Here is a 72,089-nt window from a genome sequence, read left to right as displayed (position 1 = left end):
AACATTTTTCTAGCATTTGAGCATTATTTAGTTTCCCCTTCCCAGAGCACTTTTTTTCTTCATATAATACAATAAAGTAATATTATCAAAACTATTAGTATTGATTAAAAACCAGAAAAATAAATCAGTGAAATAGACTAGGTAAAGAAGAATTATAAGCAAATAAACCCAGTAGCTCAATATTTGATAAACTCAAGAACCCCAATCATTTGGTTAAAAATTCCCTATTTGATGCAGTGGGATAGTGGAGAGGGAGCTGGCTTTTTCTCTAATCTCCACTTCAGATAACTCAAGAAGATGTAATCACAGTTGACAACTTCAGGACATGTTAATAAAATGGGAACAACCTGGTGATACCTTTCCAAAGGGTGAATATCAGTCTTTGAGTTGGAAGAAGCAATCTTTTTTTGGACCAATATATTTAGGGCCATTTAAAGGTTAAGGGACTAAATGCAGTCATTTGGAGAGACTCTAACCCTTAGGAGATATGACTAGAGACAGAAAGAGATTTCTCCCTCCTTCCTCCTTTGGACATGGTACTTAATAGGAGCTCTACTTGCTCAGAAGTAGAAACCAATATAAGAGTTGTAGAGTTACTTAAAAAGAATTTGAGGCCCAATGGAGGGAGCAAATAAAAACAACCTCCAGATGTAAGCAGATCCAGGGAGACATTCACTCATGTGGAAATACCTCTAAGACGAAGTAAAAGAACTATCTATAGATTAAGAAAGAACTTAGCATGGGCAATCAAGAATTATTCAGCAGGGAAGAGTTCAGTTTGGAATCCAAATTCAGCAATATATCCAGCAGAGATTCAGTCCGTAGGGTGGAAAACTTATGAGGACTTCAAATAAGAGAAAGGACATTTAAAGCTTAATAATACTGCTATAATGATGAGCCTTAACCAAATATTTTCCTGATTTTCTGCCATTTAACTCTAAATTTCTGCTGATTTTCCATTTAAATGTCATGTTCATTTATGAGAAAATATAACACGAGTATATGGAAATAATTTTTTTTATCTAAGACAGTTGCATTAGATTAAAATTATTACTTGACAGATAAGTATTCAAAAATATGAATTGTTGATCAAAAAATGTTGTTAAATATAAATAGCCAGATGAAAGAATTATAAATCACTTATAATAAAAGAAATATAATTCCAAGAAATTCTGATGAATTGCTCACCCATAAAAATTGGCAAATATCACTAAAGGGAAAAATAGTCAATGTGAGAGAGTTTGCAGAAGGACAGATAAACTAGCATATATGGGTTGCTCTAATCTTTGTAGAAAAACAATTTGGAATTACAGAAATAAAATGACCAAAATGTTGATATTCTATATCATCCAAAAGCCCATTGCTAGTCATTTGCCTCAAGTAGGTTAATGTGAAAAGTAAAGATCCAAAAGGTACACAAATGTTTATAGTAAGATTATAGTAGCCAAGATTGTAGGAGCAAAGAAATGGTGGAGAAACATGAAATGAAGAATGGCTAAATTGTTGTGGTAGATGGATATAATGAGAGTATTGAGCTATAAGAAATAATGAATATAAGAAGTAGACAAAAACATGTAGAACCATGAAAAAAACTACAATGACTGCAAAATGTAAATAAAATATGGTAATGATTCATAAAAAGGAATGCTGTGACATTGTAATGGCCAGGCCTGGTTTCAAAGAAGAGATATGAGAATGTATCCTCCCTTCTTGTTTTGCCTAAGAGGGGGGAATCATAAATAAGCATTTCATTATCTAATTTAAGATGTGATTCAAAAGTTGTTAATTTTAAAAGAAGAAACAGCATATAAAAACTAAAGCTATCAATAAAAATTGTTAACCGTTTCTCTTTTTTATGTTATGACTCTCACCCATTCCTAGCAAAGTTTCCCCAATATTTCATCATTGTCCTGCTAAATCGCTTCTCTTCTTCTGTGAAATCATCTGAAAATAAGAATATAGGTATTAGAATGTGAATATGAATTATAAATGATCAAAATTGTAAAGTTCTCTTCAGTGCCCATTCTATAGTCTTTGCTTTTATACCTCACTGCCTCCTGGAAACTCTCTTCTCCTCTCAAACTTCTGGATATCTCTTTTATATGTTATTTCTATTCTAGGTGCTCTTTTTGAGCAGCAACCTAATCTTTTTTTTTTCAGTCTAGATTTTTTATTATACCTTTTTATTAATAAATCATATGCATGGACAATTTTTTACATTGACCCTTATTTTCTTCTCCTTCCCCCTTCCCCTTCTCCTAGAATGGCAGGTAGTCCCAAAAATGTTAAATATGTTAAAGTATATGTTAAATACGATATATGTATATATATTTATACAGTTATCTTGCTGCACAAGAAAAATCAGATTTAGAAAGAAGGTAAAAATAACCTGAGAAGAAAAACAAAAATGCAAGCAAACAATAACACAAAGAGTGGAAATGTTATATTGTGGTCCACACTCATTTCCCATAGTTCTCTCTCTGGGTGTAGCTGGTTCTGTACATTACTAATCAATTGGTTCTGATTTGGATCCTCTCATTGTTGAAGAGAGCCATGTCTATTAGAACTGATCCTCATACAGTATTGTTGTTGAAGTGTATAAAGGTCTCCTGGTTGTGCTCATTTCACTAGTTCATGTAAGTCTCTCCAAGCCTCTCCGAAATCATCCTGTTGCTCATTTCTTACAGAACAATAATATTCTATAACATTCATATACCACAATTTATTCAGCCATTCTCCAATTGATGGGCATCCACCCAGTTTCCAGTTTTTGGCCACTACGAAGAAGGCTACCACAAACATTTTTGCAATGTGGCTCCCTTTCCCTTCTTTAATAACTCTTTGGGATATAATCCCAGTATTGAGACAACAGCAACTTAATCTTAACCATGATTTACAAATATTGATTATAGAACATATCAGCTTTAACAGCTTGGAGAACTCAGCTAGTTGAGCCCATTCCCTTTACGAGCTGGGGACCTGAGAACCAAAGAGGAGGTGGTATGGCCTGCCAATATCATGTAAGTAAGAGAGCTGAGATTTGAGCCCAGATTCTTAGACTTCAGATCCATTGTTCTCCCTATTATACAAGTTTCAGTCAAACATTCTACCTGAAGGCTATTCATGGTACTGACAATGGAAAAGTAAATTCATAAGAAAAATGGATTCAGATACTTTTTCCTTACTGGGTAATATTTAGGAATCCCTAAGGAGCCTCATGAAGTGGCAGAATGTGCCAGAGATACAATTGGAGAAAAGTGTGGAGGTCAAAGCTTTAAAATGAACAAAGGGAGGGCAGGTAGGTGGTGCAGTGCATAGAGCACTAGCCTTGAAGTCAGGAGGACCTGAGCTCAAATCTGACCTCAGACACTTAATACTACCTGACTGTGTGACCATGGGCAAGTCACTTAACCCTAATTGCCTGGGTGGGGGAAGGGGAAAGAAAAAAAGAAAGAAAAAAAAATTAACAAAGCTGAAGCCATCTGGCCATAGACTGAACCTCAAGTGCACTTCCTTTGAAGGAGACTGTTCTCCCAACGTCATCATGAATATTTTCTAAGGTGTGGCAATCATTAAAGGAAATCAGACTCCTGGAAAAGAGTTGAGACACTGCTCAAAATCAGAGAATGTCGGATCCAGAAGGGACTTCAGATCTCTTCTAATTCAACCTTCCCAGAACACTAATGCTGTCTCCATTCCTAACAAGTAGTGGTATAGTCTCTGCTTAAAGACTTTTGGTGAAGAATCAAAGATGTTTGTCAAGTTCTAGTTCTAACAAGCCAGTTCACTCTCTGACCTTCAGTTTTCTCATCTATAATTTGAAGATAATAATAAATCACCCTTTCTACTTCACAGGTGTTTTAAATACCAAATGAGACAAGAGATAAGAAAGTAGTTTGGTTATCTAAAGGGATTAAATACACATAAGGACTAATAGTTATTTTTTTTTTAGAAAAGGAGATTAGGTAACATTTTTATAAAGTTTATGTAGAGAATAAAGGTCTATTACCTCTTAAAAATGGAGAACCGAACATAAAAAAAATTATCATCCCCATGATCTGCCTTGACTGTTGCTGGTTTTATATTTCCCCAAATACTGGCCTTGTGCTGAAATTCATACAGGTAAATCTGTACACCTGAATCTAAAAGAAAAGAGAGTAATCTTTTAACAGAGTTGGGATATCTGAAACACTCTTTGAGAACCTTAAAAATAATAAAAGGCTTGTTCTCTAGCATATTTAATCATTTTAAGTGATTGAAAAGCCTAAATCTAGGGCATATAATACAACTGAAGGTGTCAACAGAAGGATGAATTATAATGGCCCACAATGAATAAAGGATGTTATGTCAAAAGTTGTTATTTAGCCCAGAGATGTTCATTAAGAACCAGAGTCCTGCCTTACTCATATAGAAGTTCAGATTTCACTATGAGCATAGAGCTCATCTTGTTCAGACTTTTATATCCTATTGAAATCCCATTGGTATCATACAAACACAGTCATCACAGCCACTGTTTGATAAGGGAAACTTGTAGCGAGCTGTCGTCTCCAGAAGCTGCTGGATCGCTCTCTGGGAAGAGATCTGCTGTGTCTTCTACTCAAATCTCTCCGACAGATTCTTCTTCCTGTAATGAACCGTTGTCTCCAGGCAGTTGCTGTTAACTCTTGTCCTTAGAAGTGACTTCCCTTCCTGCAGAGAGCCCCGTCAGGCCTGATGTAATGCAGAGAGTCTTTCTTCTTGAATCCTGGCTCTGACTCTCCTCCAGCTCTTATCCTTCTCCAGGCCGATCTGCTCTCTGCGCCCAGTGCTCTCTCTTTTATTCTCCCAGAGAATGGGCGTGGGATAATGCAAGGGCTTCTGGGAAGAACCACCCCAGCCAATGAGCTTGCCCCCTCTATCAAGTCAACCTGAGTTCTCACCTTGTAACCGTCCAGAAAACCTGAGTTCTCACCCAGTAATCCTAACAGAAACTGATCTAGTTTTTTACAGGTAGGTATAATATTGAAAGGTTATGTACCTCTCAACTTCTTAAAATTAAAAAAAAAGGACTCAACTAGATGAGTCCCACTAGCAATAAAATCTAATATCACTATCCCTTCCATATCATGGGAGTTAAGATCATGATGCCGCTACAATTTTGAAAATCCACATAAAATTTGTTACTCTCCTTTTATAATAGAAAAGTCTAAATGTCTTCTTTTTCTTTTTGGGGGGTTCATAGTGCCATATTATAAAATTTAGGTTGATATTTTACAATAAGAAGCTTGTATTTTCTACATTTATGAGTTTCTAAACTTCTGTCCTACTGGCAATTGTGTGTCATCTGTGGCTTCTACAAACTCCCCTCAAATTTTCCATCTATTTTCTTTTGCCAATCCCTGTCATATTCAAACTAGGATGAGAACATTTCAATATGGAAGGAATAACTATATATCATATGTCAATATTTAGCAATCACAATTAAGTTTGGGATACTCTCCAAAGTGTTGCTCCTTCCCAGATGACAAATGCTCCTAATCTAAATTCAACAATGCTCCTATCTCATAATCTCCATAAGAAACTTCAAGTCCTTTCTATCAAGGAAATATTCAATTGAGGATTTGAATTCAGGTCTTCAAATTTCAGAAATCTTTTCATTATATAGGCAAGCGTCTCCAAAGCATCTGGGTAGGGTCTGTCCCAGGAAGTTATGGAGTAAACTAATATCTTTGACTAAAAGTTGTAAGGCATATACTATGCTGTATCACCATCTCCCCATCTCATAGTCCTCAGAAATTTACCCCTGATATTCCGAGCCAAAATCACAGTTGGGATTCCAATTGTCAAGTCTCCTAGCATGTCCAGAAAAAGACTTCTTTTCGACAGGATCATCTGTCACTCCAAGATACTCCTGAGTTATCACAGGTACAAGATTTTGAGGGATCTCCTAAAATAGTCAATGAAGCAAGGAGTGAAAAAATAGTCACATTCATTCATTTCCACCCATCTTTCATTTCATCTTTCAAAAGATGTGATGTCTTACTTAAAGTTACTCCAACTTATATCTTTCACAACCCTGTGAATACATTATAAAAAGTCTCATCATAATATGAAATCCTACTATAAATTATTCAAGCCAATAACCTGTTTATAACATTTTCTATTGTATTAACTTAAAATGTAGTCTCTTGTAAAATCTTGTTTTTGTGGAATACATTACTGACATTAGAAGTAAGATGCCTATTTTAAGGACTACTATTTTGTGTTTGGTTCCTGTGCTAGATAATTAGCAGAAAAGAGAGATGACAAAGACAGATTTCTTACTGCATGATATGGCAGATATGGAATTGGACTTGGGGTCAATTTTGTTTCTGGAAACATACTATGTGATTCTGGATAAGTTTCTTAGTTTTTTTTATGCTAACAACTCTTCTCTAAAACAATAAGTTGCTGAGAAGTTGCCAATCAGAATTAGCAAAACATTTTTTCTAATCAGAAATTTCCAATAAAATTACAGGTCAAGTTCTACCTCAATCTTGCCCAACTAAAAGAGGGAGCTAAAACAATAACAAAAAAGTATAATATAAAGTATATTTGGATAAGTGGCTAAAGCAAGTTTAAACAATATGTTATCCCACTGCTTCTAAAGTGGGCAAACTTACTTCCAAAATGAGTGGAGTATCAGTTAGAGAAGATATAATGAATTTAATATATATATTCCCTCATTGATTTTACTTTACAAGTCATACCACTTTTTTCTGTACCCTGAACAATCTGTATGGATAATCAATTTAGTTTTTAAATATTATTTCTTAAAACATTTTTGTGACACTTATGATGCTAGGATATTCAGTTGTCAAATTTTGCTTTAAAAATACAGAACAAAACTCAAAAGTTTCTATTTTCTAGAAACTTTGTTCTTTGAGTACTTGGTGTCTTCCCTGAGATGGAAAGCATAATAACTCTGAGGAAATTGCAGTAGATTGGGTATCAGATTGCCCATCAGTAGATTGGGTTTCAGGCCCAGATATGTCACAAGATAGATGTGACTTTGAGAAACTGCATCCCTTCTCTGTGCCACAAGCCTTCCCCATCTCTCTCAAATGAGGGCTTTGAGCAAGATGAACATTGGGGTCTCTTGAGTTTTAACATTCAGTATTCTAAGCTTTTTTATCTGATTTTGCCTATCTATGCTTTAAGATGCCTCTCAGATCTTATATTCTAAGTCTCTAAATTCCTTACAACAAGTGGATATGAATCCCATAACAGTGTTGATGCTGTTTCTTGGTCCAATCCATTCTCTGACAGAGGATATCCGAATGCCTGAAAAAAAGAACCAAGTTTCACAAAAAGCATTGATGTAAACTAAAAGAAATTATATAACGCAAATGAGGAAGATGATTTTATCTTCAAATTGGAAGGAAAGTTTTCTGATTACTAGGGTAGTAAGGTTTGTTTAATAAATTACTGTAGTTCACTAAATGTTCCAGAAAACCACACAAGCAAAAAGATGAGTAAAGCAGTGTTTTTTCAATCCTTAAAAACAACATTTGCCTCGTTTCTTTTGAAAAGACAGAATGGGGAATCTCAAAGTGCCCAGAAGGTTGATCAATGAGTAGCTTCTATCTACTACTGACATAGTAATGAAGCCTGAAGCAGGCTTTACTGATATTAGAAGCATATTTCCATAGCTTATTATGATGTTAACTTTTAGAATATAGATGCCCCTGTTAGAGGTAACTTTGAACCATTTACACAAGAATAATTACTATTTGTATTCAAGTGAGTTAATTCATCATGGAATTTAGAGTTAAATAGCTCTTGATCAAGTCCAAGCAATTCATTTCACCTGTGTTAAGATTCTTTGAGTGGAAGTGATAGACACAAACTTCACCCAGATAACAACTTAACAATTGTTTAAAGTAAATCCTTAGAAATGGAGTTTTGTGTTAGACAACAGAAGTATAGGTTGTTAACTCAGAATCAGCAATAGAGGAGCATCCAGCATACTGAATGAAGCCTTTGCTCAGATTAACCAAAGGGGAATTTCTGTTCCTAGAGAGAAAAAGAGATGAACACAAAATTCCAGTTGAGAAACGGTGCTCTTACAGTTGGTAAAATCCAGCCAAATTCATCATTGGTGATTCCCATTATGACCTGAATGTCAGCAAATTGCTTTTCAGCCAAGAGTTCTTCAGGACTTTTGGGCCAAAATATTCCATCCTTAACTGTAGGTATGAACATATAATCCTGAAAGAAAGAAAAGAGTACGATAGCTGTATTTCCCCCTCAAAACAAAATAAATTCATTTGTATGTCCTTTCTCTATACTTGATAGGGGAGGGAAATAATCTCCTTATCCTCTGTTAAAGTCAGGAGGGGAAAGGACCTAAAATTTTACTGTGAGTGACTGAATTGCAAAGACACTTGTAGACATTGTTTTAATCTCACCAATGAATTGGTTACTTATGAATCAATTACATTTGGCTTTATTGAAAATGATTTCACTTTAGTATATTAGAACATCTAAAAATTGTTGCATAGTCGCAAATGTAAGAAGGTATTACTGATGGTGGCTGAACAAAATTCTCAGGTCTTTGGTAGTGAAAAATGGCATTGGGTCTGAATCACTGCAAAAAATTACTGGAAACAAACTGGAAACCTACTCCAATATCTGACTATACGCTATTTAGGCTTTTTAACACTGATTTTGATGAGAACATATATTATATGAATATCAAATTTGCACATATTCCAAAGTTAGAAGGGCAAGCAAATAAACTGAATGAGAGTTAGGATTAAAAAAATCTTTTTTTTTTAAATTTTTTAAATTACATATATATATATATATATATATATATATATATATATATATATATATATATATATTTTATAATATTATCCCTTGTATTCATTTTTCCAAATTACCCCCCCTACCTCTATTCCCTCCCCCCGATGACAGGCAATCCCATACATTTTACATGTGTTACAATATAGTCTAGGTACAATACATGTGTGTGAATATCATTTTCTTGTTGCACAATAAACATTAGAATCCGAAGGTACATGCAACCTGGGCAGACAGATATTAGTGCTAACAATTTACATTCACTTCCCAGTGTTTCTTCTCTGGGTGTAGCTACCTCTGTCCATCATTGATCAACTGGAAGTGAGTTGGATCTTCTTTATGTTGAAGATTTCCACTTCCATCAGAATACATCCTCATACAGTATTGTTGTTGAAGTGTACAGTGATCTTCTGGTTCTGCTCATTTCACTCAGCATCAGTTGATTTAAGTCTCTCCAGGCCTCTCTGTATTCCTCCTGCTGGTCATTTCTTACAGAGCAATAATATTCCATAATCTTCATATACCACAATTTACCTAACCATTCTCCAACCGATGGACATCCATTCATCTTCCAGTTTCTAGCTACAACAAAAAGAGCTGCCACAAACATTTTGGCACATACAGGTCTCTTTCTGCTCTTTAGTATTTCTTTGGGATATAATCCCAGTAGTAGCACTGCTGGGTCAAAGGGTATGCACAGTTTGATAACTTTTTGGGCATAGTTCCAGATTGCTCTCCAGAATGGCTGGATTCTTTCACAACTCCACCAACAATGTATCAGTGTCCCAGTTTTCCCACATTCTCTCCAACATTCATCATTATTTGTTCCTGTCATCTTAGCCAATCTGACAGGTGTGTAGTGGTATCTCAGAGTGGTCTTAATTTGCATTTCTCTGATCAGTAGTGATTTGGAACACTCTTTCATGTGAGTGGATATAGTTTCAATTTCTTCCTCTGAGAATTGTCTGTTCATATCCTTTGACCATTTATCAATTGGAGAATGGTTCGGTTTCTTATAAATTATGGTCAGTTCTCTATATATTTTGGAAATGAGACCTTTGTCAGAACCTTTGTTTTTAAAAATATTTTCCCAGTTTGTTACTTCCCTTCTAATCTTGTTTGCATTAGTATTATTTGTACAGAAACTTTTTAGTTTGATGTAATCAAAATCTTCTATTTTGTGATCAATAATGATCTCTAGTTCTCCTCTGGTCATAAATTTCTTCCTCCTCCACAGGTCTGAGAGGTAGATTATCCTCTGTTCCTCTAATCTATTTATTACCTCCCTCTTTATGCCTAAATCATGGATCCATTTTGATCTTATCTTGGTATATGGTGTTAAGTGTGGATCCATATCTAATTTCTGCCATACTAATTTCCAGTTTTCCCAAACAGTTTTTTCCGAATAATGAATTTTTATCCCTAATGTTGGAATCTTTGGGTTTGTCAAAGATTAGATTGCTATAGATGTACCCTTTTTTGTCCTTTGTATCTAATCTGTTCCACTGATCTACCGGTCTATTTCTTAGCCAATACCAAATGGTTTTGGTGACTGCTGCTATATAATATAGCTTTAGATCAGGTACACTTAGACCACCTTCCTCTGAGTTTTTTTTCATTAGTTCCCTTGCAATTCTCGACCTTTTATTCTTCCATATGAATTTTGTTGTTATTTTTTCTAGGTCATTGAAATAGTTTCTTGGAAGTCTGATTGGTATAGCCCTAAATAAATAGATTAGTTTGGGGAGTATTGTCATCTTTATTATATTCGCTCGGCCTATCCAAGAGCATTGAATGTCTTTCCAATTATTTAAATCTGATTTTATTTTTGTGGCAAGTGTTTTGTAATTTTTCTCATATAATTCCTGACTTTTCTTTGGAAGATGGATTCCCAAATATTTTATACTCTCAACATTTGTTTGGAATGGAATTTCTCTTTGTATCTCTTGCTGTTGCATTTTGTTAGTGATATATAAAAAAGCTGAGGATTTATGTGGATTTATTTTGTATCCTGCCACTTTGCTGAAATTTTGAATTATTTCTAGTAGCTTTTTAGCAGAGTGTTTGGGGTTCTCTAAGTATACCATCATGTCATCTGCAAAAAGTGATAGTTTAATTTCCTCATTTCCTACTCTAATTCCTTGAATCTCTTTCTCGGCTCTTATTGCCGAGGCTAGCGTTTCTAGTACTATATTGAATAGTAATGGTGATAGTGGGCAACCTTGTTTCACTCCTGATCTTACTGGGAAAGGTTGCAGTTTATTTCTATTGCATATTATGCTTACTGAAGGTCTTAAATATATGCTCCTGATTATTCTAAGGAATAGTCCATTTATTCCTATACTCTCAAGAGTTTTTAGTAGGAATGGATGTTGGATTTTGTCAAATGCTTTTTCTGCATCTATTGAGATGATCATATGGTTCTTATTAATTTGATTATTAATATGGTCAATTATGTTAATAGTTTTCCTAATATTAAACCAGCCCTGCATTCCTGGAATAAATCCTGCTTGATCATAGTGTATTATCTTGGAGATGATTTTCTGAAGTCTTTTTGCTAATATCTTATTTAAGATTTTAGCATCAATATTCATTAAGGAGATTGGTCTATAATTTTCTTTCTCAGTTTTTGATCTACCTGGTTTAGGTATCAGTACCATGTCTGTGTCATAAAAGGAGTTTGGTAGGACTCCTTCATCCCCTATTTTTTCAAATAATTTATATAACATTGGGGCTAATTGTTCTTTAAATGTTTGGTAGAATTCACATGTGAATCCATCTGGCCCTGGGGATTTTTTCCTGGGGAGTTGATTAATAGCTTGTTCTATTTCTTTTTCTGAAATGGGACTATTTAAGCAATTTATCTCCTCCTCTGTTAATCTAGGGAGCCTATATTTTTGGAGGAAGTCATCCATTTCACTTAAGTTATCAAATTTATTGGCATAAAGTTGGGCAAAGTAACTCCTTATTATTTCTCTAATTTCCTCTTCATTGGTGGAAAGATCCCCCTTTTCATTTGTAAGACTATCAATTTGATTTTCCTCTTTCTTTTTTTTGATCAAATTTACCAAAGGTTTATCTATTTTATTGGCTTTTTCATAAAACCAACTCTTGGTTTTATTTATTAATTCAATAGTTTTTTTACTTTCAATTTTATTGATTTCTCCTTTTAATTTTTGTATTTCAAGTTTTATTTTTGGTTGGGGGTTTATAATTTGGTCTTTTTCTAGCCTTTTAAGTTGTAAGCCTAATTCGTTAATCTTCTCTTTCTCAATTTTCTTCAAATAAGCCTCTAAAGATATAAAATTTCCCCTTATTACTGCTTTAGCTGCATCCCAAAGATTTTGATATGATGTCTCATCATTGTCATTATCTTGGGTGAAATTGTTAATTGTTTCTATAATTTGCTCTTTCACCCAGTCATTCTTTAAGATGAGATTATTCAGTTTCCAATTACTTTTTGGTCTATTTATCCCTAACTTTTTACTGAATGTAGCTTTTATTGCATTGTGATCTGAGAAGAAGGCATTTATTATTTCTGCCTTCCTACATTTAATTTTGAGATCTTTATGTCCTAATATATGGTCAATTTTTGTATAGGATCCATGAACTGCTGAGAAGAAAGTATATTCCTTTCTATTGCCATTCAGTTTTCTCCAAAGGTCTATCATACCTAGTTTTTCTAATGTTCTATTTACTTTTTTAATTTCTTTCTTGTTTGTTTTGTGGTTTGATTTGTCTAAATCTGAGAGTGCAAGGTTGAGATCTCCCACTATTATAGTTTTACTGTCTATTTCTTCTTGCAGTTCCCTTAACTTTTCCTTTAGAAAGTTAGATGCTATACCACTTGGTGCATATATGTTTAGTATTGATATGGCTTCATTATTTATGCTACCTTTCAGCAGGATATAGTTTCCTTCCTTATCTTTTTTAACGAGATCTACTTCTGCTTTTGCTTGATCTGAGATAAGGATAGCTACCCCTGCTTTTTTGGCTTTACCTGAAGCATAATAGGCTCTGTTCCAACCTTTTACCTTTATTCTGTATGTATCTCCCTGCTTTAGGTGTGTTTCCTGTAGACAACATATTATATAGGGTTCTGCTTTTTGATCCAATCTGCTATCCGTCTCCGTTTGATGGGATCGTTCATCCCATTTACATTTACAGTTAAAATTATTAATTCTGTATTTCCTGCCATCGTATTATCCCCAGATTATGCTTTTTTCCCTTGACCCCCCTGATCCCCCTCCCCGATATTTAATTTACAGACCCCCCTTGTGACCCGCAACCCTCCCTCTTTTTTTTTTTTTTTTTTTTTTTTAGGATCCCTCCCCCCTCCCTCCAAGTCCCTTCACTTATTCTCCTTTTCCTTTTCCCTTTTCTTCTCCCCCCTTTTACTGAGGTGAGAGAAAATTCTTTGAAAAACAAATATGTTAATTATTTACTCTTTGAGCCTCTCCTGATGAGAGTAAAATTCACACAATGATTCTCCCCCTCACTAAGTTCCCTCAGATATGGTGTATTTTCTATGCCTCTTCCTGGGATGTAGTTTCCCTCTTTTTATCACTCCTTCCCCTTTTTCTGAACCGACCTCCTTCCCTTTACTACACCCCCCTTTTTTTCTTTTATATCAGTAAAATCAAATTATCCTTGAGTATTTTTTATATACCCACAACAGAGTTACAGTTCTCAAGGGTTCTGTGTACCTTTTTCTGTTTCTCTTCAGTCTTGTGGATGTAGATCAAATTTTTTGTTTAAGTCTGGTTTTTTTCTTAGAAACATATAGAATTCCTCTGTTTCATTGAATGACCATCTTCTTCCATGGAAAAAGATGCTAAACTTAGCTGGGTAGTTCATTCTTGGTTGCAGTCCTTGATCTTTTGCCTTTCGGAATATCAGGTTCCAGGCCCTTCTATCTTTTAATGTGGAGGCAGCCAGATCTTGGGTGACCCTTATTGTGGCACCTTGGTATTTAAATTGTTTTTTTCTAGCTGCTTGCAGCATTTTCTCCTTTGTGTGGTAATTCTGCAGCTTAGCCACAATATTCCGTGGTGTTCTTTTTTTACGGTCTATTTCAGAAGGAGTTCGATGAATTCTTTCCACATCTACTTTCCCTTCTGTTTCTATTATCTCTGGACAGTTCTCTTTGATAATTTCCTGTAAAATAGAATCTAGGCTCTTTTTTTGGTCATAGTTTTCTGGAAGTCCAATAATCCGCAGATTATCTCTCCTAGATCTATTTTCCAGGTCTATAGATTTTCCCAGTAAGTATTTGACGTTGTTCTCCAGCTTCTCATTTTTTTTGTTTTGTTTGACTGATTCTTGGGTTCTCTGTGAATCATTCATTTCTATTTGTTCTGTCCTGATTTTTAAGGAGTTATTTTCATCCTTCACATTTTTTAGTTCTTTTTGTAAATGCCCAATTTCGTTTTTAAATGAATTATTTTGCTCTATTGAATTTTTTTCCATTTCCCTAATTTTTTTTTGAGAATTATTTTCTTTTTCCAATTCAGAAATTCTATTTTCTTGAGACTTTTTTATCTTTTCCAATTCAGAAATCCTACTTTCCTGTGTTTTTTTAACCTTTTCTAATTCACTAATTTTGTTTCCCTGCATCTCCTGTGAATTCTTTATTTTTTCCAACTCCAATTTCAGGACGTTGTTATTCTCTATCATAGCTTCCCTTTCCTCTCCCCATTTTTCTTCAATCTCCCTCAATTTTTTAAGAGCTTCTTCTAGGAGAGAGTTATGTGATGGGGGGCAGGAATCGTTCCCCTTTAGGTTGTTATCTGCTGATTCTCTGCTGTTAACTTCCTCGGGGTTGGATACCTGCTCTTTCTCTGTATAGAAGGAATCTATATTTTTTCTAGCTTTTTTGCTCATACTTAAAAAAATGTTTTGGGGTCTGTCCCTGGGGTAGGAAATTATTTACTTCTTTACCAGCTTCCTCCCAGACTGGATGGATGCAGCGGCCCCTGCGCCTGAGCTAAGAGAGAGCTCTGGGAGAGAGTTCCCCACCCCCTCCCTGGAAGTGCCTCAGAGGTGATTAGCACTACTGTGCTTCAAAGGCGTAGAATAGTAAAGACAGCACAAAGCCCAGCCTATATGTCCGGGTGGGGAGTGGATGTCTGCAGCAGGTGACGTGAGAAGCCCCTGTGCTCAAACTGGAAGTGTCTGCCAGAAACCGCGGTCCCTAGTTCAAAGGTTCCGCTTCTCTGGGACTTCCTGGAGCTGAGTTCCACTCCCTCCAGCTAAACTAGGCAGTGTGTGTTGCCTTGGGCCGTATCCACCCACTTGTCAATCTCTTAACTATTCTCAGGTGGTAGCTGAGGCCACACCCCCTGGTGCCAAGAGTTCTGCTGAGTCACCCCCAGGATTGGGGAAAATCTAATTTGAGTTTTAAAATATTTTGGCTTTCTCTTCTGAACTGCTAAATAATTAGCAGAGAAGAGCTAACAGCCTGTGCCAGATTCCTTTACCTCAGTGGCTTCTCTGATCCCAGAGCCCTTCCCAGCGCAATGGGCGCAGTGTGCCCCTACCCCACCGTCTGTGCTGGTCTCTCTTATTCCTCCCCTGAGAACTGACCTTTCCTGTTGAAACTCCAGATTCTCTTCAGCTGGTAAGTCGTGCTTCCAGTCCTTGTGGTATCTATCAGTCCTGAGCTAATTCTGAGACTTAATTTATCTAATTGGTTGTGAGGGAGTGAGGACGTTCACTGAGTCGTGTGTTTCTTCTCCGCCATCTTGGCTCCGCCCCCTCTATGGATCTTTTTAATGAGTTATTTTCTTTTCCCAATTCAAAAATCCTACTTTTGTGGGAGTTCTTTATTTTTTCCAGTTCACAAATTCTGTTTTGCTGGGAGTTCCTTACCTTTTTCTTTTCACATTTCAGGAAGTTGTTTTCTTTTTTCATTTTATGAAATCTTTCTTTTAATGAGTTATATGCCTTTTCCATACTCTCTTGAAGAGTTTCTCTTTCCTTTCCCCATTTTTTCTTCTAGCTCACTTTTAAGATATATTATAATTTCTTTTAGGTAAGCAGTGTGTGAAGGGAAGCAAGCTATATTCCCTTTTGTTTTTTTTTTTTTTTTTTTTTTTTTTCTGGAGACTGTCTGCTATTAGGCTCCTTAGGGTTGAAAATCTGCTCTCTTTCTATATAGAAGATATGTATATTTAGAGCTCACCTGGGATTTTTATGCATTAAAGAAAAATAAAAGTTTTTAGGATCTGTCTTCAGGGCAAGGAGGTTCTCATCTTCCTCTAGAGAACAGGGACAGATAAACAGTACATGTCCTATGAATAGCTGGGAAGAGTGTCCATGCTGACTGCTGCTGCTCAGTTGCAATGTGGTTGTGCTGAATCACTCCTAGTGCTGGTGGGTATGCCCAGGTCCTATTGAACCTGGCATTTTGGGGTACAATCTGCATTTAGTGTTTGTGTAACTTCTCTACTAATCTACTGCTTTGCAACCAAAGCAGAGCAGACAACCTGTGGTGAAGTCCTCCCTGCAAATTCTCCACCCAGGGAGACTGCCTCCGCCCTCCAGCCACTCAGCGTGGGCTAGCCTCCGTGTTCTGCCTCCCTGCGATGCTGGCCTGCTCTCCGCTGATCAAGATAAATGTTTTCTTGTGATCTTCCAAGTTATCTTCAGCTGGCAATTTATTGTATTCACAATATTCATGGATTCTACCAGTCAAGCACTATTTCTGAGGCTGAATTAGGTAATTAGTAAGTGAGGACAGAAGGGGGCTCAGAATGAAGCATGCATCCTCTCTGACATCTTGGCTCTACCCCCTGCTAAATGTATTTTTAAGGAGTTACATTCTTTTTTCTATTTTACAAAACCTATTTTTAAGGACTTTTCTTCAAATAATTTCCATGTTTCCTTTTCCAAACTCTTCTGCAATGCTCCCATTTCCTTTCCCCATTTTCTTTTAACTCTCTTTTAAGATTTTATTTTTGATCTTCCAACAGAACCTTCTGAATTGCAAATGAACTCTTTCACACTTTGAGGTGTCATCTGGAGATGTTTTGCCTTTAGTGTTTGTTTGATTTGATTTGATGTCTGTTCTTCCCTGTCTCTATTATAACTATCTATTGGCAGGTATTTGTTTTTTCTCATTTTTAAAGGTTGAGTTCTACTCTTAGGGCAATGGGTAGATTTCCCCAAGTATCCCTTACAGGTAACAGTGGCTTCATGCTATCCCTGGGACAGTGCTGCTGATGTCCTTTCTATGCTGGGTGGGCACATTTGACTGAGGTTCAAGAGTTCACTGTTTGTGAGGTCTTATAGCTACTCTGCTGATGCACTGGCTTCTGAATCTGGATAGAGTATCCAACACTGCTATATTTTGGCTAGGAGCCTCCAACTAGATGTCTCTAGAATGAGGAGCCCTCTTCACCTGAAATCCCTCCAATGTGCCTGCATTGGGCCTCCTCCCACAACTACCCAATTGAGACAGACCTTTCCTGAAGTTCTTTCAAAATATCTTCTGTGGGAAATTTATTACACTCAAAATATTTGTGGATTCTGACATGCAAATACCAGACCTTGATCTGGTGTTGATCTGAGGGATGTCAGGAAGAGCTCAGACAATGACCTGTCAAGTCTTCACCTTCAAGGTCTTCACTTTTTTTTTTTTTTTTTTTTTTTTTTTTTCTGAGGCAATTGGGATTAAGTGACTTGCTGACCAGGGTCACACAGCTAGGAAGTGTTAAGTTTCTGAGACCAGATTTGAACTCAGGTCCTCCTGACTTCAGGGCTGGTACTCTATCCTCTGCACCACCTAGATGCCCCAGCATATCTTTAAAAAATCTAAAGAAAAGTGCAATGTGCTATGCTTAGGTATTTCCCTCATCTAAAAAAGGGAGAGTTGAGTTGTACTCTTATAACTTGTTTTTATCACATATCACAACACACATTCTAGAGGGTAATAGTGTTTTTTGATGGAACTATATTGCAGCATCATAGAAAGCCTGGTAGGAATTAAGTAGTGAAAATAATAAGAGAAAAAAACACATTTATTAGAAAAAGTTGCAGGCATGTTTAACACTTATTGAATTACTAACTGTCCAAGGAAAGGAATGAGGGGAAGAGAAGGAGAAAAAACACTGGTTTTGCAGAGGTGAATGTTGAATGTGAACGTGAAAATAATGTTGCATGTGGAATGTGAAAACAAAATGCTTATAAATATGAAAATAAAAAACTTATAAGAAGAAAGAAAAAAGTTGTACACATAGATCCTTTTCCTGTTTTTATGATCTCTTGGGATACAAGCCCAATAGAGACATTGCTGGATCAAAGTGTTTATACATTTTGATAGCTCTTTGGGCATAGGTCCATCCTGCTCTCCAGAATGGTTGGATCAGTTCACAATTCCACCAACAATATATTTGTGTCCCTGTTTTCCCACATCCCCTCCAACAATGATCACTATCTTTTCCTTTTAGACATATTTTTATAAAAAGTCACATTGCAATATTTATTATTTTCATTATTAAGTAGTATCCCAGCAAAAGAGAAACAAGTTAGCAGGATGATGATGAAATATTGGGTCAAATTTGTGCAGAATGGATGAGATTGGAAGCAAAGAAGGGTAAAAATTTCTAAATAAAGCTGCATTTGTATCTTCATGTTTAATGAGGGGCAGTGCATTTATAAATTATTCTCATCAGTGACTAAATATTTATTTCTTTTTTAAGAACCACATTTATATTTCTAGAAGATCCAGTGGAGAAGGGCTAACAGAATGGTCAATCCCTGACTAGAATGAAGAGAACTTCGAAAGTAACATTATCTTGAATGAGAGATCTTACAATTTAGTTTTCCTTATTTTAAAAATGAGAAAATCGAGACTTAAGAGAGGTGAAGATGACAACTTCTCTGTTCTCAAATTGATAGGAAGTAGCAGAAGTCAGGATTCAAATCTAGGACTTCTGATTCAGATTATATGTCTATTTCTACTCTTTAGCATTTGAATTGGGGGAGCAGCAAATGACTTCCAATTACTTAAGCAATTGGACACTCAAGGGCATACTTGGGATGTTTAGTGATCATGAAAATCCTGTGCCTCTTTCCTGAGTTCATCAAGTATCCTTCCTTTTTAGTGTTCCCATATTCCCTTCCTTCCCATACTACATGATCATGGTACCAGAAAAAAAATATACATTTGTTTTTTGAAGCAAAGTCCCCTCCAGTGTTGATTTTTTTCTCCCCTTTTGGAGCCATGCAACCTTATGTCTTGTCTTCAATCAACAAGATTCCAAATTTCCTTCTTTTTCATCTCACTGAGGATATATCTATATTTACATGTGTCTGTCTGAGAACAGATTCTAGATGCACGCAATTTCCTGTAGAGCATATCTGGTCATACAGGGCAATCAACAGGCATTCACTAAGAGATAACCCAGCATTTCTGTGTCCTTGTCCATCTCTCAATGGAGATGGAAAATACTGGGGACATTCTTCCAGGCAACTGAAGGATTGAAGTATGTGTGGCATTCTGCATTTATCTGCCAGATATTGGAAAGCAATCGTTTTGGCTGATCACATGGTTGGAAAAATATCTATCTTTAATGTTGCCTAGGTCAGCAGTTCAGGCGGCATTTTCCTGAATTCCTCTTTCACCTGAGTGTTATTTCTTTCTCCTCCTCCTTTAGTTTGAATGGCTCAAAGAAATTAGCATAAGCTTCCATTTTTGTCTGTTTGTTTATTTGTTCTCCCCCTTCCCTTCTTCTATCCATCCTTTGCACAAGGAGTAGAATCTCCGAGCCAGGAGATAGTCATGGGATTCTGAGAATATAGGTCTTGTGTTATAGTCATTCAAAACAGAATTCCCCAAAATGAGGGTCCTGAAATTCTAGTCCAATGAAACCTTTTACTTTAATATAGTGGGACTAATGGTAGGAAAAACTCAGTTAAAGAATAGATCCTATTTCTTTCTCAGAAACTCAGAAGTAGATGGAATAGGAAGTATTATCTTTGCAAGGTTTTGAGAGGAATATTTGCACATAATTGCTATATTTTTGAAGTAAACATTCCTTTATAAAAAGGAGTACAGTGTTGAATAATTAAATGAAACGAAGATGTTAGTAATTTGGCTCCTAAAATGGGGAGAGAGAGGGAAGGGAGCAGAAACTTTCAATGTTATTTGATGTAATGTCAGGGAAAAGAGAGAATATCTGATTTTCCTCAGATTATCAGAGAACTGCCAAGGACGAAAAATAAATTTGGAGGATTAGTAAAATGTAAAAGATTTATCCCTCAGAAAATATGGCCAGAATTAACCATGTTATATCATAATAAAAATTAATTTTGAAGAACAAAATATAAAGAAATGTGAATTATTTTTCATGTTATAATTTTAATGATTTGTTTTATGGATAAGAATGTCTTTTCCCCATAAACTTTACTGCCTGAAGATCGGCTGCATGTTTTTTTTTTTTTTTTTCTGTTTCACCATACTTTATTCAGTGTATAATCAGTGTTCAGCTTTTCTGAACAAATTACAGTTTCTCCAAAAGACACTAATTCTGTAACATGTAAGAAATGTCTTTTAAAAGGAAAGGAAACTGAGAAATTAAAAATCACTCAAATAGGGAATTTGGATGGCCTTCCCAAATCTACATTATGCCTACCAGACCCTAAACTATGTGACATTCAAATTCAATTCAGGATTAAACAGGGCCTTTTATAACTTTGGATTATCTATTGATATGGGTATTGAGTTTTTAATATGAACATTTTAGAATTAGAGCTATAAAAATTATGAGGGTGAATTATAATGAGGTATAGCTTTAAGATACTATAATTGATACCATTCCAAGATTATCACTGGGAGGAGGAAAATTCCTTTCTTGATTTTATGAGATTTAATTTTATGCTCTTTAATCAGTCATTCAGGCAGCTAACCCTTGTGCATTATAAAAGCACCAGCAGCTTTGAAGGACAGTTCAGATTCCTGAACCTGCTTCCAATAAGATGTGGCAACTTTCACTGGTCTTGTGCTTCATCAGCTCCATCACTGCTTTTACAGGTAAGGATGAGGAGTTTTATTCCTCTTCCAAAAAATAGCCACTAAGAAGTCATGTGCTAGTTATTATTTGAGATAATCTAGACAGATGGTAGATTTCTTTTTTGTTATGAACTAAATTTTCAATAAGCAAAAGTATTTCAAGAATAAACATAAAAAGATTTTACATAAAATTGGGAATTTCTGTTGCATGAGGATTAACTAGTTTTTTGTGAAAGAATGAGGAAACAATCTGAAATTATTCAAATTTTGTTTTAATCTAGTGAATAGGTTCTTAACCAGTAGTCTGTGAGCTAATTGCTTTTTAAACATATTTCAATAATTATACTTCACTAAGTTTTATTTCCTTTGTAGTCCTGTGCATTTTTTTTATATATTTAAAAACATTATTCTGAGAAGAATTTCAGTATCACCAGATTGCCAAAGTGGCACATGACACAAAACACTCTAAAATCCCATTAACTAGAAAATACTCTGGGAAATGTCACTTAAAATAACAAAGTAGCTCTTAATCAATGTGATCCTGATGGCAAAGAAGAATGGAACAACTATCTAGTTAATACAAAATAAAAGGCAGAAGAGGAGGAGGAGAAGGAAGAAAAGGAGGAGGAGAAACAGGAGATTGGTAGGAGGAGGAGGAAAGAAGAGAAAGAGAAGAAAGAGGAAGACAGTGGGAAAGGAGAGATCAAGAAAGTGACAAAGATGGAAAGAAAAGCATTGCCTCCTTAATATTAATAAGTTCACATCTCCTGTATCCTCTTATCAAACCTTACTACTTCACTATTTTTTTCTTTTTCAATCCACTTGATGGAAACACAGAAAAGCAATTTTAGGTTTTTTTTATCAAGGGCTTTCTAAAAGTGGACTAGTTCTGGATGGCATAGATTCTGTTCCAACAGAGTTCTTCAAGCAGTGATTGGTTAAACACTTGTCAGTAAGGGAGGTGGGGATTCCTTTTAGGGGTATAAATTGGACTGCACATTTGCTAGAAGGTCTTCAAATATTAATCTAATATGATTCTAGTATTGCTTGGTATCAGTCATGAATACAGAGAGAAGAGGAAGAAGAACAAGGAAAGCACATATGTAAGGAAGATAGTGGCAAAAGTATAATCTTGAAGCATATGTAAATGGAAGGTGATAGTTTGACTTTAGTCTTTCAAAAGATGACCACCCCACACTCCTTATCCATTTATGCATCTATTACTTGATTCAATCAATCAACAATCATTTTTAAGGGCTTACTGTGAGTCAAGCTCTTTGCTAATTACTGAAGACAAAGAGAAAAGTAAATTAGTCCTTGTCCTCAAGAATTCTTCATGTTAGCCTGGGTAGATAAATATATGTATGTAAATGTCACACACATGTGTGCATATGTAAATATGCATACCACTGTGACCAAAACACTAAATCTAGAGTCAGGAAGACTCATTTTCCTGAGTTCAAATCTGGCTTCAACTACTACTTTCTAGCTGTGTTTCCCTGGGCAAGACACAACCCTGTTTGCCTCAGATTCTTTGTCTATAAGATGAACTGGAGAAGTCAATGGCAAATCACTCTAGCATTTTTGTCAAAAAAAAAAAAAAATCCAGATGTGTTCAGAAAGAGTCATATATAGCTGAAACAATTGAACAACAGTAACAGCTGGATAGTGGTGGTGGTGGGAAGAGGAAAAGCCTTCATGTAGAAGGTTGTACCTGAATAAATTAAGGTTTGGTAGAGGCTGAGATTAGGAAGGATCTCATTCTAATTATGAGAGAAACTGCCAGTGCAAATGAAGATTGACTATCAACAGAAGAAGACCTATTTGATTTGACAATAAAATGTGTATATTTTAATGCCTGAAAGTTATGCTTTACATATCAAATAGAGAAATTCATGTTTAACTGTATTTGTAATGGTGATTGAATCATTCTTTCAATTCTCAAGTAAATATTAAATGCCAAATATGTACAAGGCACAATTCTAGCTTTTAGAAGTAATGGTCAAATAAAGAAGACACTGACCCATTGTTGAGAACTTAGAATCTAGCAGACGAAAAATAATTCTGTCAAAAGCCAGAATATAAGAAACACATGGGAGGGAACTTAATGTTTATCTAATCCAACTCATAACTGAAAATGAACCCCTGCTACAAAATACTCAACAATTGGTTAAGAAATAGAAGAAAAGAGGAATCTTACTAGTTTTTGCCAAATCCAAAATTCATAATTTCATCCATAAAAACTGAAATATTTGATAATTTTGTATAATATACATTCTAATATTCCTTGCCCCACCTTTATTTCCAGTCTTTCAAAGTTTTCCCCAAAGTTTTCAAAATTGGAGTCAAGCCCTATTCCATGGTAATTATTCTTTACCTTACTTGACCATACTACTTAGGGAATCAGGAGACTTCTGAAAGTTAGGGCTCTCTCTTCCTTCAGTACTTATTAAATTTGTTTCACTTTTAGGGTGCTTTCATTTTCCTACCCAGGAGATCTAATATTGCTTTTCCATTGTGTTCTGGAAGAGAATCTCAAATAAGCATTAAGATAGCAATAATTTAAAAAAAAAATAGCAATACTTTAAAAAATTAAATAAGAACAATTTATAAACATTAATAAAGCTACAAATAGAGTGTAATGGTTTTGTAAGCTAAACTTTACCTAGTTAATAATCATCACATGATTTGTAGTAATAAGTTATATTCACAGTTTATACCTATTTCCACGTTGTGTCATGAACTTTCCAGAAGGTATCTTAAAGAGGGGAGGTTATTATTGCTCACAAATCAATGATATTTCTAAAGAAAAATGACTCATGAAGCGACTTTATGAAAAGTAACATTTGAGAATTATTATTCTTTATGTTGAAAGCCTTGGCTCTGATTCTTTGCTGAGTAAAGAAGGGAAATAATTTCCAGGATTTTTGTTTTACTCTAAATACCCTTCCATGTGTTATTTGAAAATAGACAATCAAACCAAAACAAAACAAAAGAAAACAAATGTGCATAGTGGAGAGAGCTGAAATCAGTTCCTCCCTATAGTTTCATTTAGGACCTTTTCAACTTGAAAAATTGAAATAACTGGAACTAACCTGGAAATAATTGCTGTAACTGGGGTAATATGATAAAAGAAAATGTAAGCAATAAATTGGTTTCTGATCATAAATCAAAGAGAAATGAACTGTGGGAATCAGAGAAGACAGTAAAACATGATCTTAGCATAGGTAGCTTTGTTTCTTTTGCTCACAGTCTAGGGAAGTGCCCGATTAAAATTACTAGCAACTCTCCCTCCTCATCCCCGAACTGAAAAGGCTTACTAACTGTAATACCCACAGTGCATGGTCAAGAAGGTTTGGAGATTCAGTTGACACCAATGTGTGAACCACTGCCTAATGATATGAGGAGAATTTATACCAATATTATTGGAAGTTGAATAACTTTTAAAGACTAGAACTCTACTTAACATACTGACCAACCACAATTCTAGAGCATTTTTGGTGAAACTTGTGGCTCATCTTTTCATAGAGAGAGAGATGAACTCAAAATATATATTGAGGTTTTCTGGTTTTCTTTTGTTTTGTTTTGTTTTTACTGAAGCCCAGTAGGGTAATTCACCTGCTCCCTCCCCATACACACTTGCAACAGATTTTGTTTTTCTTTCTGTCTCAATCAGGTAGCAGGAAGAGATGGAGGAAAGAGAAGGCACATTTATGTATATTTTTAAATTAACATTTAATTTGAAAAACATCTAATGATTAGGAATATTTTATTTTAAAAAAAATTGGTTGACAGAGTTGTGGCCTTCTGGTGTAGTAGTGAGACTCAACCACAGCAAATAAATAACTAAGTATCAAGTGACTAAAGATATCTAGATGAATAAAAACTGGTAGCAGAATACAATCTACCCTTCATTGGGAAGCAGGCTCAACAGTGCAGCTTGGGGACAACACCAAAATCAATAGTAACTTTGTAAATTGCCCCATCTTTGTACTTTTCCCACATGTATTTCCTATGCACATTTCCCACACTTTTCTTGGAGAACAAGTGCTTTTGTTTGAAAATGACTTCTAGTTTTATGGAAAATATTCTCTTGTTACTTTTATTGTTCTACTATTTCATGAATGCTTTTACTTTGCATTAAGCATGTTTTCTGGCTGACTAATTAAAGTAGTCTCACACATAAATACCTAAAGAAGCTTTCTAGGGATTCATGTGTGAGAGGGGCCATCAATCTCATATATAATACATACATTTAACAGCCTTTTTTCCCTTTTAAACAGGAACTTATTTAGCATTTCTAAACACTGCACAAGGGCAATAAGGCTATTTTCCCTCTATATTGCATTTATTTTATCTCAGTCACAAATATGTTTTCTAGCCACTCAGTACACATTGGATATCTGTATAACATAACTCAGACTTCTGAATAGCCTTCAGTTAAGGTCCCTGAAAACGAAGATGACTTAGATCATTAGCATGTAATTCCCCCCTATTGATTTTGTTCAGTTTATTTATTAGTACTGAGCTGGTAGGTAGGTTATCACTTTTTTACTCCTGAGTTCTGACATAAATGAAAATTACGGTGTAGGAATTCAATCACCAGTCCTCTGGCATCCTGGGGAGATCTCCTTGGTTCAGCCAGTAACAAAGTGCATTGCTATATCCCAATTTAAATGATATTAGAAAATAGTGGTATCCACGTATCATATCCTTTTATTTCCCTAAAATAAGGAAGTGGTATTGCTTTTTTGATAGACTAACAAACTCCATTCTTCTTTTATCTTTGATTTGTAGTTCTGGTAGGGACACACTCATGCCTGCATATCACAGAGAGGTACATACTATCCTGAATACCAGGACTTAGATCTTCTGTCATGTTTCTGTCCATCATTTCTTCCATTCTCTTCATGATTACTTGTAATCTGTTTTCCAGGCTCACTTTTAAATTAAAACTCCTCTCTCTGCAGTTGCAAATCAGCCATTAATTAGTAATTCAATAGCCTTTTGTCAGTCTTTGGATTGCTTGGGCTCTCTGCACCTTTGAAATATCAAAACTTTTCTTGTGAATATCTCTTCCCTAGCCTTTTATCACACTGATTTTTCTTGGTTCTCATCATTTTTCCTATATTATAACTAGGGATCCCCAAAAAAGCCTTGACTATATATATATATATCATATAAATGACTGAAATTACTGAAGAAGTTTTACATAAAAATCTATCACACATTATCACATATTCATAAAAAATTAAGAATAATATTTTAATAATGCCACTATATTAAATGTTCATAGTTTCAGAACTATTAAATTTAAAACTTTAAAAATACAGAAAAGAAATTTACATATATATACAAATATATATATATATACATAAAATATATATATGTGTATTTCTATATCTCTATGCACAAATAAAAAAACAAACACACAAAAAAGAAGAGAGACTAGAATAAGGTTTCTACCTTTATAATCCGTATCATTCTGTTTGCTACAGGGAGGTATCCCAAAGATGTTTTCAGTGGCCCCAAAGAGGATGACCTTATACCTCAATCCTTTTATTCAAATATAAATAAATATTTAATATGATCTATCTTTGGGATACTTCTTATAAACTGAGATATAGGTTATAGGTTATAGATGAATAATAGCAGAATATCAGCATACCTTGTTTGAATCTGAATTTTATTGGAAAAGATGAGAATGATATAATAATTATTCCCAGTATTTTGTTACAATTGTTACATTTGTATTATCTTTTAAAATTTGTGAACTGCTTTACATTATCTCAATTCTTCTGCCTATTCAGATATTACTTCTTAGTTTTCTTTGCTACTTCATTACCCTGCATGCTAAGGGGAAAAATTCCTCAAAATTCTGTCCTAGGCCTTCTATTTTTTTTCTTGCCTTTGTTAGTTCCTATGTACTAAATTGTCATCTCTATTGACAAAATTCCCATGTTTGTCTTGCTAATCCTAATTTCAGTCTTGAACATTAATCTTATAATACCAACTATTGTTGGACATCTCTAATTGGATAACTTGTGGGAGTTATGACTCAACATGCCCTAAATGGCATTTATTATCCCTCTACAAATATCCCCTATTTCAAAATTTCCTTATTTTTGTTGAGGACCTCAACATCTTTTTAGTGGTATAATCTTCAAACCCAAACTTGGAACAGTCATTCCATGTCTCCACCTAGAACTGAATGGGCAAAATTTAACAGACCCAAGCTCAAGCTTATTTCTTTCTGTCACAATGCTTAAAATGAAGGAAGGAAAGATAGTTTTTTTTTTTCCTTAATAGCTCCATAAATGTAGATGAACTTGAATGCAGCTGAAAAAGAGACTTGGAGTGTCCCAGAGTGATTGTTGTATAGTTCTGGAAGCAGAACTAAGATGGTAAAGAGAGGGACTCACCCAAGCTCTTCCTTAAACTCCTCTAAAATTTTAGAGCAGTAGAACTCACAAAAAGTTCATGGGAAACAATTTTTCCAGTTCATGACAATTTAGAAAGTAGGCAAGAAAAGTCTGTTGCATCAGGATGAGAATGGAAAACAGTCCAGCAGCCAGAAAAGAACAATCTAAGTATCAGAAGTCACACTCAGGATGATACAAGATTAGCAACTTCTACATTAAAGGATCAGAGGGTTTGGAATATAATATTCTTGAGGGCAAAGGAGCTAAGATTTCAAACAAAAATCACCTATCCACCCAGATATAATCCTTTTGGGGCAAAAAGGACATTTAATGAAAACAAAAAAACTTTCAAGCATTCTTGACGAAAAGACCAGAGACAAATAGATAATTTGACTTTCAAATACAAGACTCTAGAGAAGAATAAAAAATTTAATCAGTAAAGGGAAATCATAAAATAATTAATAAGATTAAATTGCTACATTCCTATGTCAAAATATGAAGCTTGTCATTATTAGGGGAGTTAAGATTATATTCAGAGGGCATAGGTGCTAGTTTAAAGTGAGGAAATAACATTTGAAAAATACTATTAACAGGTGAGTCAGGAATGTACCTGGAGAAAGGGAAAAGAAGAGATAGAATGTCATAGATTATCAAATAAAAAAAGAGGAAAAAAACTTTTATAGTGGAAGGGAAAATGGTGTTTAAGGAGGAGTGAATGAATCTTACTCTTATCAAAACTGACTCAAAGGAGGAATGACATACACATACAATTGTGTATAGAAATCGATCTTATCCTATAGGACAATAGGAAGGGAATAATAGCCATTCCCCAATGGATAAATGTTTAAAAGACAGGAACTGTTTCCAGATGAAATAATCATGATTATCTGTATCCATATGAAAAAATGCTCTAAGATCAGAGAAAAGCAAATTAAAATAATTCTGAAGTACTACCACATATCTATTTGATTGGCTAATAGGACAGAAGAAGAAAATGATAAATGTTGTAGAGGACATGGGGAAAATGAAACATTAATGCACTGTTGGTGGAGTTTGTGAATTGACTCAACATTCTATAGTACAATCTGGGAATATGATGAAAGGGCTATAAAACCATGCATATTGTTGACTTACCAACTACTAAATCTGTGTCAAAAAAAAAAAAAACAACAAAACATGTATATCTATATTCAGCCATTTTCTAGATGCAAAGAATTGGAAATTGAGAGGATGCCCATAAATTGGGGAAAAGGCTGAGTAAACTGTGGCATGTGATTATGATGAAACACTGTTGTGTTCTCAGAAGAACCTGGAAAGATTTCCATGAACTGATGCGAAGTGAAATGTACTGTGTACAAAGTAACAATGCAATGATTTATTTAAGACAAATCTGAAAGACTTATGATGTTTCAGGCAACCTATTTAGGAAAGCTGATCCAAAGAAGTCACAATGATGTCTGGTAGAATTTAAACTATTTGGCCATGGCATTTTTTCTAGTATGTAACCAATCCCACTTTAGTTTGACCCAATCTATTACCCAGGAGTAGTTTAGTGAAGATTTGCCATCAATTAAGATATCAAATGACCGCATGTCTGGGGCTCATGCCTCTTGGCTCTATATCACAGCATAATTTAAACTTCCTTATTTTGAGTTCATAATTCAGCATTCTGAAGCTAGAGAGAAATCCATCTCTGAGTCTCATTCATCTGGCACCCATCAGTGCCAAGCATAGTATACTACTGATAATAGATCTTTGGCAAATGACCGCTGACTAAATGGAGAAATCTCTAGGTTTTGCCCAGAAGAAATAGAGACTATGTGTTTTACTATTCCACTATTTTCTTACAGCACTTGTGGGATGTTGTAAAATGTACAAAACTTATTTATATAAGGTATATACCAGTTATTGTTTTCTCTTTCTTTCTCAAAGAGTACCATGACATCAGACAGGTGATGCCATAACATTCAAGTAAAATGCTATTAAGTGAGGAAAGACTGTGCAAAGTCACCACCCTCAGTTTCTCCTCTGAAGCCAGTGGCAAGATATAGATCAGGATGACGGACCTATACAGTGAAAGATCTTGGCCCTTTTAAAACTATGGTCCTTAATAGGTCTCAGTTTGGCTGAAACAATACCCAATCAGTGATTATGGCTAGGTAAGAAATGAGACAGAGGATGGCTTCTTTTACCTAGTCGTGTGTATGTGTGTGTGTGTGTGTGTGTGTGTGTATGTGTATGTGTGTGTACACACATACACATATATATGTAAATGTGGGAGGGGAAGGTGCTCAAAGTTGCTGGCCAAACAACTGATATTTATATTCACTCTGAGTATAATAGGCCCCAAAGTAAAGCTTGACCAGGATCCTGTTGATCAATCAATAAAGACACTGAAGAAATAACTTGTCAGATTTATGGATAGGGGAGGAACTCTGTAACCAACTAAAAGATAGAAAGGTTCACAATAGATAAAATGGATATTTTCTATTACATAAAATTAAAAGATTTTTGTGCAACCAATTTAGCTAAAATTAAAAGAAAAGCAAGAAACCTGGGGGAATATTTTAAGAAAAACTTTCTTTGATCAGGGTCTCATTTCTAATACAAAGGAAACTTACTCAAATTTATAAGAATATCATCCATTTCCCAATTGATAAATAGTTAAATGAGCTGGGTAGCTATAGTAGATAGAGTTCCTGGAGTTAGGAAAATTAACTTTCTGAGTTCAAGTCTGACCTCAGATATTCACTAGTTGTGTGAACTGGACAAGTCACTTAACTCTGTTTGGATCTGTTTCCTCATCTGTACAATGAACAAACCCAAATGGGGTCAAATGGGGACATGAAGAGTCAAACATAACTGAAAATAATTGAACAACAGTCAGTTTATAGATGGAATAACTCTATTATCATTAAGCATATAAGAAAATATTCTAAATCATAAAATTAGAGAAATTCAAATTGAAAACAATTCTGAAATAGTGCCTTACAACCTATCTTTTTGGCAAAGATCACTCCCCAAAATGACAAATATTAGAGAAATTATGGGAAAACAGGTTCCCTAATATATTGTTGCTAGAGTTGTGAATCAGTCTAACTAATTTGTAAAGAAATTTGAAACTAAGCGATGTTCATATCCTTTGACCCAGGAACACTGCTACTTTACTCCTATAACTCTGCATTTATCCATCTATAAAATTCAAACAATATCTACTGCTTACTTTAATAAGGGCTATGAACACAGGGTTTTGAAAACATAAAAACATTATAGAAATAGGGTTTGTTTTTATTGTTCTGAGCATTTTCATGCCCATGTTCTCCACTGAAATATGAAACAATCCAGTAGATTGCTCTTATTAACCTTCACTTACAGGTGAGAAACCTGAAGCCTAGAGAACTGTAGTCATTTTCTCAAGATTGTCCTGCTAGTTGTTGACAGACCTGCCACGTATTCCTGACTCCTTATGGTTCTGCTGCTTCTCCAGGGAAATTAACTTCTTCTCTCTCATTGTGACACAGAGCTGCAGCCTTCAACGTGGGTAGTGGACACCGAATATGGGAAAGTCCAAGGCATTGAAGAAACACTGCAAGGATTTGACACACCTGTCCATGTTTTCCTGGGTGTTCCCTTTGCCAAACCTCCTCTTGGACCCCTGAGATTTAGTCCACCACAACCTCCTGAGCCCTGGGAAGATGTGAAGAACACCACTACATATCCACCTATGTAAGCAATAATCTTCTGCATCTTTTTGGGACTTGAGATATTACCATGGGGAAAACCATGGAGAATCGTGTTGTCATTGTTGGATTAGTTTCTAGGCAAACCTTTTGAAAATCCTTCATTTTGCCTCCCCTTTTGAAATACTGTTTCTTCTCATTTTAACTCCCTTCCTTAATCCTTATCAGAGGCTGGAGGGCTTGTTGGAGAAGAAACTTTAAGGTTTTCACACTGGACTGATCCTAAGATATAATGTGATTCACCTAACCAGGGAACTTGAGCCAAAATGAATAAATAATGGGCCTACTCCAGTTTCAAACACAAATAGGTGCTATGTGCATTGATTTTTCTACTCGTTTATAGTCACATAAAGCCCTGGGCACATATTACCTGGCAGAATGGCAAGCACCCTTTGCTTCCATTAGTTAGTCATGCCAGGTGGCACTGGTCACCTCTGGTTATACAGCAGTTTGTTCATTGACCACAGTGGGTTCAGTGAATATAAAGCAAGTAATTTGGAACAAAATTACTTAGAATAAAGATGAGGGTTCTAGCACTGGCTCTACCACTTTGTAGCTGTGACCCAAGACCAGTGACTCAACCTCTCTGTGTTTTTCATTTCTACTTTAAAAATGAGAGGACTACTCCACTTACCCTATATACTCATTGTATAAATGAAATAAGGCAATGAGTACAGGAAGTGAATATAGTTAGGTACAACTCTAGAGTCCCGATTGGGCTGACTGTTCTTGGAGGAGTTACCCTAATGTTTTAAAGAGCAGAATAATTTTTACAGTACCTCCACTTTAATATGAATGTCTTCCTCCTTTTCCAATCTTGTCCTTAACACCAGTTAATATTTTATCCATAGATAAAGGTGAAAGAGACATTAGATAGCATCTATTTCTACTTTCCTATATTGCTAAAGAGAGAACTGAAGCTCAAGGGAGTTAAGTTATATGTTCAAAATCCACTAAAAATTTAGTGGGACTTTATATAAATCATAAGAAAACTAAAGAATTCAGTAATTTGTCAAATCTTCAGTACTTTTGAGGGAAAGCCAGGGTAGAGTGATGATCTGAGTCATCTTCTTGTTTCCATTATTTATTTCCAATATGACCTTGGACAACACACTTTTCTTCTCTGAGTCTCAGTTTCCTCATTTGTAAAGTAAGGATTTGATTAGTGGCCTCCAAACTTCGCAACCTCAGGCAAATTATTCTATCACTCCAAATACTGAGATGTTGCTGAAAAGAAATGATTTTCTTATGCTTCATTGAATAGGTGTGTCCAGAACCCCAATGCATCCGAATTCTTTAGGAACCTTTACTCCATTCGGAATAAAAGCATCTCATTGACATATTCCGAAGATTGTCTGTACCTAAATATTTACACGCCAGCTAACCTGACAAAGGAATCCAAGTTACCGGTAAGAAGCCTAAGGAAGGAGTGGGCTATCATTCGGAAACAGTAGATGAGTTATAGTTATCTCAGCACAGCAGGAAACAGCCCTTGGTCTGGAGGGAGTAGCAACAGATTGAGATCTCCCATGCTTAAAGGTCAGGCCTTAGTAAGGTCATTTTATTTGCCTTGCTTCACCTCAGTTTCACTCAATCATAGCTTAGGACAGAAGTGGGAACTACACACATGTATCTGGGAGGAAACAAAAGATAGCAAAATAAAAGCAAAATCCAAAAGTCTTTCAATTTGTTTTTCTACTTCAGGTCTCTCCCTTCTCCAGTCCTTCCACCACATACAGACAAGGGCAACATTGTCACTTCCTTTTTTTTTTTATTAGCGCTAGTAATAATAATAATAACACCTACCTCACAGAGCTTTGAGCATCAATAAGATAATACTAGTAAATCCATCTTTCCAGGCTTATTTTAAGTTATTTTCATTCAGGTACTTTTCAGATCAGATAAAATAACGTTTGATTTTTCCTTACACATGTCCTTCCATCTCACTCACATCTTGGGTACTTTTGCACAGGTTCTCCTGAATGCCTAGAATACTTTACTTTCCCCACCTCTGCCTCTTAGAATCCCTTCAAAGCTCCACTCAAATACCACTTCTTCCCATATGAGGTCTTTCCCGAGTTCCCCAGGGTCTACTTCCCTTCCCCCCCCAAAAAAAATTGTCTTCGATTTATTTTATACATCTTTGTATAAATTTATAATTAACATATATACATTAAGAATGTGAGCTTGATTGGAGGAAAAACAGGTTTTGACCTTATTTCCCTAGTATAAGGTATAGTGTTTGATATATAGTCTAGGTTTAATAACTTTGATGCGGAACAGAAGTGAGTACAAGCAATAATGTTGTAAAAAATTACTCAGGTATATTTTCTGTCAATAAAAAGTAATAATAAAAATAACTATTTGATGATTGTCTTATATTTGTAAAGTATCTTCATCAAAAGCCTTTCATTTATTAAATGAATGAATGAAGGTATGTAAGAGAAAACATTTCAGTGGCGTCACATGGGATCAAAATGGCAGGAGGAAAGTTTGAGGATCACAGTCATTGTATTGAGGGAAAAATTAGGATTTCGAAAAGAGAAATAATTTGCCTTGGGTCACAGGGAAAGATTGTGATACAGTCAGATTTAGAATACAGGATACCTATTGCAGGAACCTTTCCTCTATATTTACATACTTCTTTCCTGAAGAAAAGTATCATAGAGATCATAGAGTCTGGGCAGTTTAGAGATTCACTTTCTCAAGTTCCTTTCAATTCTGCCCACATTGATCCAAACTTTTTCCTCTTGATTTCCCAGGTGATGGTGTGGATCTATGGAGGGGGGCTGCTAATGGGTGAGGCTTCAACCTATGATGGACTGGCCCTCTCAGCCCTTGAGAATGTGGTGGTGGTGACCATTCAGTACCGCCTGGGAATCCTTGGGTTCTTTAGGTAAGATCTGGAGGGATGGAATTCAAATGACATCTCATAAGAAATGGGAGTCTGCCACTGGGGCTACAGTTCTGCCCTTGGTACTCTCCTTCTCTGAAATCCTGATTCTTACAGAAACTGATTTTTCAAAAGCACAAATATAGGGCACTCACCCTGAAAGGCAATATTTCTATTTCTTGCATTTACCTTCTTAGAACCTACTATATATGTAGCCATATTGTATTGCTTCAATGATGTAATTTCCATGAGGTCATAAGGCCTATGGTAAGTCTTGTGCCTTTTGCACTGTGAACATATAATTATTGCCAATGTCACTGCAATCCTGCTATCTATAGTAAGGGTTATTATTTAATATCTATCCAGTCAAAGATGGATTGAAGACCCTTTAGGTATTTTCTCCTTCCATCTGTACACATTGACCCCTTCTCATGCAAACCATACAATTTAGTTTGACAAACATTTATAAAAATTCCTGGAATGTTCGTGATTCAGAATAGGGTGGGGGCAAAAACAAGGCATGGCAATAATCTTGCTTTCAAGTAGCTTACAGTCTAAATTAGGGAGAAAGGCTAAGTAACTATGATAAATAAGGGAAAGTGAGGAAAACATAGAGGGAAGGTATGAACAATTGGAGCAAGGAAAGTCCCTTTTCATCTAATATGGGAAAATGCCCAGGGAAGGCATGGAGGGAGGCAGCACCTGTTCTGAGCTTTAAAAGAGAGAGAGAGAAAGAGAGAGAGAGAGAGAGAGAGAGAGAGAGAGAGAGAGAGAGAGAGAGAGAGAGAGAGAGAGAGAGAGACTTGGAGAAAGGTTTAAGGGGAGGGAAGAGACAAATTACTGGCGTGGGGCATGTGTGAAACAGGAGAAACCAGGATGAGAAAGTGGGGTATAGTAAAATCAAATTGGACTGAATCACAGAGTATGTGAAGGGGAATAATTGATAAAAGCCTAGCCAGGTAGGCTGAAATCAACTGATTTAGAATCTTCAGTGCTGGGGACAGGAGTTAATTTGTTAGGAAAAAAATGAGTCATTAAATTAATTTTTTTATAGAAGAAAGGAAGATATTAGGAGGCTCATTAGAATGATTTAGCTTGTAGTGATATGGGAGGTGGATGAGAGAGAAGATAAACTAGAATTAAGAACATTTTTGCACTTCACAAAATGGCCTATGTTAAAAATGATGGAATTTTTTTTTAACTGAATGCTAGTGGAGCACAAGGTCTGACATTTTTGACTAAGAAAGAAAGGCTTTAATTATATGCCCAAATATGTTTTCTTTCCTACATGATCCAGCCCGGCTAAATGTACATAGGCTAATCAACAGATTGTTGGCCAGCTGGAGAACTATAGTTCAGAGGGTTTAAAATCCATGTTTATGAAAAAAATACCCACACCTTTGGAAATCATGTCTCTTTTGAAATGTGGCTCCACAGAGTATCACATATCTAGTATTTGAGCTGCTCTAACGAAATCTACTCCAAATTCATTATAGGAAAAGCAATTGCCAAAGAAAGTGAAATTCAATTGTATTTCAAACTATTTTTGCATTCAGATATGAACATTCATTTACTTCTATGTTTCTTCAGGTGTAAAGTGAGGAGGTTAAAGTAATGAGCTTTGAGGCTGTTTCTAATTTAAATCCTTGAAGTTAGTGTCAAGAAATGAGAGGTAGTGCAGTAAAAAGGAAGATCTGACCACTGCTCTCATAACACATACAATATAAAAAGAAGGACATTTATGGATAAACGACATAAAAATAACAATATTGAAAACTGAACTGGATTTATTAGAGATAAGAAACCTCCTTATCGTTACTCCCAGTTTCCCCATGTAACTAGCTATTTTGGATAGTAATGCCAATATTTTTAATGTTTTATTTTTTATCGAAATTTATTTTACCTACTTTTAGGTAAGTGCTATTAAAGTAAGTTAAGTATCAAATGCCATTTTTGAAATAAAGTTTTTCCTGTAAGTCAATTTTCTTTCTACTGCACTACCTCTCATTTCTGGACACTAGCTTTTGTTAGAAGATTAACCTTTTGATAACCATTCCCCTTTTTTACATCCATCCATCCATCCATCCATCCATTCATCCATCCATTCATCCATCCATCTATTCATCAAACACTTATCTCTCCATTCTTCTATCTCCTCTCCTCTCCTTTGCAGCACTGGAGATGAATATGCTTTGGGAAACTGGGGTTCCTTGGACCAAGTGGCAGCACTTCAATGGGTCCAAAAGAATATTGCCAATTTTGGAGGAGACCCGAGCTTGGTGACCATCTTCGGTGAAGCATCGGGAGGTTTTAGTGCTTCGGCACTGGTGAGATTTCAGAATCTTGAGTTAAAGAGTTGTGCCAGTGTTTCTGAGCTCAGGGTGGGAGCACTAGAAACTCAGAGATTTCTGGTAAAAAAAGAGACTTATTCTTCCATCAGTATACAATGACCACAATGGTTCAAACAGTCTGTTTCATTATGTTCTGGGTAGTAGAATGTTAATGATTCAAATACAGAATTGGCCATGCCCTAGGCCCAATTTTAGATAGCTACTCATAAAGAATGTTTAATTTTTCACATGATGTTCTTTTATAATAACAATAACAACAACATATTTATATAGCATTTTAAAACCATTTTCCTCATAGACTATATGTAAAGTAGGCAATGTATGATTATTGCTCTTATTTTAAAAATGCAAAAACCAATGTCTCAGATAGATGTAGTAGCTCTAGTCTCAGTGATCTGAGACTCAAACCCATATGTCTAGATTTTAAATCCAGTGTCCTTTAATATGTCCACTAAGAAATTCAGAGTATCATGAAGATCTATATCATTTCCCTTTAAGATCATTCAGTTAATTTTATGAAGCTGCCATATTCTTAACCACATTTTACTTGACACCACCAAGGTATTGAACTAACCTAAAAGGAGTCACATAATACTTCCTGTCAATAAGTGACTAATTTCATAGAATTTCTAGTGTTCTAGCAGTAGAATTTCATTGCCTTTCATTGCTTTTGTCCTTTTCTTTCTTCCCTACTAAAGTTTATTCCACATTCCCTTTGCAAAGGTAGGTAGCATATTAAATTGAAAACTTCCATATGATTATATTTATCACATGTTTTTCTAAGAAGAGATTTTGATAAGGAGATAAAAGTACCGAGAAACCTAAATTGTGGAAGAAGGGAAGTCAATGAATGAGGAGAAAAGGCATAAACAGAATGCCTAAAACTCCAAGGGAAAAAATTGACTAGAAAATTTTGCCCAGGATTTTTTTATAAACCAGTCTGCTACATATTTCTTACTCACGTAACTCATTCTTTCTTATGTTAATAGTTTCATTTTTTAGAGTTTTTCATTGAGAAGTAAATTCCTCATTTATACATCAACATTAGAAACATCACCTCCCAAGCCCTAAAAAGAAAAAATCAATCTTAAATTAATATTTTCTATTCCTGGTCCAATAAGGTGGTCACCCCATGGTATTTCCTGGTGTATACTTTGACCCATATAACCAGGGTTCTTAAAAAATTCACTAAAGAGCCATTTTGGCATCTGGGACAAATAACATGAAACAAAAAAATAAAACATTAAGCAATATTTTAAGACAAACTAAAGAAAAGAGAAATCCCTGAGAACAAAAAACTGTGAAAAGAAAGCTTTGAGTACACTTATGTCTTCATGTTACATACATTTATTAAATTTAGCCTATGTACAAGACCGTGTGCTAAGCTCTGGGATGTAAAGATGAAAAGAAAGTCCCTGCCTTCAAGAGGTTTCTATTGTACTGGAGAGAAACAAAATGAATACAGATTATTCAGAGGCACTGCTGGGAATGCTTCCATTCCATCAAGTAGAGAACATGGAGAAGCTAAAGTAGAGCATGGCAGCCAAAGGAGGAAGTGTGCCCACTGCTGGCTTCTTCTTTTAACTAATTTTAGGTAGATTGTAGGCAGAGTCCAGTCATAAGAATTCTTGATGAGAAAAAAAAAAATAATCAGTAATTTTTCTGTAACTTCAAGTCTTTGAGAACTCTCTCAGGGTAGAGATACCCTGAGATAAGGATACCCTGATAAATTTCTTGTCTAAGGTCTCATAGCTGGTGAGTGTCGAGGGAAGAATTTGAATGCAGGTTTCTGAACTGCAGGGCTGGCCTTACATGTACCAGGGCTGCTTAAAACTTTTTCTACTGATGACCCCTTTTTGCCTGACAAATTTTTGTGTGTGCCTGGGCACATTGGCTTTTAAAGTAGGTATATCAAATATTTAAATGATAATAAATCATAATTTCGTGACTGCACATTCAATTGCACTGTATTATATGAGGTTGCAACCCACAATTTAAGGAACTTTTCCATATACTACGCCAGACTCTATTTTTCTATTTTATTTAATTGTTTAGGCAATTTGAGTTAAGTGATTTGCCTAAAGTCACACAGGCAAGTGTGTCTGAGGTCAAATTTGAACTCAGGTTCTTTGGATACTAGGCTCTAAGCTTTGTCCATTGTGCTATCTTAGTTGCCCCTCTCTGTCTCTATTTTATTTTATTTTTTACTTTTTAGTAGATTTTTTATTTTTCAAAGCAAATGCAAAAACATTTTCCAACATTCACCATTACAAAACACTCTGTTTCAAAATTTTCTCCCTCCTTCCCTACCTCCTCCTTGTTTTAGATAGCAAGTAATCTAATATAGGTTAAACATGCAATTCTTCTAAACATATTTCAACATTGATCATGCTGTGGAAGAAAAATCAGATCAAAAATGAAAAAATGAAAAAGACAAAAAAATTAAAATTAAAATAAAAAAAAAACAAGGAAGCGAACACAACAAAAACAAAAAAGGTGAAAATTCTATATAGTAATCTGCTTTCATTCTCCATATCCTTTCTTTGGATATGGATAGCTCTCTCCCCCACAAGACTATTGGAACTGGCTTGAATCAACTCATTGTTAAAAAGACCCAAGTCTTATTGTTCATCCCATAATCTTCTTTTTGCTGTGTACAATGTTCTTTTGGTTATGATTACTTCACTTAGCATGAATTCATATATGAAATCAGCTTGCTGATTTTTTCTTATAAAGCAATAATATTCAATTACATTTATATACCACAACTTATTCAGCCATTCCCCAACATTACCCAATTTATTCCCTATTTCCCAAGGTATCCACTTAGTTTCTTCTTCCTCGCCATTAAAAGGCTAATGCAAACATTTTTGCACATGTGGATCCTTTTCCCTTTTTTGTGACCTCTTTGGGATATAGACCCAGTAAGAGTCTGTCTCTATTTTACCTAATTATTTTAGGAACTAAGTGCTATATTCAGGATTTTTTTTTAATTCAGGTAAAGGAAGACAGTTTTGTCAGCATTGTATACCCCAGAGTAAAGAAAACCATGATTACCCTACCATAGTAACAGTTTTCCTTTTGAATAATAATTTCATTCTCTACTGTTGCTCTCTTAGGTTCTGTCTCCTTTGGCCAAGGGTCTCTTCCAACGAGTCATTTTGCAGAGTGGAGTTGTCCTTCAAAAAGCTCTCTTCAGTCATAACATCAAACCACTTACTGAGGTAGGATCCTTATATTATATCCCATTTCAAAAAACTTGACTGGATTCATATATTTTAAATGGCCAAAGGAGAAAGTGACATAAGAAGTCATCTAGTTTAATTACTACATTTTACTTAAGAATGGTGGCCCTGAGTGAATTGGAAGCAAAGATTTGAACACTATTTTTCTAACTTCAAATTCAGCAATTTTTCTCTATACCATGTTGTCACAAATTCAGGCACAAGGTGGTTTGGGTATAATTATTTTACCTGATGGACAATAGGAAAAATGTCTCTTGTTCCATTTTGTTATAGAAAATTGCAGCTGTGGCTGGATGTGAAACAACCACATCTGACACTCTAGTTCAATGTATGAGACAGAAGACAGCGGATGAGATCCTGCACATAACAGAAGAGTTGGTAGGTGATCTTATTGTCCTTCATTTTTGCCACTTTAACAACTAGAGAGGCACTTCAGCTTCTCTAGTTTCTCCATGCAGCCTGGCAGGATACTCATGGCCAATTTGTTAATATGATAAATATGATAAATAGTCATATTTTTTCAAACAAAAGCCTTTTTTGCATTGCTGGGAGCAGATGGCATGGTTGGTAAGAAGATCATGAAAGAATTCCCCTTTTGTATTGCATCTATCATCCCTTCTGGAAGCTTTCTATTTTTGGATTGAGTTTTTATTAAGGATTCAAAGAACTATGGGTAGTTTCAATTTTCACAAATGTCCCTCCAACCAGCCCTAGTTGACTTGTTAATTGCCTAAATCATTATATGGGAAATGGATTTTGGGGTTTAATTTCTGATGTCCACATGTGTGAGTATAACTTTAAGTTCCTTCCTGCTCAAATCAAGTACCTTGGAGAATTTATTCCTTTAAAAAGGTCCAAGACCTGGGGACTGGGGCCTGTGTATTCTGGAGCTATGGAGAAACAGATAGGCTTCGACTTTCCTTAACAGAAGGATATTTAGCATATGATCTCTTTGACTTCTCAGTGTAGTCCACCTGACCCTGGACTAATATTGCATCCATACATGAGGGGCAAATATGGCCTTGAAATGGTCATTTAGATCCACTCAAGCCCCTCCAAAATTGGAAGGATAAATCAGACAAATGAAGGCAAAGTAATTTGTTGGAACTAAATTGACTTGTATATTCACTACAATTCTCTGCTTTGGTACCAATTTATCAGCAATGGCTAAGGAATCTTGGGAGAAACTCAAAATTGTAATTTATAGAGAACAAGGGCCAGGCCCTTTTGGCATGTTTAAAACACAATAATGGAACTCTTCCTGCATGTATTTCAGGAACATTGGTATAGTTTGCACCAATGCAATCCTTATTTTAGACTTAAAATGTAAGCCAAGTAGCATAGGGTGGTGATGGGCTATGAAACATTGGACTTATCAACAAATTGAGAAAAAAAGTGCCACTACTCATTTCCAGAGAGTTTATCTCAACTGTATTTTCTTTCAAAGGCTTTTGATAAATTAGGAGCAATTAGGAGGGGGAAGCACTTGAGGTGGGGGCTTCAAGTGTAATTTTGTAGACATCTGGTTACTTCTTTGTGACCCTTATAACTTGCCTTTGCTGAGAAGTATCGGAGACAAGATGCCCTGTGTTCTTCTCTGAGGCTTTCTGAAACCAATATGAGAATGAACTTGACTGTCAAATCAAGCTGAGCTCGATGAGCTCTTTTTGGGAAATTTCTTTGTCCATTCTTTTTTTTTTTTTTTTTTCTTTTTTTTTTCCTTCACAGAAATTATTCCACTTGGAGTTCACAGGAGATAACAAAAAGGTACATTATCTATGTTATTTTGATTTTACCTCTTGGCTCCTTTAAGTTACTCAATGAAATAATTAATGAATATTCATGAAGCACCTACTATGCATGTGGCAGTGTCAAGTGGTAGAATTCTTGCCACAATGTTCTAGTTAACTATAGAAAAGGTAGCCATCTCTGAATGAAATAATTCAACATCATAACCTTTAAAAATATGTCATTATACACTTGGGACACAATGAACCATACAAGAAAATTACTTTTCAGGAGTGTTACTAACCTTTTCAGTTTCAGAGTAGCTTCTAGACCAAGGATTGTGTGTGTGTGTGTGAGTGTGTGTGTGTGTGTGTGTGTGTGTGTGTGTGTATCCTTTTGTTTTATTGGAAGGGATTTTGATACTTTAAAATTATAAAATAAAATATATACAATTACAGAAGAAATCAATCATGTTGAAAAATAATTATAAAATATTTTTTTAAAAATACAACTTAAGTTCACAAATATCAGATTAAGAAATGCTAATAAGGCTTTATATAGCTTTCCCCTACCATCCTACCTCTTTGAAAAGAGTTCTGTCGATAAGGATATGGGAAGTAAACCTTTTTTATTCCTGTCAGAAAATTTGAAGTAAAAATACCCCAGCATTATAGAATAATACACCATTTTAAGTGAGTCAATGATTCTTTAGAGTAGTCTCAGAGATAAAACCAAAGCTTCAGGCAATTCAAGATTTTCTTACCAATCTCTGCACTCCTAGTAAAACCCTATGAAAACAGCTTTAATTGCAGTGGGAGATTTTTGTTCTGGACTAATTATTAAGTGGAAAATATATGAAGTAGATTGATTATTTGACACTTTATGTCTTGTTCCCTCATTTCAGTAGTGATCTATCGACCTTTCTCATCACCTTTTCTATAAAGTTAGCTGTTCTCCTAGGTAGGTTAGTATAGGTAGAAGTTATTGTAACCTCAAGCTTTTTGAAAGATGTTCTCCTAAAATTCCATCTATTACAAGAAATGCTCTTGAACTAAGCAGAAAAGATATCATGACAAATTCCCTTCCATCCCAATATCTTCATGTATGACCTTGTGTATCTTTCCAGTCCCTTGTCCCATGACTGTATTTAAGCTCTGGTTTATGTAGGATGTAAATATTTTCTTTCTTTTTTCAGCCATGTTATTCCATTGATAGTCTATCTCTGCAGTTTGGTTTGTATTCATGGTAGTATGCTATAGAGGAAAGCATCTTGTATTAGAAATTAGACTATGATTCTAGACGTTGCTCTTCTCTCCTCAGTCTCAATTTCATTTGAAAAAGAATGAGATGCAGAATGTTTTGTTTTGTTTTGTTTTGTTTATCTTTTGTTCTAGAAGAGAACCATAAAATCAGGAAGATGATGCCATGATAACCAAGTGATTTGGGTTTAAGAGACAATAGGTGGTGCGAAGTCATGAGTCTCCCTTTCTCCTCTGGAGCCATTTGGGTCCAGTGGCAAGATACAGATTTTAAAGATTTAAACATAAAAAGGCCAAGCTCTTTCTCTCCATCCAGACCTTCTTACTTTATAGATAACCAAAAAAACTCCTCAGGAAGAGGAACTGTTTCGATCGAATCTGCAATCCATCTATCACTGTCATATAATTATAGAAATGTCCATAGAATAGAATGTTTGTTGAATAAGAAGGTTCAATTAAGTGATTCCCAGGCCCATTTAGTTCTGTGCTGCGATCCAATATCTCCCTTGAAACTCAGTTTTCTTATTTGTATAATAATCTAGTACCACAGTCATGTCACTTCTTGCCTAAGAAGAATATCAGAACCAAATGAGAAAATAGATGTCTATTTGAATTATAAATGAGAACCTGCTGTTTTTCTACCTTGAACAATTTTATTCAGATTTAGGGAATCAGAGAATTTAAACATGGGAAGGACCCTAGTATTTGTCTATGTGCACCCATTCCTGAAAGGAATCTTAACCACAGTATACCTGACAATTGATCATCTAACCTCTTCTTGAGGATCTTTACTAAGAGGGAAATCACTACCACCCAAGGAAATCCAGTCCAATTTTTGTTGTTGTTGCTGTTCAGTTGTTTCTGTAGTACTCAACTCTTTGTGACCAATTTTGGGGATTTTCTTGGCAAAAATATTGAAGTGGTATGTGATTTCTTTCTCTAGCTCACTTTATAGATGAGGAAATTAAGGCAAAAAGGGTTAATTGGCATGTCCAGGATCACACAGTCAGTGTATGAATACAAATTTGTTCTCAGGTTTTCCTGTTTCCCAGTCCAGTGCTCTATCTACTGTGGCATCTCTCTGCACGTATTCTAGTTTTAGACAGATTGTAATTAAGAAGTTTTTCCTGACATAAAGTCTAAATGAGTTTTTGCAACTTCTATTCATTGCTCCTGCTTATACCTTCTTGCACAACTTCCAAACTTCTTCTATCTGATAATCATTGAAATTCTTGAACATGGATGACATTTTATCCTTCCCCCTCCCATGTTATGTTTTGTAGTATTTTCAAAAAACATTTCTTTCATGGATTTAAATGCCTTCACCATTTTTGTCTATACTCTTCACAGTGTCCTTTAACTCACCAATGTTCTTTGTAATTTAAGCTATGCCTAGATGAGCAAAACAGTTAGTATGGTAAATAGTGAAGGCAAAGTAAAATGGGACTATTATTGTCTTATTCCTGCAGTTGTCTCTTAATGCCAATGAAGATTACATTAGCTCATTTTGCTCTCTACATTCTACTACTAACTCATATTGACTTTGTAAAAAGTCTCCAGATTTTTCTTTCAGACAAATTGCTATCTAACTACATCTTCTCGATATTGTATTTATTTTTGAATTCAAGTATAAGATACAACATTTATTCCCACTAGATTTGAATTCCTCAGATTTATCCCAATGCTCTTTTAAGATATTTTTTAATCCTAACTCTCATTCAGTTTATTTGTTTGCCCTTCTAACTTTGGGATATGTGCAAATTTGATATTCATATAATATATTTTCTCATCAAAATCAGTGATAAAAAGCCTAAATAGCGTATAGTCAGATATTGGACTAGGTTTCCAGTTTATTTCCAGTAATTTTTTGCAGTGATTCAGACTCAATGCCATTTTTCACTACCAAAGACCTGAGAATTTTGTTCAGCCACCATCAGTAATACCTTCTTACATTTGCGACTATGCAACAATTTTTAAATGTTCTAATATACTAAAGTGAAATCATTTTCAATAAAGCCAAATGTAATTGATTCATAAGTAACCAATTCATTGGTGAGATTAAAACAATGTCTATAAGTGTCTTTGCAATTCAGTCACTCACAGTAAAATTTCAGGTCCTTTCCCCTCCTGACTTTAACAGAGGATAAGGAGATTATTTCCCTCCCCTATCAAGTATAGAGAAAGGACATACAAATGAATTTATTTTGTTTTGAGGGGGAAATACAGCTATAGTACTATTTTCTTTCTTTCAGGATTATGTGTTCATACCTACAGTTAAGGATGGAGTATTTTGGCCCAAAAGTCCTGAAGAACTCTTGGCTGAAAAGCAATTTTCTGACATTCAGGTCATAATGGGAATCACCAATGATGAATTTGGCTGGATTTTACCAACTGTAAGAGCACCGTTTTTCTCCTGGAATTTTGTGTTCATCTCTTTTTCTCTCTAGGACAAGAAATTCCCCTTTGGTTCATCTGAGCAAAGGCTTCATTCAGTATGCTGGATGCTCCTCTACTGCTGATTCTGAGTTAACAACCTATACTTCTGTTGCCTAACACAAGGCATCATTTCTAAGGATTTACTATAAGCAATTGTTAAGTTGTCATCTGGGTGAAGTTTGTGTCTATCACTTCCACTCAAAGAATCTTAACAAAGGTGAAATGAATTGATTGGACTTGATCAAGAGCTATTTAACTCTAAATCCCATGATGAATTAACTCACTTGAATACAAATAGTAATTATTCTTGTGTAAATGGTTCAAAGTTACCTCTAACAGGGGCATCTATATTCTAAAAGTTAACATCATAATAAGCTATGGAAATATGCTTCTAGTATCAGTAAAGCCTGCTTCAGGCTTCATTACTATGTCAGTAGTAGCTAGAAGCTACTCATTGATCAACCTTCTGGGCACTTTGAGATTCCCCATTCTGTCTTTTCAAAAGAAACGAGGCAAATGTTGTTTTTAAGGATTGAAAAAACACTGCTTTACTCATCTTTTTGCTTGTGTGGTTTTCTGGAACATTTAGTGAACTATAGTAATTTATTAAACAAACCTTACTACCCTAGTCATCAGAAAACTTTCCTTCCAATTTGAAGATAAAATCATCTTCCTCATTTGCGTTATATAATTTCTTTTAGTTTACATCAATGCTTTTTGTGAAACTTGGTTCTTTTTTTCAGGCATTCGGATATCCTGTCAGAGAATGGATTGGACCAAGAAACAGCATCAACACTGTTATGGGATTCATATCCACTTGTTGTAAGGAATTTAGAGACTTAGAATATAAGATCTGGGAGGCATCTTAAAGCATAGATAGCCAAAATCAGATAAAAAAGCTTAGAATACTGAATGTTAAAACTCAAGAGACCCCAATGTTCATCTTGCTCAAAGCCCTCATTTGAGAGAGATGGGGAAGGCTTGTGGCACAGAGAAGGTTTGCAGTTTCTCAAAGTCACATCTATCTTGTGACATATCTGGGCCTTAAACCCAATCTACTGATGGGCAATCTGATACCCAATCTACTGCAATTTCCTCAGAGTTATTATGCTCTCCATCTCAGGGAAGACACCAAGTACTCAAAGAACAAAGTTTCTAGAAAATAGAAATTTTTGAGTTTTGTTCTGTATTTTTAAAGCAAAATTTGACAACTGAATATCCTAGCATCATAAGTGTCACAAAAATGTTTTAAGAAATAATATTTAAAAACTAAATTGATTACCCATACAGATTGTTCAGGGTACAGAAAAAAGTGGTATGACTTGTAAAGTAAAATCAATGAGAGAATATATGTATTAAATTCATTATATCTTCTCTAACTGATACTCCACTCATTTTGGAATTAAGTTTGCCCACTTTAGAAGCAGTGGGATAACATATTGTTTAAACTTGCTTTAGCCACTTATCCAAATATACTTTATATTATACTTTTTTGTTATTGTTTTAGCTCCCTCTTTTAGTTGGGCAAGATTGAGGTAGAACTTGACCTGTAATTTTATTGGAAATTTCTGATTAGAAAAAATGTTTTGCTAATTCTGATTGGCAACTTCTCAGAAACTTATTGTTTTAGAGAAGAGTTGTTAGCATAAAAAAAACTAAGAAACTTATCCAGAATCACATAGTATGTTTCCAGAAACAAAATTGACCCCAAGTCCAACTCCCTATCTGCCATATCATGCAGTAAGAAATCTGTCTTTGTCATCTCTCTTTTCTGCTAATTATCTAGCACAGGAACCAAACACAAAATAGTAGTCCTTAAAATAGGCATCTTACTTCTAATGTCAGTAATGTATTCCACAAAAACAAGATTTTAGAAGAGACTACATTTTAAATTAATACAATAGAAAATGTTATAAACAGGTTATTGGCTTGAATAATTTATAGTAGGATTTCATATTATGATGAGACTTTTTATAATGTATTCCCAGGGTTGTGAAAGATATAAGTTGGAGTAACTTTAAGTAAGACATCACATCTATTGAAAGATGAATTGAAAGATGGGTGGAAATGAATGAATGTGACTATTTTTTCACTCCTTGCTTCATTGACTATTTTAGGAGATCCCTCAAAACCTTGTACCTGTCATAACTCAGGAGTATCTTGGAGTGACAGATGATCCTGTCGAAAAGAAAAGTCTTTTTCTGGACATGCTAGGAGACTTGACAATTGGAATCCCAACTGTGATTTTGGCTCGGAATTTCAGGGGTAAATTTCGGAGGACTATGAGATGGGGAGATGGTGATACAGCATGGCATATGGCTTACAACTTTTAGTCAAAGATATTAGTTTACTCCATAACTTCTTAGGACTGACCCTACCCAGATGCTTTGGAGACACTTGCCTATATAATGAAAAGATTTCTGAAATTTGAAGACCTGAATTCAAATCCTCAATTGAATATTTCCTTGATAGAAAGGACTTGAAGTTTCTTATGGAGATTATGAGATAGGAGCATTGCTGAATTTAGATTAGGGGCATATGTCATCTGGGAAGGAGCAACACTTTGGAGAGTATCCCAAACTTAATTGTGATTGCTAAATATTGACATATGATATATAGTTATTCCTTCCATATTGAAATGTTCTCATCCTAGTTTGAATATGACAGGGATTGGCAAAAGAAAATAGATGGAAAATTTGAGGGGAGTTTGTAGAAGCCACAGATGACACACAATTGCCAGCAGAAGACAGAAGTTTAGAAACTCAGAAATGTAGAAAATACAAGATTCTTATTGTAAAATATCAACCTAAGTTTTTTAACAAGGTACTATGAACTCCTAATAAAAGAAAAAAAGAACAAGACTTTTCTATTTCAAAGGGAGAGCAAAACCTTTTATGTGGATTTTCAAATTTGTAGCGGCATCATGATCTTAACTCCCATGATATGGAAGGGATAGTGATATAAGATTTTATTGCTAGTGGGACTCATCTAGTGAAGTCCTTTTTTTTTACATTTTAAGAAGTTGAGAGCTACATAACCTTTCAACATTATACCTACCTGTAAAAAACTAGATCAGCTTCCCTTATCAAACAGTGGCTGTGATGACTGTGTTTGTATGATACCAATGGTTTTTCAATGGGATGTAAAAGTCTGAACAAGATGAGCTCTATGCTCATAGTGAAATCTGAACTTCTATATGAGTAAGGCAGAACTCAAGTTCTTAATGAACATCTCTGGGCTAAATAACAACTTTTGACATAACATCCTTTATTCATTGTGGGCCATTATAATTCATCCTTCTGTTGACACCTTCAGTTGTATTATATGCCCTAGATTTAGGCTTTTCAATCACTTAAAATGATTAAATATGCTAGAGAACAAGCCTTTTATTATTTTTAAGGTTCTCAAAGAGTGTTTCAGATATCCCAACTCTGTTAAAAGATTACTCTCTTTTCTTTTAGATTCAGGTGTACCAACTTACCTGTATGAATTTCAGCATAAGGCCAGTATTTGGGGAAATATAAAACCAGCAACAGTCAAGGCAGATCATGGGGATGATAATTTTTTTATGTTCGGTTCTCCATTTTTAAGAGGTAATAGACCTTTATTCTCTACATAAACTTTATAAAAATGTTACCTAATCTCCTTTTCTAAAAAAAAAAAAAAAATAACTATTAGTCCTTATGTGTATTTAATCCCTTTACATAACCAAACTACTTTCTTATCTCTTGTCTCATTTGGTATTTAAAACACCTGTGAAGTAGAAAGGGTGATTTATTATTATCTTCAAATTATAGATGAGAAAACTGAAGGTCAGAGAGTGAACTGGCTTGTTAGAACTAGAACTTGAACAAACATCTTTGATTCTTCACCAAAAGTCTTTAAGCAGAGACTAGACCACTACTTGTTAGGAATGGAGATAGTATTAGTGTTCTGGGAAGGTTGAATTAGAAGAGATCTGAAGTCCCTTCTGGATCCGAGATTCTCTGATTTTGAGCAGTGTCTCAACTCTTTTCCAGGAGTCTGATTTCCTTTAATGATTGCCACACCTTAGAAAATATTCATGATGACGTTGGGAGAACAGTCTCCTTCAAAGGAAGTGCACTTGAGGTTCAGTCTATGGCCAGGTGGCTTCAACTTTATTTTCTTTTCCAGAAGTTTGAGAAGAGAAGAGAGTTTCCAGGAGGCAGTGAGGTATAAAAGCAAAGACTATAGAATGGGCACTGAAGAGAACTTTACAATTTTGATCATTTATAATTCATATTCACATTCTAATACCTATATTCTTATTTTCAGATGATTTCACAGAAGAAGAGAAGCGATTTAGCAGGACGATGATGAAATATTGGGGAAACTTTGCTAGGAATGGGTGAGAGTCATAACATAAAAAAGAGAATCAGTTAACAATTTTTATTGATAGCTTTAGTTTTTATATGCTGTTTCTTCTTTTAAAATTAACAACTTTTGAATCACATCTTAAATTAGATAATGAAATGCTTATTTATGATTCCCCCCTCTTATGTAAAACAAGAAGGGAGGATACATTCTCATATCTCTTCTTTGAAACCAGGCTTGGCCATTACAATGTCACAGCATTCCTTTTTATGAATCATTACCATATTTTATTTACATTTTGCAGTCATTGTAGTTTTTTTCATGGTTCTACATGTTTCTGTCTACTTCTTATATTCATTATTTCTTATAGCTCAATACTCTCATTATATCCATCTACCACAACAATTTAGCCATTCTTCATTTCATGTTTCTCCACCATTTCTTTGCTCCTACAATCTTGGCTACTATAATCTTACTATAAACATTTGTGTACCTTTTGGATCTTTACTTTTCACATTAACCTACTTGAGGCAAATGACTAGCAATGGACTTTTAGGTGATATAGAATATCAACATTTTGGTCATTTTATTTCTGTAATTCCAAATTGTTTTTCTACAAAGATTAGAACAACCCATAGTATGCTAGTTTGTCTGTCCTTCTGCAAACTCTCTCACATTGACTATTTTTCCCTTTTGTGATATTTGCCAATTTTTATGGGTGAGCAATTCATCAGAATTTCTTGGATTTATATTTATTTTATTATAAGTGATTTATAATTCTTTCATCTGGCTATTTATATTTAGCAACATTTTTTGATCAACAATTCATATTTTTGAATACTTATCTGTCAAGTAACAATTTTAATCTAATGTAACTGTCTTAGATAAAAAAAAATTATTTCCATATACTCGTGTTATATTTTCTCATAAATGAACATGACATTTAAATGGAAAATCAGCAGAAATTTAGAGTTAAATGGCAGAAAATCAGGGAAATATTTGGTTAAGGCTCATCATTATAGCAGTATTATTAAGCTTTAAATGACCTTTCTCTTATTTGAAGTCCTCATAAGTTTTCCACCCTACGGACTGAATCTCTGCTGGATATATTGCTGAATTTGGATTCCAAACTGAACTCTTCCCTGCTGAATAATTCTTGATTGCCCATGCTAAGTTCTTTCTTACTCTATAGATAGTTCTTTTACTTCGTCTTAGAGGTATTTCCACATGAGTGAATGTCTCCCTGGATCTGCTTACATCTGGAGGTTGTTTTTATTTGCTCCCTCCATTGGGCCTCAAATTCTTTTTAAGTAACTCTACAACTCTTATATTGGTTTCTACTTCTGAGCAAGTAGAGCTCCTATTAAGTACCATGTCCAAAGGAGGAAGGAGGGAGAAATCTCTTTCTGTCTCTAGTCACATCTCCTAAGGGTTAGAGTCTCTCCAAAGGACTGCATTTAGTCCCTTAACCTTTAAATGGCCCTAAATATATTGGTCCAAAAAAAGATTGCTTCTTCCAACTCAAAGACTGATATTCACCCTTTGGAAAGGTATCACCAGGTTGTTCCCATTTTATTAACATGTCCTGAAGTTGTCAACTGTGATTACATCTTCTTGAGTTATCTGAAGTGGAGATTAGAGAAAAAGCCAGCTCCCTCTCCACTATCCCACTGCATCAAATAGGGAATTTTTAACCAAATGATTGGGGTTCTTGAGTTTATCAAATATTGAGCTACTGGGGTTATTTGCTTATAATTCTTCTTTACCTAGTCTATTTCACTGATTTATTTTTCTGGTTTTTAATCAATACTAATAGTTTTGATAATATTACTTTATTGTATTATATGAAGAAAAAAAGTGCTCTGCGAAGAGGAAACTAAATAATGCTCAAATGCTAGAAAAATGTTATCTGTATATATAGTGGATTATCCAATTCTTCCTCCCTTTTAGCACTACAACCACTAATAATTAAATGATCATTTCTGAAAAACATTTGTTACATTTCCAGAAACCCCAATGGTGGAAGTTTGTTGACGTGGCCTCAGTATGAGATAAATGAAAAATACCTGCAAATGAACATCGACTCCAAAATAGGCGAGAAGCTGAAGGACAAGGAAGTGGAATTTTACACTAACCTGTGGGAAAAGAAATAATAGTAAATGTTGAATAGTAAAAAGATCATATTTAGATATTGTCTAGATAAGTCAATTACCTAGCCTTCAAAAGAAACCTCAGTGTATCTGGAAGAAAAAAACATTTTTGCTTTAGTATTGGTGTCTAGATCAGGTAGCAGGGCAGCTTCTCAACAAGAAGATGGAGGGGTGAAATGTAAACAGCCATATGTTAACCCCATGGGTATGTGGGTGTGGGGCCCTGCACTTTTACACCTGGTAATGAGAAATCCAGAGTCAGTAATATTTTCTTCTTTCAATGAATATAGTTGGCTTGTGTTCTATTAAATAAAATCATTTGTGATTTTTGTTACTTATACCAGAGTTTTAGTCTTTTCTTTGGGGAAAAATCAACCTTTGAAATCAACACTTTTAGCCCTTGCATTTGAATTACATAACAGTTTTCTCTGTAATATTTCCTGTTTGGGCCATGGTACAAAATGAGATTCCCAAGTATTACATCCAAGAAGCATTTTTTTTTCCGCATGTGACTCTGCTTATCCAAAAAAGCAGGAAATCCCATTTGCTCACAATCTAAATGAAATCTTCAGAGGCCATGTAATAACTCTTTCACTATCTATTGATTCTACCCTCTGATACTTCTTATCTACAGAGTTAAATTTATTTCATCACAATTTACATCCAACCCTACAGTGGCATGATATGTATTTTGGTTTCTTCTTCTTCCATCTTCATCTTCTTCGTCTCTTTCATCTTCTTTGTCTTTGTCTTCTTATTCTTCTACTTCTTCTCATTCTCCTCCTGCTTCTTCTTCTACTCCTTCTTTTCCCCCACTTCTTCCTCCTATGTTTGTCATTTTTCTTTATGCTTTCTTCCTATATTCTTCTTGTTCTTAATGAACTGATACTCCACTCATTTTGGAAGTAAGTTTGCCCACTATAGAAGCAGTGGGATAACATATTGTTTAAACTTGCTTTAGCCACTTATCCAAATATACTTTATGTTATACTTTTTTGTTATTGTTTTAGCTCCCTCTTTTAGTTGGGCAGGATTGAGGAAGAACTTGACCTGTAATTTTATTGGAAATTTCTGATGAGAAAAATTATTTTGCTAATTCTGATTGGCAACTTCTCAGCAACTTATAGTTTTAGAGAAGAGTCTTTAGCATAAAAACACTAAGAAACTTATCCAGAATCACATAGTATGTTTCCAGAAACAAAATTGACCCCAAGTCCAACTCGCTATCTACCATATCATGCAGTAACAAATCTGTGTTTGTCATCTCTCTTTTCTGCTAAATATCTAGCACAAGAACTAAACACAAAATAGTAGTCCTTAAAATAGGCATCTTACTTCTAATGTTAGTAATGTATTCCACAAAAACAAGATTTTAGAAGAGACTATATTTTAAGTTAATACCATAGAGAATGTTATAAACAGGTTATTGGCTTGAATAATTTATAGTAGGATTTCAAAATATTATGATGAGACTTTTTATAATTTATTCACAGGGTTGTGAAAGATATAAGTTGGAGTAACTTTAAGTAAGACATCACATCTATTGAAAGATGAAATGAAGTATGGGTAGAAATGAATGAATGTGACTATTTTTTCACTCCTTGCTTCATTGACTATTTTAGGAGATCCCTCAAAATCTTGTACCTGTGATAACTCAGGAGTATCTTGGAGTGACAGATGATCCTGTCGAAAAGAAAAGCCTTTTTCTGGACATGCTAGGAGACTTGACAATTGGAATCCCAGCTGTGATTTTGGCTCAGAATTTCAGGGGTGAATTTCTGAGGACTATGAGATGGGGAGATGGTGATACAGCATGGTATATGCCTTACAACTTTTAGTCAAATATATTAGCTTACTTCATAGCTTTTTGGGGCAGAACCTACCCAGATGCTTTGGAGACACTTGCCTGAAAAGATTTCTGAAATTTGAAGACCTGAATTCAAATCCTCAATTGAATATTTCCTTGATAGAAAGGACTTGAAGTTTCTTATGGAGATTATGAGATAGGAGCATTGCTGAATTTAGATTAGAGGCATTTGTCATTGAGGGAGGAGCAGCACTTTGGAGAGTATCCCAAACTTAATTGTGATTGCTAAATATTGATATATGATATATAGTTATTCTTTCCATATTGAAATGTTCTCATCCTAGTTTCAATATGACAGGGATTGGCAAAAGAAAATAGATGGAAAATTTGAGGGGAGTTTGTAGAAGCCACAGATGACACACAATTGTCAGCAGAAGACAGAAGTTTAGAAACTCATAAATGTAGAAAATACAAGCTTCTTATGGTAAAATATCAACCTAAATTTTATAATATGGCACTATGAACCCCCCAAAAAGAAAAAGAAGACATTTAGACTTTTCTATTATAAAAGGAGAGTAACAAATTTTATGTGGATTTTCAAAATTTCAGCGGCATCATGGTCTTAACTCCCATGATATAGAAGGGATAGTGGTATAAGATTTTATAGCTAGTGGGACTCATCTAGTTGAGTCCTTTTTTTAAATTTTAAGAAGTTGAGAGCTACATAACCTTTCAACATTATACCTACCTGTAAAAAACTAGATCAGCTTCCCTTATCAAACAGTGGCTGTGATGACTGTGTTTATATGATACCAATGGGATTTCAATAGGATATAAAACTCTGAACAAGATGAGCTCTATGCTCACAGTGAAATCTAAACTTCTATATGAGTAAGGCAGGACTCTGGTTCTTAATGAACATCTCTGGACTAAATAACAACTTTTGACATAACATCCTTTATTCATTGTGGGCCATTATAATTCATCCTTCTGTTGACACCTTCCTTGTATTATATGCCCTAGATTTAGGCTTTTCAATCACTTAAAATGATTAAATATGCTAGAGAACAAGCCTTTTATTATTTTTAAGGTTCTCAAAGAGTGTTTCAGATGTCCCAACTCTGATAAAAGATTACTCTCTTTTCTTTTAGATTCAGGTGTACAGATTTACCTGTATGAATTTCAGCACAAGGCCAGTATTTGGGGAAATATAAAATTAGCAACTGTCATGGCAGATCAAGGGAATGATCTCCTTTTTATGTTTAGTTCTCCATTTTTAAGAGGTAATAGATCTTTGTTCTCTACATAAACTTTATAAAAATGTTACCTAATCTCCTTTTCTAAAAAAAAATAACTATTAGTCCTTATGTGTATTTAATCTCTTTAGATAACCAAAGTACCTTCTTATCTCTTCTCTCATTTGGTATTTAAAACACCTGTTAAGTAGAAAGGGTGATTTATTATCTTCAAATTATAGATGAGAAAACAAAAGATCAGAGCTTGAACTGGCTTGTTAGAACTAAAACTTGAACAAACATCTTTGATTCTTCACCAAAAGTCTTTAAGCAGAGAGTAGACCACCACTTGTTAGGAATGGAGACAGTATTAATGTTCTGGGAAGGTTGAATTAGAAGAGATCTGAAGCAGCAGCTAGGTGGCACAGTGGATAGAGCACCAGCCTTGAATTCAGGAGGACCCGAGTTCAAATTTGGTCTCAGACACATAACACTTCCTAACTGTGTGAACCCTTCACAAGTCACTTAACCCAGCCTCAAAAAAAAAAAAAAAAAAAAAAAAAAAAAAAAAAAAAAGGAGATGTCTCAAATCCCTTCTGGATCCGAGATTCTCTGATTTTGAGCAGTGTCACAAGTATTCAAGACAACTCTTCCAGGAGTCTGATTTCCTTTAATGATTGCCATACCTTAGAAAATACTCATAATGAGGTTGGGAGAACTGTCTCCTTCAAAGTAAGAGTGCCCATTAGTGCTTTGAGGTTCAGTCTATGGCCAGGTGGCTTCAACTTTATTCATTTTTTTTCCCTTTTTTTTTTTTTTTTCCCCCGGAGGCAATTAGGGTTAAGTGACTTGCCCATGATCACACAGTCAGGTAGTATTAAGTGTCTGAGGTCAGATTTGAGCTCAGGTCCTCCTGACTTCAAGGCTAGTGCTCTATGCACTGCACCACCTACCTGCCCTCCCTTTGTTCATTTTAAAGCTTTGACCTCTATACTTTTCTCCAATTTTATCTCTGGCACATTCTGCCACTTCATGAGGCTCCTTAGGGATTTCTAAATATTACCCAGTAAAGAAAAAGTATCTGAATCCATTTTTCTTATGAATTTACTTTTCCATTGTCAGTACCATGAATAGCCTTCAGGTAGAATGTTTGACTGAAACTTGTATAATAGTGAGAACAATGGATCTGAAGTCTAAGAATCTGGGCTCAAATCTCAGCTCTGTTACTTACATGATATTGGCAGGCCATACCACCTCCTCTTTGGCTCTCAGGTCCCCAGCTCGTAAAGGGAATGGGCTCAACTAGATGAGTTCTCCAAGCTGTTAAAGCTGATATGTTCTATAATCAATATTTGTAAATCATGGTTAAGATTAAGTTGCTGTTGTCTCACTACTGGGGTTATATCCCAAAGAGATATTAAAGAAGGGAAAAGGACTCACATGTGCAAAAATGTTTGTGGTAGCCTTCTTCGTAGTGGCCCAAAACTGGAAACTGGGTGGATGCCCATCAAATGGAGAATGGCTGAATAAATTGTGGTATATGAATGTTATAAAATATTATTTTTCTGTAAGAAATGAGCAACAGGATGATTTCGGAGAGGCTTGGAGAGACTTACATGAACTAGTGAAATGAGCACAACCAGGAGACCTTTATACACTTCAACAACAATACTGTATGAGGATCAGTTCTGATAGACATGGCTCTGTTCAACAATGAGAGGATCCAAATCAGAACCAATTGATTAGTACTGAACAGAACCAGTTACACCCAGAGAGAGAACTATGGGAAATGAGTGTGGACCACAATATAACATTTCTGTTAGGATTACTAAGTGAGAACTCGGGTTGTCTGGATAGTGACAAGGTGAGAATTCAGGTTGACTTGTTGGAAGGAGCAGGCTCATTGGCTGAGGTGGTTCTTCCCAGAAGCCCTTGCATTATCCCACGCCCATTCTCTGGGAGAATAAAAGAGAGGACTCCCAGAGATAGAAGAAGACTCTGCATTGCATCAGGCTTGACGGGGCTCTCTACAGGAAGGGAAGTCACTTCTCTAGACAAGAGTTAACAGCAACTGCCTGGAGACAGAAGACACAGCAGATCTCTTCCCAGAGAGTGATCTGGCAGCTTCTAGAGACGACAGCTCGCTACATTTGGCGCCCAACCTGGGGCTCGAACCCACGACCCTGAGATTAAGAGTCTCATGCTCTACTGACTGAGCTAGCCGGGCCTTTGCAATTTGGCGCCCGAATAAAATTTGCAGCCTCCAATATTTATCAGCTCTTTAAGGAACTTCAAGAGCAAGTGAGAAAACATCCAGGCAAGATTTATATCTTGCATGTCCACTCACATAGTGGACTTCCAAGTCCCATTTTTGATGGAAATTCAAAGGCAGATAGCTTTCTAACCATGTTAGCCAGTAGTCCTTTATTTCAGGAAGCACAAGAATCTCATTCTAAATATCATCAGGCTGCTCGAGCTTTACGTTTACAATTTGGAATCACAAGAGAGGAAGCTAGGAGCATAGTAAAAAGCTGTACAGCTTGTCTTCCTTTCCATGCTCCTACAATCCCTCCAGGGAAGAATCCTCGTGGTTTGAGACCCAATGAAATCTGGCAAATGGATGTGACCCATTATAAATCTTTTGGTCGTCTATCTTTTATTCATGTCGTGGTAGACACCTTTTCAGGATTCACATTTGCAATGCCAGCAGCAAAAGAGACAGCTCGAGTGGTCACTGAATTCCTTATACAAGCATTTGCAATTATGGGTGTGCCACAAGCAATAAAAACAGACAATGGACCTGCATATACGTCCAAACATTTTACACACTTTTGTGCACAGTATAAGATTTTACATACCATGGGCATACCCTTTAATCCTCAAGGGCAGGCAATAGTAGAGAGAAGAAACAGAGATATTAAGACACTCCTCCAAAAACAAAAGAAAGGGGGAGCCACAGGTAGCCCTAGGGAACTTCTAAATTTAGTTCTCTATACCATTAATTTTCTAATTTTTGACAAAGATGCACTGGCTCCGGCAGACAGGTTTTATAACCCACCAGAAGGGCAGTGTCCAGTGCAAGCATCTCCACTGTCCTTAGATAATCGCCAGGTGATGTGGAGAGATCCAGAAAGTGGTGAATGGAAGGGACCAGATAGGTTAACTGCCTGGGGGAGAGGGTTTGCTTGTATTTCTTCAGCAGGAGAAGGAATCAGATGGGTGCCAACGAGTCATATTCGCCTTGTCCATCAGAGAGAGACAGAAAAAGAGAAAGACCTCAAAATAAAGGAGAAGATCTAAGAAACATCTGACACTGAAAGAGCATGGATAATAAGAAGACTGTTAAAGAACTTTAAAAACCAGCAGGAATCATTGGACTTCCTCACACAAGATGAGACTAATGGACAATGGACTTATGGACATTTATAAATTTTCAATTTATGATTATGTTATATACTTCTAGTATGTGTTACGTTACTATGTTACTATGTGCTTATGTAATTTATGTAATTATCTGTAATACTTCCCATATTGATGGATTTATGTTTCAAGGTCATTTATGTAATTATCTGTAATACTTCCCATATTGATGGATTTATGTTTCAAGGTCATGACTGTCCTATGTTCTAAATCAAAAGAAAGGGGGAGATGTTAGGATTACTAAGTGAGAACTCGGGTTGTCTGGATAGTGACAAGGTGAGAATTCAGGTTGGACAATTACAAGGTGAGAACTCAGGTTGACTTGATGGAAGGAGCAGGCTCATTGGCTGAGGTGGTTCTTCCCAGAAGCCCTTGCATTATCCCACGCCCATTCTCTGGGAGAATAAAAGAGAGGACTCCCAGAGATAGAAGAAGACTCTGCATTGCATCAGGCTTGACGGGGCTCTCTGCAGGAAGGGAAGTCACTTCTCTGGACAAGAGTTAACAGCAACTGCCTGGAGACAGAAGACACAGCAGATCTCTTCCCAGAGAGTGATCCGGCAGCTTCTAGAGACGACAGCTCGCTACACATTTCCACTCTTTCTGTTATTGTTTGCTTGTATTTTTTTGTTTTTCTTCTCAGGTTATTTTTACATTCTTTCTAAATCTGATTTTTCTTGTGTAGCAAGATAATTGTATAAATATGTATACATATATTATATTTAACATATACTTTAACATATTTAATATTTTTGGGACTACCTGCCATTCTAGGAGATGGGGAAGGGGAAAGGAGGGGAAAATATTACCCCACACATATGATTTATTAATAAAAAGCTATAATAAAAAAAATCTAGACTAAAAAAAAGATTAGGTTGCTGCTCAAAAAGAGCACCCAGAATAAAAATAACAAATAAAAGAGAGATCTAGAAGGTTGAGAGAAGGAGAGAGTTTCCATTAGGCAGTGAGATATAGAAACAAAGACTGTAGAAAAGGCACTGAAGAGAACTTTGCAATTTTGATTATTTATAATTTATATTCACATTCTAATACCTATATTCTTATTTTCAGATGATTTCACAGAAGAAGAGAAGCGATTTAGCAGGACGATGATGAAATATTGGGAAAACTTTGCTAGGAATGGGTGAGAGTCATAACATAAAAAAGAGAATCAGTTAACAATTTTTATTGATAGCTTTAGTTTTTATATGCTCTTTCTTCTTTTAAAATTAACTACCTTTGAACCACATCTGAAATTAGATAATGAAATGCTTATTTATGTTTCCCCCCTCTTCTGCAAAACAAGAAGGGAGGATATATTCTCATATCTCTTCTTTGAAACCAGGCTTGGCCATTACAATGTCACAGCATTCCTTTTTATGAATCATTACCATATTTTATTTACATTTTGCAGTCATTGTAGTTTTTTTTCATGGTTCTACATGTTTCTGTCTACTTCTTATATTCATTATTTCTTATAGCTCAATACACTCATTATATCTATCTACCACAACAATTTAGCCATTCTTCATTTCATGTTTCTCCACCATTTCTTTGCTCCTACAATCTTGGCTACTATAATCTTACTATAAACATTTGTGTACCTTTTGGATCTTTACTTTTCACATTAACCTACTTGAGACAAATGAGTAGCAATGGGCTTTTGGGTGATATAGAGTATCAACATTTTGGTCATTTTATTTCTGTAATTCCAAATTGTTTTTCTACAAATGTTAGAGCAACCCATAGTATGCTAGTTTATCTGTCCTTCTGCAAACTCTCTCACATTGACTATTTTTCCCTTTTGTGATATTTGCCAATTTTTATGGGTGAGCAATTCATCAGAATTTCTTGGATTTGTATTTCTTTTTTTATAAGTGATTTATAATTCTTTCATCTGGCTATTTATATTTAGCAATCTTTTTGATCAACAATTCATATTTTTTGAATACTTATTTGTCAGATAATAATTTTAATCTAATGTAATTGTCTTAGATAAAAAAAATTATTTCCATATGCTCATGTTATATTTTCTCATAAATGCACATGACATTTAAATGGAGAATCAGCAGAAATTCAGAGTTAAATGGCAGAAAATCAGGGAAATATTTGGTTAAGGCTCATCATTATAGCAGTATTATTAAGCTTTAAATGTCCTTTCTCTTATTTGAAGTCTTCATAAGTTTTCCACCCTACCGACTGAATCTCTGCTGGATATATTGCTGAATTTGGATTCCAAACTGAACTCTTCCCTGCTGAATAATTCTTGATTGCCCATGCTAAGTTCTTTCTTACTCTATAGATAGTTCTTTTACTTCATCTTAGAGGTATTTCCACATGAGTGACTGTCTCCCTGGATCTGCTTACATCTGGAGATTGTTTTTATTTGCTCCCTCCATTGGGCCTCAAACTCTTTTCAAGTAACTCTACAACTTTTATATTGGTTTCTACTTCTGAGCAAGTAGAGCTCCTATTAAGTACCATGTCCAAAGGAGGAAGGAGGGAGAAATCTCTTTCTGTCTCTAGTCACACCTCCTAAGGGTTAGAGTCTCTCCAAAGGACTGCATTTAGTCCCTTAACCTTTAAATGGCCCTAAATATATTGATCCAAAAAAAGATTGCTTCTTCTAATTCAAAGACTGATATTCACCCTTTGGAAAGGTATCACCAGGTTGTTCCCATTTTATTAACATGTCCTGAAGTTGTCAACTGTGATTACATCTTGAGTTATCTGAAGTGGAGATTAAAGAAAAAGCCAGCTCCCTCTCCACTATCCCACTGCATCAAATAGGGAATTTTTAACCAAATAATTTGGGTTCTTGAGTTTATCAAATATTGAGCTACTGGGTTTATTTGCTTATAATTCTTCTTTACCTAGTCTATTTCACTGATTTATTTTTCTGGTTTTTAATCAATACAAATAGTTTTGATAATATTACTTTATTGTATTATATGAAGAAAAAAAGTGCTCTGGGAAGGGGAAACTAAATGCCCAAATGCTAGAAAAATGTTATCTGCATATATAGTGGATTGTCCAATTCTTCCTCCCTTTTAGCACTACAACCACTAGTAATTAAATGATCATTTCTGAAAAATATTTGTTACATTTCCAGAAACCCCAATGGTGGAAGTTTGTTGACGTGGCCTCAGTATGAGATAAATGAAAAATATCTGCAAATGAACATCGACTCCAAAATAGGCGAGAAGCTGAAGGACAAGGAAGTGGAATTTTACACACACCTGTGGGAAAAGAAATAATAGTAAATGATGAATAGTAAAAAGATCATATTTAGATATTGTCTGGATAAGTCAATTGCCTAGCCTTCAAAAGAAACCTCAGTGTATCTGGAAGAAAAAACATTTTTGCTTTAGTACGGGTGTCTAGATCAGGTGGCAGGGCAGCTTCTTAACAGGAAGATGGAGGGGTAAAATGTAAACAGCCATATGTTAACCCCATGGGTATGAGGGTGTGGGGCCCTGCACTTTTACACCTGGTAATGAGAAATCCAGAGTTAGCAATATTTTCTTCTTTCAATGAATATAGTTGGCTTGTGTTCTATTAAATAAAATAATTTGTGATTTTTGCTACTTATACCAGAGATTTAGTCTTTTTGTAGGGGGAAAAAATCATCCTTTGAAATCAATACTTTTAACTCTTGCATTTGAGTTACATAACAGCTTTTCTCTGTAATATTTCCTGTTTAGGGTCATGGTACAAACTGAGATTCCCAAGTATTACATCCAAGAAGCATTTTTATCCCCATGTTACTGCTTATCCAAAAAAGCAGGAAACCCCATTTGTTCACAATCTAAATGAAATCTCCAGAAGCCATGTAATAACTTTCACTATCTATTTATTCTAACCTCCTAAACCTCTTATCTACAGAGTTAAATCTGTTTTTTCACAATTTTACATTTAATCTTACAGTGGCATGATTTGTACTTGGGTTTTTTTCTTCTTCTTCTTATCTTGTTCTTCTTCCTCATCTTCTTTGTCTTTGCCTTCTCTTTTGTCTTTGTCTTTTCATTCTTCTCCTAATTCTTCTTCTACTCCTCCTTTTTCTCCCCTCTTCCTCCTCCTATTTTGTCCTTTTTTCATGCTTTCTTTCTATATTCTTCTTCCTCTTCTTATGGGGAGTAAAGAAAAAAAAAACATTCTGGCTGGTCTAAAGTATAAGAGAAAGAATAAGATAATGCAGCTAGGAAAATAGGTTAGGGCCAGTTTTTTTTTTTTTTTAAATAATATATTATTGATCTAAAAACATGCAAAGATAGCTTTCAACATTTACCTTTGCAAAACCTTGTGTTCCAATTTTTTCTCCCTCTTTCCCTGCTTCCTTCTCTCCAGGACAGCAAGCAAACTGGATAAAGGTTAAACATGTATAATTCTCCCAAACATATTTCCATATTTGTCATGTTCTGTAAGAAAAATCAGATCAAAAAGAAAAAAAAAACCACAAGAAAGAACAAAAAACAACAAGCACACAAACAACAACAAAAAACTATGCTTTAATCCACATTCAGTCTCCATAGTTTTCTCTCTGGATGTGGATAGCACTTTCCATCACAAGTCTATTGGAATTATATTGAATTATTTCAGAGTTGAAAAGAACAACATCTTTCATATTTGAATTCACATATTGTTATTGTGTACAATATTTCCTTGGCTCTGCTCTCTTCATTTAGCATTAGTTCACACAAGACTTTCCTGCCTTTTCTTAAATCAGCCTGCTCATTATTTCTTACAGAATAATGATATTATATTACATTCATATATCATAACTTATCCAACCATTCTTGTAATGATGGGCATCTACTTAATTTCCAGTTCCTTATAAGGCCAGGTTGTATACAATCAATGTCAAAGATTAATTTCAAGAAATTTAACATGGACAAATTTTCCCATTTTTTACATGTAAATATATACTATATATTTAATATTGATGTTAGTAATTGGGTAGTTCAAAAGAAAGACTGAGGCAGAATTGAGTATGATCTAACTCTAAAAAACATCTGAGAAAAGGTAAAAATAATAATTATATTATACAAATGAGATACTGAAAAAAATAGACACATAGACATTAGAAAGGGAGAGGCAGGCTCATAGTTGTGAAAACCTACTCACATAGGTACTGGGTTAAGTAGGCAACACTACATATATACAATGAAAGGTATAGCATATTCCAAGATCTATAAAGAAAAAAAAAAATGTGGAGGGATGGGAGGAGAGGGAAGCAAAGGGTGAGAAATGAAGACAAAGGAGGAATCCATAAATGTGGGGTAAGTAGTTGTAAGGCAAATTAAGGATCAGCATTAAAGGAGAAGAGTTAGCAGGAATAGGAAAGAATAGATAAACATGAACACACAATAAGTAGAATTTATTAGGGAAAAAAAAAACACGGCTAGTAACCATTGATCTTAGGCAAAGTCAAACTTAAAGATTCAATCAAGAGAGAAATCTACATTATCTATTAGCCATACTAATACTGTTTTAGATGTATATTTACATATGGATAAATGCCTATGTGTGTATAAGTATATATGTGTGTATAAGTATATATGTGTGTGTATATGTGTCTCAGTATGTGTAGATGTCTATGTATGTATGTATATATATATATATTGGTATGTGTTTATGTGATTCTATGGGACTGTGCATGACTGTGAATGTGTATGTATGTATGTATATATATATACATATATGTATATATGTGTGTTTGTATATATGTGTGTACACATCTATCTATCTATCTATATATCTATATATATCTATATATCTATATATAGATATATCTGTGATTTGCTTCAGGGGTGGGGATAAAAGGGGGAAAAACAGAATAAAGTAAAAAAGTGTGCAGCAGAGAATAACCTATATGGAAGCAAACCAAAATGGACACTCATGAATATAATTTCTTCTAGTATTATATATACTTTCTTGAAATGGTCATTTATTTTTATGTACTTTTAATCCTCTCTAATGTTCTCCTGGGCACATTTCATCAATGTTCTGTTTTGTTTGGTTTTTATTTTATTTTTCTGTATTTTTCTATTGGATTTTATCTTATTTAATGAAATAAGTGGAATAAAAAAAGAAAAAAAAAAAGTAAAAAGCCACTCTCAAAATAATAGTTATCTTATGCCAAGGGAATAGAAAGATATAGGCTAGCACTCTCTTGTATACCTTTGCCCCAGGAGGCTATTCCCAATTCTTATATATGTGTCCATGCTTTCCTTCCCCTAGTCCTCATCTTATTCTGCAGTATTCTGACTTGTCTTTTGAACAGGAAAAAGTCAACAGAAATTCTCAATAGACTAATATTGTCTGTCAATTTACTTTTATAAGCCTTCAAGAAAATATAAATCCCCTGACAAGAGTCCATTTTCCTGAGTCCTAGCACATCAATTACTTTGAGGGCAATCCTATTCACTGAAATTGAATAAGGAATTCTCTGTGTCCTCTAGAGAAAACAATAAGGCGGAGCCAAGCTGGCAGAGAAGTCACATGGACCTTTTTAAACTCTCTCATTCCCTTTCTACCAACTATTTAATTAAGCTTCAAAAGCAGTGCTTGACTGGTAAAACCCATGAAGTTTGGAAGTACAACAACTCACCAGAGGAAGAGCATCTGGAATATCGCCAGAACAGGTTTGACCTGAGGTGGTAGGAGTGGATCAGCACAGGGCAGGGAGAGAAACAGGAGTGGGGAGGCATCTACGGTTGGAAGGTTCACACAGAGCTCTCTGCCATATCCTGACTGCTTTGCTTCCCTTGTGGGGTAGTGGGCCAGCAGAGAAGTTGGGGCCTGCGGTAGAGGGTACTCTGAGGGACGCTAGAGCCTGAGAGGATTTTGATCCAGCAGTGCTACTACTGGGCTTAAATCCCAAGGACACACCTGTCAGATTGGCTAAGATGACAGGAACAAATAACGATGAATGTTGGAGGGGCTGTGGGAAAACTGGGACACTGATGCATTGTTGGTGGAGTTGTGAAAGAATCCAACCATTCTGGAGAGCAATTTGGAATTATGCCCAAAAAGTTATCAAACTGTGCATACCCTTTGACCCAACAGTGCTACTACTGGGGTTATATCCCAAGGAAATACTAAAGAAGGGAAAGGGACCTGCGTGTGCCAAAATGTTTGTGGCAGCCCTTTTTGTAATGGCCAGAAACTGGAAAATGCATGGATGGAGAAAGGTTGGGTAAATTCTTGTATATGAATGTTATGGAATATTACTGTTCTGTAAGAAATGACCAGCAGGATGAATACAGAGAAGCTTGGAGAGCCTTACATCAACTGATGCTGAGTGAAATGAGCAGAACTAGGAGATCATTATACACTTCAACAACAATACTGTATGAAGATGTATTCTGATGAAAGTGGATATCTTCAACATGGAGAAGAGCTAATCCAATTCCAATTGATCAATGATGGACAGAATCAGCTACACCCAGAGAAGAAACACTGGGAAATGAGTGTAAACTGTGAGCATTTTTTTGTTTTTGTTTTTCTTCCCAGATTATTTTTACCTTCCGAATACAATTCTTCCTTTGCAACAACAACAACAACAAAATTCAGTTCTGCACATAAATATTGACCCTAGCATATACTATAACATATTTAATATGTATGGGAAAGCCTGCCATCTAGGGGAAGGGAAGGGGAAGGGGTGGAGGGAAGGAGGGGAAAATTTGGAACAGAAGGGAGTACAAGGGATAATGTTGTAAGAAAATTACCTATGCACATGTATTGTCAAAAAATGTTATAATTATAAAATTAATTTAAAAATTTTTAAAAATCAGAACTGAACAAATAGAAATGAATGATTCACTGAGACACCAAGAATCAGTCAAGCAAAATAAATAAATAAATAAAAAGAAAATCTGCAGAAAACTGTCAGCTATCTACTTGCCAAAATGACAGACCTGGAAAATAGATCTAGGAGAGACAATCTGAGGATTATTGGACTTCCTGAAAATTATGATGAAAAAAAGAGCCTAGATACTATTTTACAGGAAATCATCAAAGAGAACTTCCCAGAGATAATAGAACCAGAAGGTAAAATAGGTATTTAAAGAATTCATCAAACATCTTCTGAAAAAGACTCTTAAAAAAAAAAAAAAAAAAAAAAAAAAAAAACTCCATGGAACATTATGGCCAAATTTCAGAACTATTAGATTAAGGAAAAAAATATTACAAGCAGTCAGGAAAAAATACAGAGGTGCCACAATAAGGGTCACTCAAAATCTGACTGCCTCTACCTTAAAGGATCGAAGGGCCTGGAATCTGATATTCTGAAAGGCAAAAGAACTTAGAATGCAGCCAAGAATAAACTATCCACCTAAGCTGAGCATTTTCTTCCTTGGAAGAAGATGGACATTTAATGAAACAGATGAATTCCATATGTTTCTAAGGAAAAAAAAAACATATCTAAACAAAAAATTTGATCTCCAATCATAGGACTCAAGAGAAGCAGAAAAAGATAAAAGGAACTCTTGAGAACTGTATTTCTGTTGTGGATATACATTAAGACTACATGTATAATTTGATTTTAATAATATAACAAAAAAAGGGGGGGAAGTAGAAATGGGAAGGGGATAGTGTCTGAAAAAGGGAAAAAGGGGTGACAAAAAGAGGAAACTACTTCTCACAAAGAGGCAAAGAAAACCTATCATATCTGAGGGAAGTTAGAGAGGGGAGGAGCATTGAACCTTACTCTCATCAGAATTTGCTCAAAGAGAAAACAATTGCCATATTGCTTTACAGAAAATTCTATCTCACCTCATTAAAAAGGGGGAGAGGAAAAGGGAAAAGGAAAAGAGTAATAAGGAAAGGGAACAAGAAAGGGAAAGGGATTAAAGAGGGAGGGCTGCATGACGCAAGTGGGGTTCATAAAAGAAAACAATAAGTTGGATCACGAGAGAAACCTATATTATATATCAGCTATAGTAATATTGTTTTAGATGTATGTGTAAATGTACAATCATATCCATAAGCACATATATGTATGTATGTAAACATGTATGTATGTATGTATTTACAAATACATTGGTCCTTAATTGTTGCCTGGTTGGGAATATTGGGGGAGAGTAATGAGGAAAAGGATAAAGTAAAATGTATACAGAAGAGAACAACAACAAAGCACTACAAGGAAGCAAAGAAAAGATAGATCATTATGTATTCATAATGAAATTAACACCTATTATTACATATTTTAATATGCCCTTATGTTCTACTAGAGCACATAACAATATTTAAATTTTTTTTCTTTCTTTTCTAGTATTTTTCTTTTTTTTTACATTTAAGTTTTAATTAAATAAATACATGAAGAAGAAGAAAAAAGAAGAAGCAATAAGAATTTTCACTATCTTCATGGAGAGGCCAACATCAAACTGACCTGGTCAACTCCCTTGACATTGAGATGAGGTAATAGGCAGTGAAAAGAAGTAACTAAACTGAAACTAGAGGCAAAGGGTAGTAAAGAATTTCAGTGTATTGGCCTAGTGTGGACATTAGGTACCAAGAGGGTTAAGGAACCTTAAACAAAATGCTAAATGTCATGGTAAGGCTCACAGGGGTTATAATGATATAAAGTGTTGTTGAGGACTAGGTCATTCATTAATTCTAGGGAAATAGGGTCACAACTTCCAAGCTTCTGTCCATAGTCATGAATTTGTTTATAGTGGGGATTGTGCGCAACCTTGTTTCACAGTTTATCATCATTACATATGATCTTGATGATGATTTAAATAGGTGCTATTGATAATTTTAAGGAAAAGTCCATTTATACCTATATGATCCAGTGTTTTTAATAGGAATCGGTACTGGATTTTATCAAATGCTTTTTCTGCATCTATTGAGATAATCATAAGGTTTTTTTGTTCATTTGATTATTAATATAGTCAATTATGTTCATAGTTTTCCTAATATTGAACCAGCCCTGCATTCCTGATATAAACCCTACTTGTTCAGGATGTATATAATCTTGTGGTTGATATTCTATAATCTCCTTGCTAATATTTTATTTCAAATTTTTTACTTAATATTCATTAGGGAGATTGGTCTATAATTTTTTTCTCTGTTTTCATCCTACCTGATTTAGGTATCAGTACCATGTCTGTGGCATAAAAGGAATTTGGTAGGAGTCCTTCATTCTCCATTTTTTTTTTCAAAAAGTTTATATAGTATTGGAGTTAAGTGTTCTTTAAATGTTGGTAGAATTCACATGTAAATCCATCTGGTCCTGGGTTTTTTTTCTGAGGGAGCTGATTAATAGCTTCTTCTATTTCTTTTTCTAAAATGGGACTATTTAAATAATTTATTTCCTCTTCTGTTAATCTGGGCAATCTATATTTTTGTAGGTACTCCTCCATTTCACTTAGGTTATCAAATTTATTGGCATAAAATTGGGCAAAGTAACTCCTAATTATTTCTGTAATTTCTTCTTCATTGGTGGAAAGTACTCCCTTTACCTTTTTGAGATTAACAATTTGATTTTCCTCTTTCTTTTTTCTAATCAAATTAACTAAAGGTTTATCTATTTTATTGTAGTTTTTATTTTTTTTTCACAAAACTAACTCTTAGTTTTATTTATTAATTTAATAGTTTTTTTTTTTTAATTTTCAATTGTATTACTCTCTCCTTTTATTTTTAGAATTTCAAGTTTGGTATTTGTTTGATGGGCTTTACTTTGTTCTTTTTCTTGCTTTTTTTTAGTTGCAAGCCCAATTTATTGATCTTTTCTTTCTTTATATTATGCAAGTAAGCATCTAGAGATATAAAATTTCCCCTTCTTATTGCTTTGGCTGCATCCCACAAATTCTGGTATGTTAACTCATTCTTGTCTTTCTTTTGGATGAAATTATTGATTGTGTCTATGATTTGCTGTTTCACCCATTCATTCTTTAGGATGAGATTATTTAGTTTCCAATTACTTTCTGGTCTTGTATTGAATGTAATTTTTAATTACATCATGATCTGAAAAAAATGCATTTACTATTTTTGCCTTTCCGCATTTGATTTAGAGGTGTTTATGTCCTCGTATATAGTTAATTTTTGTATAGGTTCCATGAACTGCCAAGAAGAAAGTGTACTCCTTTGTGTCTTCACTCAATTTTCTCCAAAGATCTGTCATACATGTCATTTTCTAATAACTTCTTTCTTATTTATTTTGTGGTTTGATTTATCTAGTTCTGAGAGAGCAAGGTTGAGATATATATAGTTTTGCTATTTATTTTTTCTTGCACTTCTCTTAACTTCTCCTTTAGGAATTTTCATGTTATACCACTTGGTGCATATATGCTTAGTATTGATATTACTTCATTATCTATAGTACCCTTTATCAAGATAGTTTCCTTCCTTATTTTTTAAATTAGATCAATTTTTGCTTTTACTTGTCCTGAGATCAGGATGGCTACCCCTGCTTTTTTACTTCACCTGAAGCATAATAAATTCTGATTCCAGCCTTTTACCTTTACTCTGTATGTATTGGTCTGCTTTAAATATGTTTCTTGTAAACAACATATTTTAGGATTCTGGCTTTTAATCCAGTCTGCTATCCACTTTTGTTTTATGGGAGAGTTCACCCCATTCACATTTATTGATAAAACTATTAATTCCGTTTCCTGCCATCTTATTAACCCCAAATTATACTTTTCTCTTTCCTTTTCCCCTTTTCCTCCCCCCAGTAGTTTACTTATGAATATCACTTACCTCAAGCAGTCCTCCCCCTTTAGAGTCCCTCCAACTTTTTTATGCTTTTCCACTACTATTTCTGTTTTCCCTTCTATTTAACCTACCACTTTCTTTTTCCCCTTTCCCCTCCCACTTTTCTATAAGCTGAGAAAAGTTTCTGGGTAAAAATAAATATGTGAAATATTTTCTTTTTGAACCCAATCTGATGAGAGTAAGATTTACACAATGTTCATCTCCCTCCCTTCTTTCCCTCAATTATAATAGGTTTTCTTTACCTCTTCCTAAGATGTAATTTCCCTCATGTTACCTCCATTTTCTCCTTTTTCTGGTACAATCCCCTTTCCACTTTTAGTTTCCTTGCTCAATTGATAGAAACATTGAAGATATAACTTGTCAGATTCGTGGATAATGGAAGACTCTGTGACCAAATGAGATAGAGAAGCTCAAAGGAAGTTAAGATGGATATTTTGAATTACAAAAAATTAAAACATTTTAATACAAACAACCATTGCAGCTAAAATTAGAAGAAAAGCAAGAAACCAGGAGGATATTTAAATAGAAAATTTTTCTAGTCAAGATCTTATTTTTAAAACATACACGAAATATACTCAAATTTATAAGAATATCATCCCAAAGTTGATAAATGGTTAAATGATATGGGTAGTTAGATGGTACAGTAAATAGAGTGCTGCCATAGAATTAGGATTAATTCTAGATTAATTAAGAATTAATTCTAGATTAATTAAGATTAAATCTAGATTAATTAGAATTAGAATTGGGATGAGTTTAAATCTGACCTCAAACTTTCACTACCTGTGTGACCCTGGGCAAGTCACTTAACCTTATTTGTCTCAATTTCTTCATCTATTCAATGAACTAGAGAAGGAAATGAAAAACTACTTTATTATCTTTACCAAGAAAGTCCCAAATGGGATCATGAAGGGTCAAAGATAACTGAAAATGACAACACCAGGCAGTTTATAAAAGAATAAATCTAAGTTATCAATAACCATATAAGAAAATACTATAAATCACTAAAATTAGAGAAATGAAAATTAAAATAATACTATTATTTTGGCTAAAATCATTCCCTCTCAAAATGACAAATGGTAGAGAGACTATGAAAAAAATTTGGCTAAAATCATTCCCTCTCAAAATGACAAATGGTAGAGAGACTATGAAAAAAACAGACAACCTAATATACTATTGATAGAACTGTGAATGAATTTAACAAATCTGAAAAGAAAATTGAAACTATGGGATGCAAGCTATTAAAGTGTCCATACCCTTTGAGTCAGGAATACTGCTACTTTACTCCTATGAGACTGCATTTATCCATCTAAGAAATTCAAATAATATTTACTGCTTACTTTACTAAGGCCTATTAATACAGGGTTTGGGTTTTGAAAGCATAGGAACATTATTGAAATATGGTTTACTCTTATTGTTATATCTTCTGAGTATATTCATGTCCATTTTATCCACTGAAATATAAAGCAATTCAGTGAACTGATATTATTTACCTTAATTTAAAGGAGAGAAGCCTGAAGCCTAGAGAATTGAAATCATTTTGTCCTGTTAGACTGCCCTGTTAAAAGTTGACAGAGCTGCTCAGCTACTAGTGATTCTACTTGGTTCTGTTGTCTCTTAGTGAAATTATTTTCCCCTTTCTCATTATGGCACAGGTCAGCATGAGCCTTCAATGTGGGTAGTGGGCACTAAATATGGGAAATTCCAAGGCAGACAAGAAAAACTTCAAGGATTTGATATACCTATTCATGTTTTCTGGGAATTCCTCCTCTTAGACCCTTGACATTCAGGCCACCTCAGCCTCCTAAACCCTGGTACTCTGTGAGGAACACCATTATGTACCCACCCATGTAAACAATTGCCTTCTGCATCTTCTTGGGAGTGGAGATATTACAATGGAGAAAAACAAAGAGAGTCATGTTCTTATTCTTAGTTTGGTTTTCATTTAATTTATTTAAATGCATTTAATAATCTTTTATTTTGCCCTCCCCCTGGGAAATATTACTGTTTCTTCTCATTTTTAACCCCCTTCCTTAATCCTGATCAGAGGTTGGAGGATTTGTTAGAGAAGAACCTCTCAGGCTTTCATATTGGGTTGCTCCTAAGATATGATGTGATTCATCTAATCTGTGAACTTAAGTAAAAATAAATAAATAATGGATCTGATCCAGTATGCAAACCCAGATAGATGCTCTGTACATTGATTTCTCTGCTTATTTAAAGTCAGCTAAAGTCCTGGGCACAAATTACTTAACAGAATGGCAATCATTTCATCATCCTATGGTCACATCTAGTTATGAAGCAGTCTCTTTATTGGCCTCAATAGGTTCAGTGGATATAAAGCAGGTGGTTTGGAACAAAATGACTTAGAATAAAGATGAGGATTCTAGCCCTGGCTCTACTACTTTGTAGCTGTGACCCAGGGCCAGAGAGGAAAACTATGTGTTTTCCATTTCTACATTAAAAATGAGAGAATTACTCTACTTACCCTACAAGTTCATTGTGTAG

General features: G+C 35.0%; 1 protein-coding gene across 1 annotated transcript; it reads left to right on the top strand.

The window, feature by feature from the left end:
* The first annotated feature begins 20,805 nt into the window (after positions 1–20,805).
* LOC141557585 (liver carboxylesterase 1-like) lies at positions 20,806–51,734 on the top strand. Its single transcript, XM_074293449.1, is given in 15 exon segments — positions 20,806–20,860; positions 30,783–30,987; positions 32,266–32,410; positions 33,764–33,897; positions 36,068–36,221; positions 39,365–39,469; positions 39,764–39,868; positions 41,219–41,257; positions 44,730–44,870; positions 45,657–45,670; positions 45,672–45,735; positions 47,031–47,178; positions 48,375–48,506; positions 49,210–49,282; positions 51,257–51,734. Coding segments are annotated over 15 exon segments (1,659 nt in total). The 3' UTR covers positions 51,402–51,734.
* The last annotated feature ends 20,355 nt before the right edge of the window (positions 51,735–72,089 follow it).

The sequence above is a fragment of the Sminthopsis crassicaudata genome, chromosome 2 (assembly GCF_048593235.1).
Source record: "Sminthopsis crassicaudata isolate SCR6 chromosome 2, ASM4859323v1, whole genome shotgun sequence".
Lineage (NCBI taxonomy): Eukaryota > Metazoa > Chordata > Mammalia > Dasyuromorphia > Dasyuridae > Sminthopsis > Sminthopsis crassicaudata.
Note: the sequence above shows the minus strand (reverse complement) of the source record. Positions and strands in the feature narration are given on the sequence as shown.